The 72,089-nt window shown below is 37.7% G+C and overlaps 1 long non-coding RNA gene and 1 other non-coding gene across 2 annotated transcripts; both read left to right on the top strand.

The window, feature by feature from the left end:
* The first annotated feature begins 29,260 nt into the window (after positions 1 to 29,260).
* Positions 29,261 to 54,123, top strand: LOC122121963. Its single transcript, XR_006150064.1, has 3 exons — positions 29,261 to 29,272; positions 40,402 to 40,417; positions 53,982 to 54,123. It is a non-coding gene; the product is annotated as an uncharacterized LOC122121963 (long non-coding RNA).
* On the top strand, positions 37,661 to 37,767 carry LOC122121972. The gene has a single exon (XR_006150070.1). It is a non-coding gene; the product is annotated as a U6 spliceosomal RNA (small nuclear RNA).
* Positions 54,124 to 72,089: the final 17,966 nt, after the last annotated feature.

A 72,089-nucleotide genomic window follows, 5' to 3' on the forward strand; every position in this document is an offset into this window, starting at 1 on the left:
ACAGCAGCCATGGACAGGTATAGGCTGAATTTAAACAAAGTTTTAGGGGGCAGTTACATGGGCAATCACGTGGGTCACATTACGCAGACTAAGGGAAATAGGGAGTAGAGTCAGTTCCAAGAAGTGTTATGAAGGTGTTACATGGACTACAGGAATTCTGAGTATAATGAGACTGTTGCAACTGGGGAGGGAATTTGTACCTTACACGGGGAAAACAATACAACATCAGGGAAACAGAAACTTAGCAGATTTTTATAAACAGGTCAGGATACAAGATAGGGCCTTAATCAGTAAGCTGACTCTGAGACCTTAGAAGAAGTAAAGGTAGAAATCAAGTGGTAGAATGTGCACCTTGAGAAAAAGGCTAAGCAGGAGCTCAAAACTGTGAGTTCAAACTCCAAGACCAGCACACACACACACACACACACACACACACACACACAGAGGCAATATCCTGAATTTCAAGGATTCTACTTATGTGAACATCATGTTTTACTGCAAATGAAAATGTAAACATTCTTATTTTAAAATCTTTCAACAATGAGCCAGTGCTGGTGGCTGAGGCCTGTAATCCTAGCTACTCAGGAGGCTGAGATCTGAGGATCACGGTTCAAAGCCAGCCCAGGTAGGAAAGTCTGTGAGACTCTTGTCTCCGATAAACCACCAGAAAGCCCAAAGTGGTGCTGTGGTTCAAGTGGTAGAGCTCTAGCCTTGAGCTGAAGAGCTCAGTGACAGCACCCAGGCCCAGAGTTCAAGCCCCACAACAAAAAACAACAGCAACAAAAAATCTTTTAATAATGCATGCATCTATCTTTACTTTTTGTATTAATAGATTATGGAATAATATAGTGTAACAAGCACTTGCTCCCTCTTCCTACACATAACACTCCTTGATTTATGATAGCCTGATTTATGATTATTTTATACCATAATAGTGCAAAAAATGTTATTCATTTAGTATAAATCATACTTGAAATTTGAATCTTTTCCCAAGCTAGCATTCTATGGTACATTTCTCTCTTCTGCTTGCCAACAATGTGATTAGGATAGAGAATGACTGGTGCTTTGTGGAGTTTTGTGCTGTTAAGCTATGATGTCCAGCAGGTGACAGGTATTAATTGTGGATTTGGCTTATGATATTTCCCACTTAATGATGAGTTTATCAGAATGCAATGCAACATAAACCGTGTGTGTGTGTGTGTGTGTGTGTGTGTGTGTGTGTGTGTCCTGATTCTAGTATACAGCTCACTTAATCTTTGTCCCAGGTTCCTTGGGACTTTGCTTCCTGTTCAGTCTGACACACAAGTAGGAAAAAGAACCAGCCATTCAGAGTCTAGGAAGAATATTCTAAACAAAAGAATTAAGTGCCAAGGTCTCAAAGTTTTCTGTTGAAGAAGGTAATTGGAAATGAGTAGGAGCAATAAGTCAATAGATGTGAAAGAAAATGGACAGAGAAGAACCAAAGCATGCTGGGTATCACACACTAGTGAAATATGCGTTGTTGTTGTTGTTGTTGTTGTTTTTCAAGAGCAATGGAAAGCCAGTGAAAAGTTTTTAGTGTAGAAGCAATATGGGGTCTGATTTATTTTTTCAAAACTGAACCCTCTGAAAAAGGGCTTCTGGAAAGCAAGAAGGTAAAACCTGGAGATAAGTAGCCCCCAAAAGATGGGTATCACAGCCTGGGCTGAGGGGTCTCTGCAGCCATAAGAAATGAGCCCCTATGAATCTCTGGGTGTCACAGAAGTATAGCAAGAAGAAAAAAGAGGGGTGGGAGATGACAGCTCCAACATTTCTGCTTGGATGCACTTGACTGGCCATGTTGTCATTTGCTACCTGAGAGAAATAGATAGGGTGACAGCAATGTTTTATTTAGTCTAATATATCTGCCAACCATTTGGGTATAAACGTGGAGTATTCAGTTGTCTAGATGTGTGTAACAGAGATATATGGGGAAGAGTAACAATCTATTTCAAAGCCCATTTTAGCATTGATTTTTATGTGTCTGTGTTCATGGGCTTATGATTTAGTACTTTTAGTTCTTATATTGTAGTTAAGTGATATTTTGGTTTTCTGAAAGAGATTTGAATCCCCTCACAAATTCTCATGAGCATTTGTATCAAATGTGTAGTCACAAATTCCAATCTAAGATTTAGAACAATTTTATGAAGCAATGCCCTTCCTTTCAGCTTCATCAATGAAGGAATCACAAGAGTAATTTGAGCTAATTTTCTTTAACGAAGAATATAATGCATTCACTGGCTTTAACCAGCTGGAACAGGTTAAGATTTTAATTATGTTCTTTGCATGCTACCTATCATTGGTCGTATCTTTAAATAACTCAGGAAAAAGGGAGAGAGCTCTCTTTGCTACTGTTATAAATCATAGCTTTTTTGTGAGAACATTCCTTTTTGACATCTGTTCATTTTTCTAGAAGATCATTTGACTTCCAAAAAAAGCTGTGAAGTAATCACTCTTTAGTGAGAAATAATTAAATATGACAATTAACATTAGAATTTCCCCATGAGTGGACTTTAAAATCTGATAACTAAATGAACAATTCAATCACAAAGATGGCTTTTCAGGAGAAAAATAAAAGAGATTTATTCACTGCTATCAGTGCTGACTTTTAGACTGTCAATGTCCTTTGATTTTTTTGACAGTTTAATTTTATGCTAACCTGAAATTACAAAAATGTATAATGATGAAAAAAATGATTCTCTGCTACACTTGAAGAACATGGAGATAATCTATCAAAACTATCAAGCCTGATCAAACAAGCTTGGAGGTAACACAACAAAGAAAGAGAAATGGATTGATTTTTCTCTTGGAAATTAATGGAAATTAGTAATTGTTTTTGTTAACATTTAGTAATACTCACATCTTTATCTTATGTCACACACTGGGATAAAGCAGTTGTGAAAAACATTACGTGTATTGATAATGGCATGTAATCTAGCTTAAATGAAATTACTGGTGCATATGATATATATATATATATATATATATATATATATATATATATCACCAATCATACATTTACATTTAATGAACTGATTTTCCTCTATGTAGACATCCTTTAGGACAATGTGTACAGCAATAAAATATTTTAAACTTAAGTACAGTCGTGCCATGAGCACAATTTTGCTTATTGCAGCACTATTCACCATAGTCAAGGTATAGAATCTGCCCAGATGCCACTCAATGGTCAAAGTGGATCAAGAAAATGTGGTATATATACACAATAGAATGTCACTCATCCATTAGAAAGAATGATATTGTATTGTTTGTAAAGAAATGGAAAGACCTGGAAAAATTATGATAAGTGAAATAAGTCAGGCCCAGAAAGACAAAGGACCCATGTTTTCTCTTATATGTGGAATCTAGATTTGGCTTACAAACTCTTAAGTAAACACATTGTATGATATACAAGTGTATACAACTGTATTAACTGAAATATGGTAGATTTAAGGGAGATCTCAAATAGTGCAAATCAAAGTTCAGAAAAATAAAGCACCATGAAGATAGTACTCAGAAGGGGTGGGATGAGGTCTAGGAAAAAAAAGATAAATGAATGAAGATGAGAAGAGAGGAAGATGCAGACAAGAATCCAGTGTATATTCTACAAAATTAAGACGAGTTAGAGAAGAGGTAAGCAGGGGAGGGATGGGTGAGAATGTTGAAGGGGTGACATCGATCGAGGTATACTGTATTCATAAACTGCTTTGTTAAGTGGCAACTCCTTTGTACAACTACTTAAAGATAATAGTAAAAAATAAAATAAAACCATTCAAATAAAAATAAATATTTTTAAAGGAGGGAGGGAAGGAAAGAGGGAGAGAAGAGAGGGAGGGAGGGAGAGAGGGAAGAGATGATCATAGAGTAGAAGGGACACTTTCTAACCTTTAACAAGTTTTAAATCCTATAGGTAAAGGCAGATACACATCAAATAACCACTATTCAATGTGTTAAATGAGTGGGGAATAAAGAAGTAGGAGGAAAACAGAGAATGGCAAAGGCTGCTTATTTCAATTTGAAGACTCATCTGAAAATAACTCCAGGGTGGAAACCCAGAGAATGTCTGATTCATGTACAGGAATCTCATTACAGATGTCTCTTGTCAGTAAGTCCGACCCTGTTTGCCACCCACTAGCCCCTTCAGACCTCATCCATCAGAACCTCATCCATCTGCACTGGATTCAGGATTGCTTCCTACACTGATTTTTCTCATCTTTTTCCTTCATTCTTTTTCAGTTCTCTGGCATTCCATAGATAACTAGTTGTATTCATCTCTGTTCAACTATCTCAAGTTTTAAGTCCCGTTTCACTGCAAATTACAGTGCCCTTACCTATCATTAACAATGTTTTAACAAAGCACAACTCTATCTCTCATGAAGACTGAATTACCAGGTGCAGGTGTCTCACACCTGTAATCCTAGCTGCTCAGGAGACTGAGATCTCAGGATCTCAATTCATAGTCGGCCCAGGCAGGAAAGCCTGTGAGCCTCTTATCCCCAGGAAGCTAGAAGTGGAGCTGTGGCTCAAGTGGTAGAGTGCTAGCCTTGAGCCTAGGCTCAAGTCCTAGCACTGGCGAGAGAGAGAGAGAGAGAGAGAGAGAGAGAGAGACAGAGACAGAGAGAGAGACAGAGAGAGAGAGACAGAGAGAGAGAGAGAGAGGAGAGAGGAAAGAGAAAGAGAGAGAGCGAATATTGTCCATTATGATAACCTGATTTCTTTTGTCAGATCACTTTTATTACGGAAAAACATTTCTCATATGTGCATAAATATCCGTTTCTGACTGTCTCTCTGTATGTGTCTGTCTCTGTCTCTATCTGTGTCTCTCACACACAATCACAATTCTGATCTTAATCCATTAAATGTAAATACAGGAAAGATGGAAACAAATTCCTCATTAATGAACAGCTTCAACTAAATGTAAAGATTTAAAGTTCACTTCACATGTGGAGAGACAGCATAGTGTACTTATTAAGTTGAATATTTTCCCTCTGTGCCTAACACAGCTGAGTTCTTGAAAGGCCATCTTCAAGGCCACTTGAAGTTCAGGTCCAAAGTGAATTCAAAGGTTGTCAACACACAGGCCTTCTTTAGAATTCACAAGATGTGGGTTGATGTATGGAAGGAATAGATGACTTTTACAGTTCCTTTTTATAAGCAACTATATTGAGATTTGACTTATAAAGAATAAACTGAGTCAATACAATGAGTCATTGAATGACTTGAAAAATCATGTATTCTCCATGAAAACACTGCCAAAATCAAACTACAGAACATCACCATCCCCTTCAGCTCTGATCTTCTACCTTCTGCAGTGGTCCTCTCTTTGTATTGTCAATGTAGATATTTTCATTTCTGAAGGTAATGTAAATGGAAACTGATAGTGCATGATTGCATCCATCCAGTTTAGGAAGTTCTAAGTTGTCTTGCATGGGAGAAACAGGGCTACTTGGAGGAAAAGGTATGAAATGAATAGTGTAAGAGCAGTGTTAAGCACAAGCTGGGACCATAGCAGCAGTTGCAAAAATAAAAACTTAATAGTTTACAAGCATTGGCTTTATTTTGATATTCACATAATTGTAGATCATAAAATGTGTTAACTAGCAATTCTTTACAGATATCAAAGAATGAGCATCATAGAGAGTGAAAGGAGACATCCTGTCCTGTTAGGAGAAAGTTCAGCATACTTTCTACAATTAGACTATGTGTAGCAGAAATATTACTATCTGGGATTAAATGCGATTGAAAAGTATTTATAGCTGCCATGTTGAAAATGGGTAGACTCTGCCAGCTTTGTAATCTGTTAACTTGAAACTTGACTAAGCTCTGATTCCAGAGTTCTGAGTATCTTTTCCATTGCAGTGGGAGAAAAGAGCTTGAATGAAGTAAGGCTTGAAAGGTCAAGTGAAGTAGCAGCCATGTGTGCACCAGACATTTCTCTTGCTCACACATTTCTCCTGCTCTGCTGGCTCATCAATTTGGACTAGGCAGTAGCCTGGCTTGCAGTAGCTACACTTAGTTTCTCCCTGGATTTCTCTAGGTCTTGTCTAGACATATGTCTTTATTCTCCCACAAGATTCTCACAAAGCTGAAGTTAGAAGTATTAAGGGTCTGGGTCACCTCATTGGTTCCCAGCTCATGTAACTGGATCCCAGTCTATCCTGATTATGCTCATTTGTCCCCACACCTCAGTTTTTGTTCCCTGCAAAAGTCAAGGCCCAGATCAAGTATGAACACAGAGGCTTTACAGATAATAAACAATCAGTTCTCACTTTGTTTAAGGTCAAGTCCATGTGATAAAGCCCTTTGTATAATTTATGTCATATATCATGTAGCATATTTTACATCTCTCACACACACATACTTATTTTGTGCTGGTTCTGAGACTTGAACTCAGGGCATGAGCATTGTCTCTGAGGTTTTGGGTACAAGGATAGTGCTCTCCTACTTGAACCACAGCTCCACTTTTGTTGTTTAATTGGAGATAAGAATGTCACAGAAGTTCCTGCCCAGGCTCACTTTGAATTACAATCCTCAGATCTCAGTTTTCCCAGAAGCCAGGATTATAGGCATGAGCCACTGGCTCCGAAGAACTGATCCCCACCCTATAGTCCAGACACATCAGACCAGGCAAAATCCCAAGTATGTGTGAACTTGTTTGAAGTGATGGCAGGGATATCCATCTAAGCCCAGCTGTAAACATCCCACTGTGAACCCACTTGAAAAGCCCCAACTCCCTAGACCGAATGGCTTTTTCATTAACCTTTGCCTCCTTGCTCAGACCACTTATAAATCGAATCCCAAATTCACTCCCTCACACAATCTCCAAACCTGCTGGAAGGTCTGAGCCCCTCCCCGTTCCTCAATAAACAGTCCTGCCTGTTGATGATAGAGTCTGGCTCATTCCTTTTCCATTCTTCTCCATTTTCCCAATAGCCCCTGGGCACACATATTTTTGAATATGTATTTTAACATATAAATGCATTATACATCATTTTAATTTTAGTGACTGTTTCTCTTACTAAGCTCTGATATACTACATGACATGACAAGAGAAATCACATATCTAAAATACAAGCTTGAGTCAAAATTGGTTTCATTAATGTATGTGTAGAAATGAGATTATGTAACAAATTTCCAATTGTTATCCTAAGAACTGGCTTTTAAGACATCATTTCTATTTCAATTATTTTATAAGAGCAGTTTGTATTCCTGTGTGTGAAGTTGATCTTGAAGCATTTTCCTTACAGGCAGATGCTGACTCAGCATCACCATTCATCTGGCTGATGGGCTTTGATATTTGTTTGCATCTGGAACTTGATGTTCCATTTGGACAGAGAAGGTCACACTTTTAAAGGTAGAATTGCAGATTCTTTTTTTTTTTTATTGTGAAAGTACTGTACAGAGGGGTTGCAATTACATGGGCAAGATAATGAGTACATTTCTTATCAAGCATTGTAGCTTTCTCCTTTGTTTCCCCTTCCCATCCCTTCCCATCCTCCTCCAGCCCCCTCCAATCCTCCCCACTACCCTCCCCCCCCAAAGTTGTAAAGTTCGTTTTCGACATAACAACTTGTACGTCTCATTGTTGCAATGGGTCAACCTGTATCCCTGTTTAAACGATTTGTTTTTCCCCTTCCCCTCCACAAATTATACCAACATCAAATACAGTGAAAGCAGGGTTTATACTGTGGGGGAGGGACATACAAAGCAACAAATTATAAATGTGTTAGAAACAATTGCATGAAAGAAAAAAAAACATTTGAATACATATCTTAGGGTTCATTTCCCTAACATCACCTTATCTGACCTTTTCTGCTTGACTCAGACCTATACTAGATATTGCAAATAAGGGAAACCATGGGACCTATGTTTCTTTGAGCCTGGCTTACTTCACTTAATATAATTTTTTCCAAGCCTTTCCATTTCCTAACAAATGGGGCAATGTCATTTTTTACTATAGCTAAGATATGGAACCACCCAGATGCCCCTCAGTAGATGAATGGATCAAGAAAATGTGGTATATATACACAATGGAATTCTATGCCTCCATGAGAAAGAATTGCAGATTCTTAAACAAAGTCCCTGCAGTTCCTTAGGGCCACACCACAGGCAGATTCAAATCCTCTGCTAAGCTTCTCTTTGAGACTTAGACACAGTGGCATCCCATGGCTAACCAACTGCCATCTTCCCATAGAATTTAGACCACAGTGCAGAGAAGCTATGCATATCTACAGGATTTTAACACAATCCATTCCAAAAACATTTTAAAACAAATTGGCACGTTATTGATTGTGGACTTGGTACAGCCTTTTGTGGTTTGCAGAAAGCACCATGCTGCTTGTGTTTCTCCCCAGTAATTTTCTTTCCTGACAGTGGGAGAGAAAACACCAGCTGGAGTTGAGGAGAGAAGTCTGACAAGCTTATTGCTAGATGCTGGGACCCAGACTGTACAGAGTCATCAGACCACAATGGCTCTTTTGCTAAATCATCTGTAGATGGATTTCTTCTGTATCGGGGATGGTTGCAATGGGCTATGTGCAGTACTTCACAACTTTCATTAACCAACACCAGTGTTATAGAAGGACTAAATAGGCTATATTAAAATAAATGCCATCAATGTTTCAAGTGAGCAAACAGTTGCTAAACTACTCTAAGTACTGCTTTTTTACTATAAAATTATACTACTGATTTTTTAAGTGTCAAGTTTATTCTCTAAAGAGAAGAACAATGGGACACATCATTGTGTGAATTTAAAGAAGGGGTAAAAGTATACCTATCTCACCCATGTAAGTTCCCTTATATACTTTTATACTTATTAGGCGATCTCAGGAATTTCTTAGATTCCTGCTAAGGATGTAGCTTCCTAGCCAACTCTCTCTTCACGTCTACAGACAACACAGAAACTCCATTTGGTAAGGATGGTGATTTCTCCATCTATTTTGAAACTTTTACTACATATTACTGCTTACTTCTCCAGGTAAACTTCAGAGTCCCATGTGTACTTCCCTCCCTCTACATCTCATTTATTCTATTTTGTGGACATTCCCACATTCCTTCCTCCTGCTCTCATAGTAAGGGCACATTTTATGTTCAAGCCTTTATGTGTATGTGAGGACAGAAGCCATTCATCTCCATAGAACAGCCTCTATTCACCTTCAAAATGACATGATTTGATTCTATGTCCTGGGGCTTAGCTTATTTAAAAAAATAACTGTGCTAGGTTGGGATTATAGCTCAATGGTAGAGCACTTGCCTAACATGATTCTGGTTGAGGGTCTGATCCCCAGCACTGCCAAAAAGTAAACTAATTAAATAAATCCTGTGATTTTTCATGGGAATGTGAGCACTATCCAAAGGCTTTTTGGAAATTTTACCATGGACAGATTACAACAACCCTTTCATTTAAAATACCTGTACTCTATCAAGAGGGCTATGTATGTACTTAGAAAATGACTTCCAAAATAACCAAACTACACAATTAAAAATAGAACCTCTGAAAAAACCATTTTATGAGTCATTATATAGATTTCTTTCCCTCTTTTCTAACTCCTTCCTGTCTTCTGTTTTCATCAAAACCAAAACCAAGCCAGGTGCACTAGGCTCAAGTCTATAATCCTAGCTACTCAGGAGGCTGAGATCTGAGAGTCAATATTCAAAGCCAACCTGGGCAAATAAATCTTAGACTCTTATCTCTAATTAGCTAGGAAAAAAACCAGAAGTGGAGCCATGGCTCCAATAGTAGAGTACCAGCCATGATTGAAAAACTAAGGGAAAGCTCACCCTTGAGTTCAAGCCTCAGTACCTGTGCAAACAAATCTTCAATTCCCCATTTTTCTTGCTAGGTAGAGGATTTTTTTAAAAATCACAAATCTCTTGCTCTATAGAGGATTTTTTAAAGATTATAAACGTGCTGGGAATATTCAGATCTTCATACTAAGGTTTCTTGGATGGGTGTTCTTGTTTGTGGAAGTTTGTCAGAGTGCTTGATATAAATCGTTTACTTTTATATACATTTCAGATATTTTCAAATACTTTTTTTAAAAGGAAGAAAATTGAACCACTTCAATTATACTTAATCTAGTTTTTCTTCTTAGACTCATTCAATTCTATGCATCAATATAACAACTAGGAAATACACTAAGTCCATTATCATAGATCTGAAGCATTGATTTCTTTATTTCTTCAGTCACTACTACATTTCCAGGCAGGCAGACAGTGATATTTCCTACTCTTCTTATCGATCAGAGTCCAGCAAGCATCCTTGTCACATGATCTAACTTGGTAGTTTTGTGGAAGATTCCTCTATTTCAATAGTTTTGTGGGAGTATCTTCTTTATTGGTGTTGTAGGCAGCCTTAGCACTAGAGCATCATTCTGAATAGAGTATGGGAATGACTCCTGTATTTAATACAGTTCAAGAACTCACATCAATGTTGTCATGTTCCTTCTTACAAACAGGATCAACAGTCTTCTGCTACTAGTGTTTATTATCTTGGTGTTCCTTCATATCAGAAAGCAATGAAGCATTAAAAATGGAATCTTATTATGTAAAAGGTCATTTACAAATGTTGCTTCTGGATGTGTAGACACACTAGACACACTAGATACACTCACACACACATGCATGCATGCACACACACACACAAACATGTATATCTGGCATGCACTTACACATACACCTGAGCACAGGTGAACACACATCTGTTAGGTTTTTAAAGAAGAGGTTGAGTAAGAACAGCACTACACATGTGGTATTCAGGGGTAGGTTTATTCATCGTTCCGGCTGGCACCAGGCCAAGGTGGCACTCCACGTGACTGGGAAAGAGGGCATCTGGCCCTGGCCTAGGCCTTATCTAGGATAGGTGTGGCCACATCGAATCAAGATGTGACCTTAGCAGATACAGATGTGACCTCTTCCAGGTGTGCCAGTTGTCTAGGCAATGCAGGTACTGAGTGGAGACTTGGCTGTGAGGAGGGCAAAGTTTGCTCGCCATCCAGGAGTGGACCTTGCAATATCCTCCACCTTTCTTAAAGCATGCTGTCAAGATATCAGACTCAGTGTGCCACACCAGTCTATTCCCAGTAAATGAAATCTATAGTCATGGCAATCTCCCCAAGGATTATCATGAAGACAACAATCCCATATGGAAATCACTGCTGCAGAACAAGAGACAAATGGCTACTGTGCTCAATGATTTTTCTGTACTCAAATTTTCTGCACTGAACAATTACTACAGTTTGAAGTTTTTAAATTAATTTTTTGTGGAAACTGGTGATTCTACTTTCATGTTATAACACAACATCTTTGATTTTGGCTCTTTGTGAGAAGTCAAGATAGTTATTATTTACAGAAAAGTCAGCCAACTCCTGCTTAAGCTTAGTAAAACGGTATGAGATAATCAAGATTTGCACATAAAATCACTTTTTAGCTATGTACTAACATTTGAAAATTCTGTGATCTTATCCAGGCATTGGTGGCTCATGCCTATAGGCCTAGCTCAAGAGACTATGATCTCAAAATCATGGTTTGCCGCCAGAACAGAAAGGAAACTCTGTGAGACTCTCATCTCCAATAAACCATCAATAAAGTAAAATTAGAAGTGTGGTTCAAGTGTTAGGAGCACCAGCCTTGAATTAAAAAAGCTAAGGGACAGTGCTCAGGTTGAGTTCAAGCCCCAATAACAACACATGCGTGCGCGCTCGTGCGCACACACACACACACACACACACACACACACACACACACACACTCACTCACAATAAATCTGTAATCTTGTAAATATACATGGTTTACTTAATTTCCCTAAAGGTAATATATATTTCTGAGTATCTTTATATAGAATAACTGCCATGGTTCTGTCCTTGATCCCCAGTCTTTAAATGGATGGTAGTCTGAGAACATGGCATATAAAGTGTCAAACTTGACACAAACTTAACACAAACTACAACTACCCAAGAAAAGCCAGGCCTCAGATATCTAACTGAGTTTCCAAACAATTTGTAACAAGATTTAGCGTTTAGAGATTATTTAAAGGCAAAAGGCTGTAATTTCCAGCAAGAAAGGCTAGTTTGAAAAATCAACCTTGTGATCATCATCCTCTTCTTGGATAATCAAAAGCTTGATTCAGGAAAATTGGTACCTATTGATGCATGATTTTGATGCATGAAACATCGTTTTTTTAAAAAATAGATGAATGTTCAGAATTGTTTTCACTATCTTTAAATAATATGTTTGGGGAGGGACGTAAAGTATTGAAGTATGAACTTAGAGCCTTATGATTTTAAGTCCTCTACCATTTGAGACATGTACATAGTTCTTTTTGCCTTTAGTTTATTTTTCAGATAGAGTTTTACACTTTTAAATAGGACAGGCCTTTATCACCACAATTCTACCCTAGCTGGGATTACAGGCATGTATCACTACGTATCACCACATTCAGTCCTAAATAATATACCTTTTACTTTATTAGTGTTTTTATTAATTTCCATTCTCTCTCTCACACACACACATACACACACACACACACACACACACACACACACACACACACACACACACACACACACTCTTCTATGAGAACTTGACCTCCAGAGTTTTGGTTCTGTTAATCAATGTACATTTTCATTTATTTGGTTGGTTCCCATTGAACGTTGAAAACAGAAGCTTTCTACTTTATTGGTGACCTTTATTTCCTACTTTTCATGTTGTTGGTAACAATTTAGAATTGTTTGTTATAGCCTTCTTTGTTAATGTCAGGAGAAAGCATGAGGAAAAGGGAGTTGGAAAAGGAGAAAAAGGAGATGGAACTACCAGAAGAAAACAAATCAGCAGCTCAAAGCACTGGGATCCATTTAATGAAGAACCAGAAAAACCCTTGTGGAAATTACTGCATAAGACTTGATAGCCATGAGTCACCCCAAAAAAGGTTTTTTTGTGTGCTGGTTCATTCTTTTTGAAGGGCAATGCAATGAGCTTTACAATTTAGAAAGATTACAAGAATCTCAAATAAAATTGTCTTGGTACTCCAACATGTTACACTTCAATTATCTCTATTGAGAACAGTCTGTGAAATGTAGCCAGCCTGTTCTCCAGAGCTACCAATGCCCATAGAATAGTGGCCTCCTCTTAGAGGTACTCAGGAAAATCAATGGAGTAACAAGATGTAATATCAGGGCCTCCATTTGTACCCAGTTTCTCTCATCCTTCTCTATTTTGTTCTTATGTGCAATATTTAAGACTTTTAAATTTAAATATGCAATATTTAAGACTTTTAAATTGCAAATACATACAGAAATGCATATTCAAAAAATTTTATGAGAATGGAGTACAACCAGAAAAGTTAGGAAGCCTCTGTTGTATATAGACAAATTTGCAGAAATAGTGTTAAGTATAATATTAAAACAAATTGTCCTTTGCCCTTGGATAGCTACCCATTTTCAGCATAAACATAGTTGTAAAGTACCTCTTAATATGTGAAAGAAACATATAGAAACATATAGAAAATCAGGAAGACTTTAGGAAGACTTTACCATGCTTCTTATGTCCTGAAATTCATGCCTATGAACTCAAATTCTCCTGTGCACTAAAGCAATACCAACAGTGAATGTCAGTAACAAACTCTCGCCATCCTATTTGTGTGAGGTAGAAAAGTGATGGTTTATGGAATATAGACATAAAACATAAGGTTTATTCTCTCTCTTTTTATTAGTTATGGTGATTAATTGTATGCATCCAATTGGCTAGTCATGGCATCCAGTTGTTGGTCCAAGACAAGTCTAGAGATTTGCTGTGAAGGTATACTTTTAGTTGACATTTAAATCAGTTGACATAGAGTGAAGCAGACGATTCTCCATAATGTGGATGGACTTCATACAATCAGTTGGGGACCTAAAAGCATGTCTATGATCCTCCAAACAAGAAGGGATTCTGCTTTCAGAGTGTGACACTATTTAGGCCAAGTTTCCAGATCTTAAATCCAAGTCTGAAAAGCTAACCTCCAACCAGAATGTGAGAGCTTTATTTTGCTTGTCAACCCACATGACTGTATGAGCCAGTTTCTTTAGTCTTAATTCCCCCACCTCTTACTACCCTGACTAATATAATCTCTCTCTCTCTCACACCTCCCTTGTTTCTGAAATGTGAGAAATTTATTTTTATTTCATATGTAAATAAAAAGATCTCAAAAATAATACAACAGGTCAATATAATGTGTGGAAGATGTACATGACAGTTTGAATTTGTTTCAAACTGAAGTGGTTGCAGAAACATGTACACGGATATTTTAAGATATCCAAGCTTAACCACATAGAGAATAAAGCAAGTGGGATGTACCTTCCACTTCCTTGACAAGTAGTTTTTTTTGGGGGGAGGGGTTGAGTTTTTTTTGCTGGTTGTGGGACCTGAACTCTGGGCCTGGGCTCTGTCCCTGAGCTCTTCAGCTCAAGGCTAGCACTCTACCACTTGAGCCACAGTGCCACTTCTGGCTTTTTCTGCTTATGTGGTGCTGAGGGATGGAACCCAAGGCCTCATGCATGCAAGGCAAGCACTCTACCAACTCAGCCATCTTCCCAGCCCGACAAGTAGTTTGTAAGAATGTTTTTGGCAAGCATTAAGTTAATGTCATCCATTCCTTCCTTCAAGCCAATACATTAACTGAGCATACATTATGTGACTCTCACCACAGAATCTTGTACAGCTACTCCTGCGAGAGATTTATGGTCTTACGTCTCCCCTTTGAACATCTTTGGGCCTGAAATACTTACCTTCATAGTTTATTTCTACACATTTAATCTTATGGTCATGACATAGTCACCTTCAAAGTAGCCTAATGGTCACAACCATGCCATGTGAGTATAGTTTTTGATACTACTCTAATATCTTCTCTCTGCCAGCTGTCTAACTGCCATTGAGAAAGCACATTCACCCTGCTTATAAGGATCAGTGAATGCATAAATCCTAATGTTTACTTCATGATAGTCTTTACGCTTTTCTCAATAACCTCTCCCTGTTACCTCAGCTTACTCAAATGTTGGATATGATGCCTCTGTTTTGGAAGACATGGATTTCCCATCAAAGTTGTGCCTTCTAGATTCCTACTTGAGAGTAAATGCGGCATATTACAGGGTGACACTTAACTAGCTGTGTGACCTGTAATAACCTACACCTCTCATCTTCACTTTCCTCTTCATCAAGATGTAAATTACCAGGTTTCTCTGATTTCTTCCAAGAGTGATTAAGATAAAATGTGATGATGTATGTGTATATAAAAGATCTTTGACTATAAAAAGCTCTACCATAGAATCTTCGCACAATTGCTCATTTTATACCTTAAGTATTTCTAGAATCTACTTCAGCCTTGTATTTATATCTTATGACATTTGTGCCATATTGAATTCCTATGTGTTTACCACATGTATTTTGTATGTTGATCTATTCAAGCTCCATTGAATGATTTATTGAACTTACTTCCTTATTATTTTCACTGAAAAAAATAAGAGCATCTTATTTTATTGTTTTGACAATATTATTTTTAGTTTTAATTCATAGAATTGTTTTCTGAACATTTGTAACTCTGAGATAAAAGGTGTCTTTAGTGCAGATTATTGTCAAAAATATTCATTTTGTGATATATAAGGAAAATGTAAATCCTATGTGTATATCCTGATTATGAAGCCTAATCTCTGTCATGTAGGAACTTTCTATTAAATAGGAGAGGGGAAAGGATTCATTCCTTGGGTGAAAAGACACAAAATTTTCAACCTTTTATTCTCTCAAGCATTAAAATTTTTAAAAAATATTTTTATTATCTTTAAGTAGCTGTACAAAGAAGTTGTCCTTCAACAAAGAAGTTTATAAATACAGTGCCTCTTGATCAAATGTCACCCTTTTCAACATTCTCATTCACCTCTCCCATCCACCCTCCCTCCCTTTTCTTAATTTTTAGGTTTGTGTATTGAATTTCTTGCCATTTAAAACAGCAGTTTATGAATATAATGCATCATGATCTGTGTCAACCCTTCAACATCTTCACTACCACCCTTAAACCCACACCTTTCCTTATTTTTCTCGGTCCTGTGGTATATACAAAACTTTTAAATGTTATTTTATTTTTGTGTTTCTCAAACACATGTGAACTACTTTCTGGATTGAATTCAGAAGACAATTAACTGAAAATTATTGGCACCCTAAAACCTGTAGCAGCTTATCATGCTGATCATGATGTTTGTCTTATTGCACCTTAATAGTAACCAAAAATAGTGGCTCTAACCCTGCACCATATGGTGACTATTTTGCTCCTTTGATGCTTTTTATTACTTAATTCCATACTAATCTAGGATGCCCTGCTATTCTAACAAATACCTTTCATTTAACCAGTGCAAGCAAAATGACCTCAGATAGCAAAAACTAGCCTGTAATTATTTTGGAAGTTTATCTTGGTTATTTGGAAGAGAAGGGTATTGGGAGTTGAATTCAGAGCCTCGTGCTTGCTAGAACAGCACCCTACCACTTATGCCACACCACTAGTCCCTTTTTTCATTGGTTATTTTTCAGTTAGGGTCTTGCTTTTTGCCCTGGGGGGTCTAGGCTGCAGTCCTCCTACCTGTGTCACTGGGGATGATGGGCACATACCACAGCTGTTGTCCTTCTCCCGGGGCTGGGATAAGAGGCCACTACTGCCCCAAGCCACTGACAGAGACAGCCTCACAAACTTAAATTCAAACTGACCTTGAACCGTAACCCTCTAAGCTTCTGTTCCCAAGCAGCCAGGACAGCTGGAGCCACCATGCCCAACTAAATGTATCTTGTCATATTATTACAGAATATTCTAAACCCTCTGTAATCATTTTCTTTTTGAAGTTACTAAAGATGGAACTCACAGCCTTAGGTATGTGCTGACTTACATTTTTGCATAAAAGTTTCTTTCTGAATTTCCACAAAAGATTTGAGGCAGTAACCACAATTATAAAGGCTCTCTCCAAGTAAATAATTAAAAATAACATTTTATGCCAAATCTGAGACAGTTATTGGCATATCTTTGCATATATCTGGCACATAAGGGTTTAAAAACAAGCCTTAATATCTAGAATACGTGGTTACTTAAAAAAAAAAAAAAAGCTTTTTGCTTTGTGAAAATCACTAAATTTTCTTGGTGCAATTGATCTTGTGTGTGTGTGTGTGTGTGTGTGTGTGTGTGTCCTAAGGCTTGAACTTAGGCCCTGGGTGCTGTCTCTAAGCTCTTTTCCTCAAGGTTAGCACTCTACCACTTGACCACAGCTCCAGTTTTGACTTTTTATTGTTTAATTGGAGATGGGAGTCTCATGGATGTTCCTGTCAAGGCTGGCTTCAAACCACAAACCTTAGATCTCAGCCTCCCGAGTCAATTGATCTTTCTTTAACAATACTGTTTTACTCCTTGTATGATCTATCTAAAAACGAAGAATTTTTTTGTCTAATCAAAATAATTTCTAATGCTTTGTATTGTTTTTTAATCAAGCCTTTGGTTTCTTTAAGAAATTGAACCTTCTCTATTAAGAGAGTTTTAAATTTGTTTTTTCCTACAACTGTGCAAATGTTTGCCACTTAGTCTTATTATTATTATTATTATCATTGTCATTATTATTATTAAATGAGTATGTTTCACAATGACCTGTAATACTAAAACTTAATTTAGGAAGTCTGATAAAATCATACCTCAGTTTACTTGTCTTTGAGATGCTCCAGAGAATCCCTGGTAAGTCTCAAAAAGAAGGTATCTCTTGTCTTTTAAGAGAGCTATTAGATAGGGCTTATTTGATAAGTGAAATCACATATGAAGCAGTGTCAAATAAAAAGTGACACTTAGCCTTCAAATTGTATCTGTAGTTATGCTACTGACATGAGAGCTCCAGAAATTATATAATATTCCTAGAAATATTGATATGGCCTGGCAAAATAATATCAATCATGATACTGCTTATTAGGCTAACATGTTTTAGTTTTCACACACAACTAAATATCCTAATCAATTAATCCATTATAATGAACTTTCATCCATTTGTTTATATGTTTTGAGACAAGTTCTTCTAGGTGGTCTGGACTGCCTCAAACTCACAATCCTCTTACATTAGCGTCCCAAATTCTGGGATCATAGATGAGAGCCAACAAGCCTGATTCTCCTCAGATTTTTTTAGTATGGCCATCTTAAAGTCTTGCCTTCCATAGATGGCTACTAGTTTGGTATTTTCCTGAAAGCTTTAGCAAATAACTAAGGCTTAAACCTGAAGTGCTTCATCTTTAAGAAGATACTCCCAAATATCTGCAAATCAAAATGACCACACTGTACCTCATAACCATGCATATTAATTGTAAGTAATCGAAAGATTAAAAATAATTTTAAAAAACCAATTAACTCTTCAAAGCTCAATTTGTTGAAATTGTATTCTTTGACAGTACTGTAGACTGAAATATCTGGCTGGTGTGACACAGAGTCCCAAGACAATGTGCTCTGAGAAAATGGTCCACACAAACTATAGCATAGAGTCAAATGACATAGAGAATCTGCTGTTTGCTTTTAGTCTAGTTGGTGTATAATCATTATGTAGAGTAATGGTATAAACAGAGGAAGTTGAATGTGGAGTGTCTTTGGTGAAGGAAGTAAAGAGAAGGTTTTCTGAGCACAAACAGAACCATGTAAAATAAAAGAGCACACCTCATCTAGGGGTGTAGGAAGGGGAGCAGACACCAGAATGGAGCCAAGTTTTACAGGGTTCTAGAAGGAAGTAGGATTTAGGTAAAGCTATTAAGTAAACAAAAACATTAAACACAAATGTTGGAGATAAAAACATCTGTGAATGAGAATTACAAATAATTCAAAGAAAATGGACACTGAACCACAGAAATCCAAGGCTGTGAATAGCAAAGTGCTACTTTGTTTTTGTTTTTTTGAATTTGCTTTTTAAATTTTTTAAATTTTCTTGTAAAGATGCTGTACAGAGAGATTACAGTTACATCAGTAAGGTACTGAGTACATTTCTCTTTTTTTGTACATTTTTAATTGTAAAAATGCTGTACAGAGGGGTTACAGTTACATGAGCAAGTTAATGGGTACATTTCCTATTGAGCATTGTTGCCTCCTCCTTTGTTTTCCCCCCTACCATCCTGGAAGTTGTTACCCCTTCCTTTGTTTTTCTTCCACTGTTCCTTTGAGCAGGACAGAAGGGGAACATTAGTGAAAGGTCTTTGCTATCCAAAATGGAAACATCATCACAGGTGTTACATCAAGAAATGAGTTCTAGCTTCACAAAGAAAGTTCAGCACAGGTTGAAGGTTCTGCATAACCATCACCACCCTGTTTAGATCCAGTCATCTTTTGGCTGTAGGCTGCAGAATCCAGTGTTTCTGTGGGAGACCTCCTTCCTGGGAAGTCACCTTAGGAGACATAAGCTTAGTCACTCAGGATTAAAAGGTTCATTCTTAGGTCCTCGTTAGCGCAGTAGGTAGCAAGTCAGTCTCATAAAAGGTTCATTCTCTTACCTGGGCCAGTTACAGGTAAAACCGAACTCCACATTTCCCCTTGACCTTCTTAGATTTCTACCCTTTCCCACTCACCATGTTTGACATATGAAGAGCCCTTAATGCTCACTTTATAAAAAGTTGAAATTAAGATGTGTTATAAATTTCTTATTCAGTTTAAAATTATATTGCTTTACAATCAACAATTTTTCCTTTGCAGATTGTGATAGCATTTCTAACCTCTGCATATAAAATTCCAGTAAATTTGACAAGAACTTATTCTCTATGTACTATACACTAACAGCTCAAAGGTAGTGATTTTTAAAGGAAGTTTGATAAAGATATTAATGAAGAGCAGGGAATGGAATGATTTATAATTCTCAACTAATATTCATCCTTGAAAGTTTCCAAATTCCATTCCAAATAATTTTATTCAGGTCAGTAAAGACTTAGAAAAAATAACAAGTACTGCTCATATTTATTTCTAAGTTAAGTAAAAATGCTTAACTGATGACACATAAAATTTTAAAAGGATTGTATGCAATCACTTGTAATTGATTCTTTCAGGAAAGGGAATGTTTTCATGACTAACAATAAAAGTGACATGACACTCATTTCACTGCATGGAAAATGTAATTTTCATTTGATTCTATTGCAAAATTCTGAAGCAATGAGGTAAATAACACAAATTAAAAGCCTGACATTTGTAATTTATCCAGATTCAATTCAGCTATAAAGTTATTTTTCTATTCAACATTAACATACAATTTGAAAAAAGGATGGCAACTTTATCCAATTCATTATGACCAGTGACTACAACATATTAAAAATAGACATTTTATTCATTTTTCCCAGATTATTTGCTATCCAGATTTTATTAGTTTCTTGGGAAAATGAATTTTATAAAATGGTATTACTTGAATGTCATTTGCATAATTGTCATTACTGATAATTGTTCTAGAATAAATTTAATTTTGAAAATGAATGCATGAGCAAAGTGTATGTTATATTTCCATCTTTATATTAGTAAAGATATATTTAGCATTTTACCAAATTATAGTATTTATCAATGAAGAAACTGTACTTATTTTTCTCATAAAATAAGGGAGTCCATTTGCATGGAAAATTCAGATGCCTTTGAAAAATGAATGAAAATGAATTTCTATTTGTTTTCCAAACAAAGCACTAACACATGCTGTTTCATTGTGTTATATTTAGCACATTGTTTCTTGGTAGAGAAAACTGGAAACAAATTCTCATTTTCTGAAATTATTTGAATCCTCTGTTATTCCCAATTCAATTCATCTTGAATTAGAAATGTAGATGAATAACCCTAAAAATGGAAAGCCAATGAAACTGAAATAACTATTTCATTAGTACCTATAAGCTTTCTACTAAGTCCACTCCTATAAAACTATATAATCTATAATTGAATCATGTCTGTATTCTACATTAAGCCAAATGTATTTGTCAATGTTGAATGGCACTTCTGAATGTATCCATGTTTCAAAATCCAACCAAAAGATAATTCAGCCAGACACTCAGATGCAAAACAACCAGTATCAAAACCAGGCAAATGAACGTCACTACAGCCAAGCCAAATCAACACTTTAACAACTTAGAAATATGGATATGTCTATATTGCAAATTTGTTTACATTTAAGATTTCAGTAATAACGTTTAATGTGTATCCAATCAATATCTATAGTGTGTCTTGTAGGACTTTCAAGAAAATAATTTTAGACTTTTCTGTGAAAGCACAGGGTGTGTGAGATGTTATATGATGTATTCAAATGGAAAACAATTGAGAGCTAAAATATATCCATTATAGCAAGTTATCATCATATATCTCTCAAGAATCATCCATATGTGAATCTATAAATAATTGGATTTATCATAGAACTAATGGTAGAATTGGCAGAGGAAGAAGATTGAAGGTAAGGAGATTTCTGAGTTATCTGCTTCTAATGGACTGAATCATGTCAATTCCCACGAATACTGAATTCACATGTAAAAATACAGCCCCCCAATATCTCAGAATGTCACTATATTTGGAGAAAATGCCTTTAAAGAAGTGATTAAGCTGAAATGATGACATTAATGTGGACCCTAACCCAATATGGCTAGTGTCCTTATGAAAGAAAATTTGTCTGCATGTGACGATAACCAGGGACAGGCACACAGAGAAAAGGGCATGCAAGGACACACTGAAGAGGCTATTATCTATAAGGCAGAGAGACATAGGATTTTCAGCCTCCAGAACTATGAGAAAATAAATTGATATTGCTACAGCCTCCCACTTGGTGCTATGTTATGAAATCTCTGGAAGACTAATGTATCAACCAGAGCAGCTTCAGATTTTTATCAGATTATTTAGCTGAACTTGTTTTACTTGTTTTTCTAGAAATAAGAGAATTCAAAGTTCTCCTTTTTGTTCTATTAGAACAAATATCCTCTCAGGTATAATTCTTACATTTCTGGAGTATACATGTTTCTGTAGGTCAAATAAAGAACATTCTCCATAATAAATGTTTAGTGTGATGATAATCGATACATAATATTGGAAGTATTTAGAGAATGCCTTCAGCATATGTTACAGGCATCAATGGAAATGCTATCTGGGATGTCAACTAGCTTCAAAGTTTATAGAAAAGCTAAGGTTCAAAGTTTGGCTATCTCCCAACTACCCATACATCTGTGTAGTTTTTATATCCTTTGGTTATAAAAATCCTAGGGATAGAGTTAACTTGGTCCCATCTCCTGATCTACAGATGTATGGAATTAAAGCCAGGCAACAAAGAAAAATCTTACCTTTTTATTGCTAGTAGATTTGGAACAACCTGAGAAAGTCTACCCACAGAATCAACAGTTGGATATGAAAATTCATATAATGGTACCCAGCTATCAAATTAAAGCACATTATTAGCAATAAAATAGTACATGTCTTGTACAAATTCATGTAGGATGTCTTATTAAAAATCAATTAGATTTTACACTGCCAGGAAAACTATCAATAAAAGAGATATTACTATGAACTAACTTAAGATGCTTTAGTAATATTTAAGAAAAGTTAGAAAAGGGATAGGTTGGGAGAGATGGGCAAAATGTTGAAAGGGTGACATTGATCAAGATGCATTTGTATTCATTAACTGCTTTGTTGAATGGCAACTCCTTTGTATAACTACAAAGATAATAAAAATATTTTTAAAATATGTTTTAGTACATCCTTGTGGAAATATCATATCTATCTATCTATCTATCTATATACATATCCTATAAAGCCTATCCTAGAGTTAGATATAACTTCAAATTCATGCCTCTTTCAATTGTATTTTTTTGTTTGGTTTTGCTTTGGTTCATTTTGCATAATAACTTCAAAGGGAACTAATTTTGGCATTTATACATAACTAGAATTTTAAGATATTCTGAAGAAATAACAAAATTCATAAGAGTTTATAGGATATTATATATATGTATGTGTATAAATATGATATTTCCACAAGGATGTACTGAAATACCTTTTAATATTTTTATTATATTTGTGGTTATACAAAAGGGGTTGCCATTCAACAAAGCAGTTAATGAATACAATGTGTCTTCATCAATGTCAACCCTTTCAACAATTTTCACCCACCCCTCCCAACCTATCATGTATTCTATATTTTAGAACAGATGTCAATACAAGCTGGACTTTAGTCCAGTCTATTGTGAATGTGCTCAAGGGGAACAATAGAATCATTATCCCATGCCCATTTAATAAAATGTGATGAAAAAAAAAAAATGTAACTAAGCATAATAGTTGCCCCAATTTTATATTGATCTGTCATGTTTTTTCGAAATATCTAGAATCTATGTTCTGATTCTGATTGTAGTCTACTGCTGTAGGTTCATGCTTGAGCCATCATGAGGTCTTTAAGACTCTGTTCACCATTGGAGTGTGTGTGTGTGTGTGTGTGTGTGTGTGTGTGTGTATGGAATGAACTCTACTAATTGAGCTACATTTCCAATCTAGACTATCCATTGGAACAGTGCAAGGCTTTCACAGAGGACCATGACATAATCAGATGCATTTTTTTGGAAGGATAGTCTATGGAGAATGAATTTAAGTGAGAAAAGGTAGGCAAACCAATTTACTGTCTATCCAAATAAAAATATTTATTCATTCATTGTTATTATTTCACCAAACTTTAATTGAGTGCCTATTGAAATTCACACCACAAAAGAAGTTTTCTTTAAAGTTTGGACAAATGGGATTGCATGAAGCTGCAGAGCTTCTGCATGGCAAAGGACATAGCTAGCAAGATCAATAGAAATCCCATGGGTTGGGCGAAGATCTTCACTAGCCATACAACAGACAAGAGTCTCATATCTAAAATATACCTGGAACTCAAAAAATTAAATCCTCCAACAACAAATCCTCAAAGAAACAGCTGTCCGTTAAATAAATGGGCTATAGACTTAGAAACTTCTCTGAAGAAGAAATAAGAATAGTCAAGACACATGAAGAAATGCTCAACCTCTCTAGCCATAAAAGAAATGCAAATCAAAACAACATTGAGATCCCACCTCACCCCAGTTAGAATGACTATAATCAAGAAATCTAATAACAACAGATGCTGGAGGGAATGTGGCCAGAAGGGAACTCTACTGCACTGTTGGTGGGAGTGTAAACTTGTTCAACTACTTTGGAAAGCAGTATGGAGGTTCCTCAAAAGACTCCACATAGAGCTCCCCTATGACTCAGCAATCCCACTTTGGGGTATTTACCCAATGATCACAAACAAGACCATACTAAAGCTACCAGCACAACTATGTTTATTGCAGCATTATTTACCTTAGCTAAGATATGGAGCCAACCCAGATGCCCCTCAGTAGATGAATGGATCAAGAAAATGTGGTACACACACACACACACACACACACACACTCACACACACACACACACACACACACACACACACATAGGAATTCTATGCTTCCATCAAAAAGAATGACACCATCCCGTTTGTTAGGAAATGGAAAGACTTGGAAAAAATATTAAGTAAGCCAGGCCCAAAGAAGCATAGGTCCCATGGTTTCCCTTATTTGCAATAACTAGTATATATCTGGGACAAGCAGAAAAGGTCAAAAGCTATGTACATATGACCAGATAAGATTATGTTAAGTGAAATGAACCCCAAGATAGGGACACAAGTGGTTTTATTTTTCTTGCTATTGTTTCTAAGGTATTTATAAGGTACCATGTGTTTTTTCTTGTTTCTTTATATGTTCTTCTCCCATGGTTTTCACTGTATTTGATGTCAGTGCCCTGCATCTTGTATATACACTTCTCTAATTTAGGGAGGGGAACGGAAAAAACAAAATGCTTAAATAGGGATACAGTTTGACCCATTGTAACAATGCGATGTACAAGACACTATGTTGAAAAATGAACTTTACAATTTAGGTGAGGGGGGTAATAGAGTGTAGTTGTGGAGGTGGGAGGGAAGGGATGGTAGGGGGAAAACAAAGGAGGAGGTAAAAAAAAGAAGTTTTCTTTAAAGAGGGTCTTAGTATTTAACGTTACTTCAGCTGTATTTTTAGAATAAATAACGATAAAACAATTGTTTTTCCTACAAAGCAAGACAATGTTTTATTGTGCTGTTGGCATAGTGCCACAAAACATGGCGAGCCAAATATAAACAATATCCAACAATAGATGATGGGAATTCAGATGAGATCACAGGCAACAGAATTGAGAAGGAAGATATGTAGAACTCCTCTTTTCAGTCTTCATTAAGTACATACATGGTGGGAATTTTGGGGGACCGACCTCTTTTATGGTTTGAATATAAAATGTCCCTATAGATTTGGTCCCTAACAGTTGTTTGGTGTTGTCATTTAGGACAGTAGTGAAAACTTGGAATGATATCAATAACGGCATGCATGCCTTTATTTTGAATATCTTGTTCCTGTATGCTCTCTTGCTCTCTCCTCCCTCTCCCTCTGTCTCTCTGCATCTGTCTTTCTTCTCCCTCGCTACCATGAGTTGAGTAGCTCTGATCCTCTACACCCTTCTACCATGATTTCTGCCTCTCCACAGGACCAGAAACAATAGAGCTGACCAACTAGGGACGAAAGCCTCTGAAACCCTGAGCCAAAAGAATTTTGTCACTACAATGAGGAAATAACTAATACAGGTCTAACCCCTAATTAGGGGTTCTCTTAGCTCTGAAGAATCAGTAAACTATGACTTAGTTAACTAAACATGATTTCATATAAAATTTCAAAGAACTAAAGAATTAGCATGTAATCATATTAGAGAGAAATCTTCCACTTAGTTAATGTCCAACTATGATTTCCTAATGCCCTTTTTAACTTGCTTTGGATAAGGAGCTGGTGAAAGGTAGCAATGCTGTATGGAGAGGTTATGCAAACCTTCACTCATATTTTAAGTAAATCAGAGATAATTTCCCAATTTGAGTCCATAATGAGAAGCAATTTTATTCATGAAATTCTCTGTCGTTCTGGTTATTACCTCTGCAAACGATTAAGGATTGTAGGCATGGCACTTGTTATGCATGGTTCTTTTTCAGATTGCCCTCTCATTCAAATCTCATTCTTTGCTCAAATGCAGAAAGACAGTCCATGAGAAAGAAACTATTGTTTCTTGATAATTACTCAGCTGCTCTCTATATAGTAATGCCTCTGTGCCATGTGGTTTCACAATTTAAATTTTTTTCTTTTAATAAGGACACTAAATAAACCCAGCAAGAAATTTTTAAGTAGGAAGTTGGTTGACTTATAACTCAGAAGTGCAAATTGTACTACATAGTAATATTTCCGTTTAACACAAATGAAAAATTAACAATAATTATTCCAAAGCTTTGTTTTAATTTGAATATAATAATTTATTCTTTCCATTCAGAGATGGAGACCACACACCTCTGTAGTAACACTAATAATCAGCTTTTATTATGCTTCTCTGTCTTGGGACTAGGTGCCCAACAAATCCAGTACCAGAAGGAGAGGAAGGGTGGAGCCATGAAGGCAATGTGTAGGGATAAATCAAGTTTAGGAAGAGTATATACCTTAATAGCAATAATAATAATAATAAATTATATCTTAATAATCCTAATTATAGTCTATCATTCTAATATTAGGCTATAACAATTATACCCTAATTACTCCCTAATAATTGGGATCAGATGTTTGTGTCTCTCCAAAATTCATATATTGAATTTTAACCTCCAGCAAGATGATATCAGAAGGTGGATACTTTGGAAGATAATTAGCTCATGTGGGTGAAGTCTCAAGAATAAAATTAGTGGGAGAATGCAGTCATAAAATTCAATGCATATCCTACACAATTAAGAAAAGTGAAAGAAGGGGTTGGATGGGGAAGGATGGGGAGAAGGTTGAAAGAGATGGCATTGATCAAGATGCAGTGTTTTCATAAACTGTTTTGTCAAGTGGCATCTCCTTTGTAAAATTACTTAAAGATCATAAAAAATACATTTTTTAAAAAAGAATAAAATTGGTGCCCTTATAAGAAAAAGGCAGGGAAACTGAGGATCTTCTTTTTGCTCTGTGAAGTTAAAACAAGAAGTTGGCTAGCTGGAAGAAGCACTCACCATAATTCAGCCATGCTGACACCTTGATAAGTTTCCACTGGCAAGCAGTAAAAGAAATATTTTTTTTATTGTTTATTAACTACCGAATCTCTGGTACATTGTTACAGCAGCCCAAACTGACTAGAATGCTTCATATAAAACTAGTCTGCATTCCTTTACAAAGTTAGCAAAAAAAAAAAAAAAAAACCCAGAGCTAAACAATAATTAAAGCAGAAAAAACTATATTTTCAGTATAAAGGAAAAATAAAAAAGATAATGGCATGATGGTCATCTTCAACTATGTGAAGAACTCTCGTCCAAAGCTAGGAGGCTCCTTGGAGCCTCCATTGGGAAGGTAGGAGATCACTGAGTGGGGTGATGCATGGCACATGGCACATGAAAAGAGAAAAAGGTTCCCACAGCTAACGCTGGGCCTGCTGCGGGTCCATTTCCCTGGGGTAGCACAGTTGGGGTTTCTCTCATCGCTGGAGTACAAGGAGACAGAGCTGGGGCCACCAGCTGTCATGGTGCTGATGAAGGCCAACTTTCCCATGGACACATTGACAACCAGCTCCGTGAAGGACATGGGGATTGTCATCTTCCTCCCACTTCATCCCTCATTCGGCACATTTGTTGATAGGATCTCACCATCAGAGCAAACATTCCTAACCAAGCACAGAGATTAACAGTAACTCCTCACCTCTGAAGGACCAGAGTAAGCAGGAAAGCAAGCCAGTAACACCCCACCAAGACTCTCCTCCACCATGTCCTGCTGGGCCTCCATCTACCAGAGGAACACAACAAAAGTAGCAACCCACCATCACACAGACTTCCAGTGAGACCCCAGGAGCAACTGAGTACTTGGTCAAGTTCCAATTTGATGCTGCCTTGATTCGTTTTTTAAATCAATGTATGCCTCCACTTAAATGCAATATAAACAACTGAATCAGCAAGAAAAAGACAAAACACTGGAGAACTAGCAACAGATTTTCCAAAAGAGGATAATCTAATGGTCTGGAAATATTCAAATACAGTTGGACATTTAAAAACATCTCTTCCAAGCAGGTTCTAGTGGTGCACACCTATAATCCTAGCTATTGAAGAGGCTAAGATATGAAGATCACAGCTCAAAGTCGGTGTAGGCAGGGAGGGGTAGGGGCAGGAGGGGGGAATTTGTGACACTCAGATCTCCAACTAACTGTCACCTAAAACAAAAGTAAGAAATAAAGTCAGAAATGGAGATGGGACTCAAATAGCAGAGCTATAACCTTGAGCAAATAAAACTCAAGGACAGCACTCAGGCCTTGAATTCAAACCCCAGGACCAGCACAATAAACAAACAAACAAACACACACACACACACACACACACACACACACACACACACACACACACACAAATAAATAAAATCTCTTTCAGCAATGCCTTGCATCTATTTCTGGAGTCTGTACTATTCTTTCTTGGCTTGATTTAGTAACAAACTTTATTGGTCACTTTTTATTTTTAAAAAGTTAATAAAAATAAAATTGATTAAAACCAGAAGATACTACTAAAAGAACATAGAAGTAAATAAAAAGACATACAGGTTAAAACTGATTAAAACCACAAGTTACTACGGTGTGATCACAAGAGCTAAAATGAAAAGTCTGTGCCGGGAGTTTGCATGGATATGGGAGCCGTGGAAGTCACTGCTGGACCCAGTGCTCTGTGCAAGGGCTGCGTGTGTAGAAATGTGTGCTTCCTTGTATCTAAAGACTGGTGCAAGAATGTTCTTGGCAGCATTGTTTATGAGAGCTAGCAACGAGAGTGCGCTTCCAGATATCTATGAAAGAGAAAACAGTAAACAAGTGTTGGTACACACATGAATCAAAACACTTTATATCAACGTGAACATGAACATCATGTAACGACACCTTTATATCAACGTGAACAGTTTACCGACATCTGACCACATGAATGTTTCATAATATTATGAGAAAGAGCATGGATGAACTGGACACATACTGTACAATTGATTCCCTTCCTAGGAAGTTCTTTGACAGGACACTGGCTCGGTGGTGTTAGAGGGAGGACAGCGCTCAAGATGGAGAGGCCTGGGCACCATCGTTGGTGCTGGGAGTGTTTGATTGCTGGACTTGGGGAGCAGACATAATCACTTTAGTTCACTGGGCTGTGTAGTTATCATTTGTGTGCCTTTCCACATGCCATAGGTCAAAAGAAGTTTTTCAAAGAAACCAGGTGACCTTGTAACCTTCAGCCCTTGAACTTCCCAGATACAGTTCACTTTCTTCAATACTAAATCATTCTAAGAGTCAGATTGGTGGTATGCCAATTCTAGAGAAAGGAGAGAAAATCCAGTTATGGGGTGTAAAAACAGTGGATGTGTTTTAGAACCATGCAAAGCCCATGCCCAGAGAAGGGTGGGTTTCCACCTGAGGGTGGTGAGGAGCCTAGCACACCACTAGAACTAGATAAGAGGAAACCATCTGTGGGAGTCTAAGGAGTCATTCACAAGAGGTGGTGCTATTTCCAAACACACACTAACCTGCAAATGCACATGTACGAGTACACAGAGCCTAGATCTGCTCACTAAAAAACAAAACAAAACAGAAAACAACAACAAAAAACAGAAAAACAAGTTGCATCCAGAACTAGTTCATAAGAAAGAAAAAGATCTCAGTATAGTACTTACATCCAAGCAGTGGGGGAGAAATCTGTATGAAAGTTATGACAAGAAAATGTAAGAAGTAAGGGCATTCTGCCTAAATTGTCTTTACTGCATCAACTATAACCTGGAGGATGGTGGAACATGAGAGACCCAATCAGATATCAAAGGTGACCAGATATTGAGGGCAGAGAGTTCTGTAACACCACCTTAGCAAGATTGTTTTTTAAAACTAGATTTTACAAGGATGGGAGTAGGAGAAGGCTCAGAAGCTCTATTAGTTTGGTCAAGATTGCCAGTTTTCCAGATTCTTATTCAAGGAATGAAGCTGTCTTTCCTGAGTACAATATAAGTTCTCTCAATATCTCTTACTCATAATATCTAATTGGGCCCATCAACCTCCATAGTTGACCAGGTAAAGACACTTCATCATGGCCATCTTCAACAAGATTCCTGTTAGGTCACTTAAGCCAAAATCTTTCTCACCTCTGATTCTCCTTAGAGTTTTTCTGTCTTCTGGCCAGCTATGCTATGGCTATAACTTCCCACTTGCTCATCCTATATTTGAAGCTGAGTTCAAATCCTCTCCTTCACTGCCAAATCTCATTTCCACATTCCCTATATTTACAATGGTCTTGAATAAAAGCTTCTTTACTATGGATTCAATAAGTATAATGGAATATTTCCTTTATAACATGGCTCGGTTAGAATTTTTGTTATTATGAGAAACATGTGAAAGGAATAGTTTAAAGGAATAAAGAGTTGTTTTGGTTGGCAGTTTCAGAGGTTTCAGTCTATGGCCATTTTGTCCCTGTTACTTCTTTGTGATGGGACAGAATGTCATGGTGGGAAGCGTGCATGGACCAAAGTGACTCACTTCTTGGCAAACAACAGGCAGAGAATGACCAATGCAAAGGGGCCAGGGACAAGATATGCCCTTCAAAGGTACGTATTCAGTGGCTTCAAACCCTTGTGTTCCAATCAAGTCTAAAAGCCCAACCAAGCATTTAACACATTTTAAAATTCAAGCCATAACAATGACATAGGTATTTTGTCCAGGAACTTTGTTTCAGATGAGAATAATGGCCTTCATGTTCAATTGTCTTATAAATTTATAGCACCAATAAGAAAAGACAGCTCTTAATATAGAGGTCGGTAAAAGGATGAAGGTTACTAGTTTTTTCAATTTCAATTGTTAAGCATTGAAAGATTAAATAAATCTGAATATGATCACAAAGACAAAACTAGTCTATACTAGAGTAAGTTCCTACAAATGAGAGTAAGTAGCTCTGCAATGATTGTTTATATACGCATTCATAGTTTGTATTGTTTACTTCTTTTCAGACACTGCTTTAAAAGTTTGCAATGGTCAGCCCTATGTCTTTGAGGATGAGGATGACATTTAAAGCCTGGATATTGTGAATTGTATGGTTATTGAAGTTCTATATACTACGAAATAAAGAAAAGAGATTATAATCAAACCAAACTTGGGTCTCCCAAAACTCACTCAAGCACAAATAAAACATTGGTGACATATATCATATACCACAAAGGACAGAACAATTGTATTTAGTTTGCAAGTTTTACTCCATCAGAGCAAAGAAGAGACAGTTCCTAATCACCAGAAAGTGCCAACTGGTCCTGAATGTCATTAGTAATGGGGAGACTCTTTCTACTCCTAACAAAATAAAGATGATCCCTCTTGAATGACCTATGTTGAAAACAAATGCTATTGGAATACTTCCAACTCCACATGTGACTGAGACACAGTACCTCTCACCAACCATTGCAGCCTTATCCCAGTGCCTACAGAAATAACGAGTTTTCGCAAGATGTCACTTTCTCATATAGAAAAAGATCAAACAAGTTTTAATGAAATACATATTGCATACGAAGGGTTGCAGACTCTTGCCTTTACGCTGACTTCTCTTGGTGAGCAGGTTCTCAACTGCAGGGATTTCCACAGCTTTCTATCAACAAGCATGAGTCTAGCCCAACCCACCTGTTCTTCATCCACATGTACATGCCATCTAGTTCAAGAAAACAAAACTCACACAGAGAAGCACTGTCAATCATGATGGGTTCCCTGAAACTTTCCTTACTGACCCTAACTTTTCTTCATTTTCAACTCATCAATTGGGAATAGATGGGCTTTTGTGCCAAATGGGCTTTGGTTTAAATTCCAGCTACAGTATTTAGTTTGAACAGTCTTGTAGCTCAAAATAAATTGCTCTATTCATTTTCCATTCCTAACATTGAGAGAATCCAGGACTGTATTAAATAAGAGATGCAAAATTCTAGTGTGACACTGGATGGAGGCAGAGAGAGAGTGCTTGACTTCTACCACCAACTGTACAATTCCCACCTTGATGATTTGTCACTGATCCCAGGAACTTTTGCTGTTGTTGTTCAGCTACATCCTCTCTTGTATTTAAAACTCAGTTTTCTTGCATGAATTCTGATTTAATATAAGTCTGCCTTTAATTTCAGTATTTCCTAATGAACTATGGATCCCCAAGGTTTATTGTTTGATAGAAACCTCAGAGAAAATCACAGGAACTAATTTTTTTATTCCAGCCACTTGGCCAGGAAAAGTTAACTTTAATAAAAATAAAGTGTCTTGTAAGATAAGACTCATGCAAGGTAACTCAGTTTTAACTGAACACATTTAAGAAGTTTTCTCTCAGTTCCATGCAATTTATGAGAACTGCAAAACACAACAAGATTTCACTCATTTTGATTATGCCTTTTAAGAGGCTGTTCCATTCATTCTTCCTTCCTGGGGTTTTATTCTCACTTTACAGGATTAACTTAACACTTCACAGCACTCATGGTGTTATAGACTGCTGAATGCCTCATCAAAGTTTGAGGTATCCTACTAGCAAGAGAGAGAGGCATGTTTCAGTCAGGATTTCTGTGGAATGCTCATCTGAGACGCATATAAAAATCCAAATTGGCTTTGCATTTGTTGGAATAAGTGTAACACACAAAAACCACTTTATAGAAAACAATTTTGAAAAGATGATACCTCGTTATAATTATTCCCTTTTGCACTCATATCTAATTGTTCTGATTTTTCATTCCAACCCTGTATTCATGTGAAGAAGTAATTAGAATGGCTTAAATGAATAATTCCCTCTGAGAGGAATGAGCAAAGAAATACTGAAGTACAAATGAAATAAAATAAGCATGGTGTATCTGCTCAAGTTCAGTCCACTTTGGTGTCTCCTTTCCTGTCTGTCCAGAGTGAGAAGAGCTAAAGTAAAGGAAATGTACTTCTCCAGCCGGGAACGCCCATACCTTATTTCCTGGGACTCTAACCCTAACCCTTGTAGGTCCCTCATTCTGGCTTCTGTCTCTTGGCTTCCTCCACTTTCCTGTCCAAGACCATCTGTATGCCCTGCCTACTCTGTCAGCTATACTTTGAGCAAAACTCACTACTTGGGATCCTGATGGAGAGTTACCTGCACCACAGTCAGCTGCTCCCTCCTTCTAATGGTCCTCTAGCAGCTGTTCTATTGATGGCACTCAGCTGATATAACCTGATCTAAAAGAAGAAAAGGTTCATTTGGGTTTAGGATTTCACATGTTTCAATCCATACTTGCTTAGTCCCATTTTGGGGACCTATGGCAGCATAGTAGGTCATAGGGGGAACATGGGGCAGAGGCCTGTTCATGTCATAGAGACAAGAAAACAAGGCAAAATGGGCTGAGGTTTAAAAATCTCCTTCAGGGCCTGGGAAGGTGGCTCAGTGGTAGAGCGCTTGCCTTGAATACATGAGGCCCTGGGTTCGATTCCTCAGCACCACATAAGCAGAAAAAGCTGGAAGTGGCACTGTGGCTCAAGTGGTAGAGTTAGCTAGCCTTGAGCTGAAGAGCTGAGGGACAGTGCCCAGGCCCAGAGTTCAGGCCCACGACCAGACCTCCCCTTCCCCCCAAAAAATCTCCTTCAAGGCATGATCCCAATGACTTAATTTTATTTTATTAGATCCTATCTTCTAAAGGCTACAAAACCTCCCAATAGTGTCACAGACTAGAGATCAAGCCATCAATACAATGCATTCGAAGGATTCTAGAGCCAATATAACCTCCACTATTTTCTATGGAAAAGTTAGTGATGTGTGCTAGGTACCCAACTTACAAAATACACTTCTGTCCATATTCTTATCCTGTCTTTCCTTTACGTTCAATCCAATACAAGATCCACATTTTCTTTTAAGTGTTAAATGCATTGTTCACATAAGAGAATTCTTTTTAGTACTTATGATTGGGAATTGTTACAGCTCCTTGTGAGGAATAAAATGGATAGAAGAAATAGAATAGACTTGTTTCACTAATCTAACCTTGACAGTGAATTTGAAAAGTATCTAAGGCCAAATGTCATTCTGAATGCCTAGAAACTAGAAGCTCACCAAGAAGAGAAAACACAGGTCATAACCCAAGTTATCTCAAAATGAAAAGTGCAGCTGGAACTGATGAGGAAGAACGGTTCTTTTTCTTTTTTGGTCTTTGTTTAGTTAATTTGGGAGTTGAGTGGAAGATGTTCATATTCTACCTACCAAAGTGCTATAGAAACCATGAAGATGAAATCTCACAGGACTCTACAAGTTAGCCTGAATTTATTGTTGACACAAGGAGAGGTATCCTGGGCTGTACATGCACAGACCACCTCATGACCCAGCTCCGCCTTGGCCTCAGGAAGACAAGGTTCTCATGGGATAACAAGAAAATAACTCATACTATAAGCCTCAGTTTTGGAGCCTGAACTCTGGGCCTGGGCGCTGTCCCTCAGCTCTTCATCGCAAGGCTAGCACTCTACCATATAGCCACAGCGCCACTTCCGGCTTTTTTCATTTTGCTTTTGTGGTGCTGGGGAATCAAACCCAGAGCCTCATGCATGCAAGGCAAGTGCTCTACCACTGAGTCACCTTCCCAGCCCCTGTAAGCCTCAGTTTTGTCTCCTCATTTGCTCCCCTAGCAGGGCACTTTCATGAAATGCCAAGCCCATCATTGTGTGGTTTCTAGAACCACCTGTCCATACAGACACCACTTCCATCTTCATCAGATCCTGGTCCTGTTTCACTAACTCTACTGAACCCAGAGCATCTGGAGTTGTGAAGACAGAGCAGGTTGACATTCTGAGACACAGGGGGATGTGAAGTGCCCCTCTGCTCTGCCTGGTCCTGGTACCACTTACAGTCACAGTCAATGCTCTACCTTTTCATTCTCATCATTCCAATCGCTGTGATGACATGTGGGGCCCAAGGAAGCTACAAAAATAATTCTGTAGAGAAAAAAATTAACAAAAATATCATACAAGAAAAACTTCCACAAAAAATAAGTTTTAGGGAGGTATTAGAAGCTGTTCTTCAACATGGCCACATGTTATTGAAAATCTTATGAGCTAATACCTGTTTCTCCAGGTGAAATCAACTGAGTATGAATGTTCCATCCACTTTCCTCTTCCAGAAGGTCTACTATGCATAATAAAATCTTCATCTAATTTCTTAGCACTTCCAGAAATGTGGAAGATTGTCACTGATCCCGAAGGAAGTCCTCCATCACCATGCTCAGAAATATTTGATTAATTTGGTAAAATCTGTTCCCCTCACAGGCCGGCTGAGTGTCACCCAGTTCTGACAAAGGACAGCAAATTGATATTTTGATTACATATGCTTATACTTTTTCAGCCCTGTGCAATTTAGGCAACAGCTTCATTTTATAATGTTGTCATCCTTTCCATAAAGATAGCATTTACTTTAGGCTGGCCTATGAAATAGCAGCTACTCTATGCCCTTCATACTCAGTAAATATTAATTAAGGCGCTAAGGCCTGGAACTAGACAGGTTGTCTGTGTTTCTTTTTCTAAACCATATTTTTCTCATACCTAGATAGAGAGGGGAAGGTATAATGATATTAAATATTCAAACAAACCATTACCTTCTTTTTTGAAGTCCGGGAAAGTAATCTCAGGTTTGAGTAATAGAGTAATATCATTTTGTGTTTGATTTTAGGAATCAATGGGTGAGGGAGGGTATTGATATCAGGTAATGGAGATGGGAGTGGGAAAATTGAGGCAGTATCTGATATATCTTGTCTGCTCAGGTTAGAATAATTTAAGAGTCATATGTATTAAAAGCAAGTTTCCTTAAGGGAAAAAATGACAGCAAAGCATCAAATTAATTAGAATTGAAACTTCCAGCCTGCTAAGTGGTCACTTTACCTATACCTCTGTCCTTTGTGGCAGATGATACTTGCTTGTCAGGATGTCCCTGCACTCTCATCACTCTGGGCCGGGGTCCGGCAAGAGCAACTGAAGAAACTCTGACTCCACAGCCAGACTCCATCCCTCAGTGCATCCCTCCTGCTCCCTACCCCCACCGCAGGACACTGAAGCAGCATAGTCCATCCCTCCCATAGTCACTCTGGTCCTCTGTGGAACTACAGCCTTTCTCACTATTTAAAGCATAAGTGCTTGAGCTGGGCATGGGTGGCTCAGACCTGTAGCTAGCTACTCAGGAGCCTGAGATCTGAGAATGATGGTTGAAAGCCATCCTAAGCAGGAAAGTCCATGACTCTTACCTCCAATTAACCACTGAAATGCTTGAAGTGGAGCTGTGGCTCAAGTGGTAGAGCATTAACCTTGAGCAAAACTGTTCAGCAAAAATGCCCTGAGTTTAAGCCCCAGGACTGGTAAGAAAAGAGAAAAGAGGAGAGAAGAGGAGAGAAGGAGAGGGGAGGGGAGGGGAGGGAAGGAGAGGGGAGGGGAGGGAGAGGAAAAAAGAAAAGAGTGTGTGCTTGGTTCTAACTTTTAAAAATTCACAACAAATATGATGTTTATATTAATTTTATTTATAGGAGAAGAAACTGAGTTTCAGAAAAGCTGTAAGTTATCCCGCAGGGTCTATCTTTTCCAACCTAACTTGAGATGACTGAGGCTATGGGGAGATGTAAAGACAGGCTGGACTCAGGCATGGGTTTGAATCCTAAGATTTAGTTGTAGGATGTGCCTTTAGGCAAGTTATGAATCTTCTCAAAAAAACAATTTCCTTAAAAATGTAAGTGTAAAAGAATACTATCTCATATGAAAAAATAGAATTGTAAAATGGAGACAATCTCTACTTTAAACAATGTTTACTTTAAGAAGTTAAAGATGATCCTACTAAAGTGTAAATACAGTGCTTGAAATAGACTAAGCACCCCGTAGATGCAGGAATGCTAATATCAGCACAAGAGACAAAAAGGGACCACAGGAACATGAAAGAATGAACGAGACTAGAAGAGCATTGCTAAACTGCCATCGGAACATAAAAGTAGGCCAGACTTACTTGCTAAATCCCCAAAGGGTAACTGTTAAAAAGAAAGATGTATTTAAAATATGCTCTTAATTGAATAACCAAAATATCTAGAATATATCTGAAAAAAAAAGCAATTGTTCCTATGGAGAAACAATTTGGATGAGAAAAGTCAGCTGATTGAAGCCATGTCCAACATGAATCAGATGATGGAAATACCTGACCAGAGTTTTAAAACAACCATCACAAACTTCTTCAATAATTAATTACAAATTCTTTTAAGAAAATGGAAGCTATCAGTAGAAACTATTAAGATAGAAAAGAGGCTATACAATAAAATTAAATAGAAATAACAACTAAATTCAATAACCAGAACAAACTCACCAGAAGTAATCAATTCAGAATGGAGATGACGAAGGATAGGACTGGTAAATTCAAAGACAAATAAATAGAATTTATTCAGTCTACATAACAGATAACAATGAAATGAAACAAAAAATCAAAAATCTGTGGGAGAAACAAAAAACTCCTAACTTTTATATCGTCAGAGTCTCAAAAGAGTAAAAGTGGCACTAAAACAGTATTTCAAGAAAAAAAAAATGGTGCTTGCTTCAGCAGCACATATATTAAAATTGGAACAATACAGAGAAGATTAGCATGGCCACTGCACAAAGATGACACGCAAATTCGTGAAGTGTTCCATATTTTTAAGACTTGGAAAAAATTATATTAAGTGAAGTAAGCCAGGCCCAAAGAAACATAGGTCCCATGGTTTCCCTTATTTGCAATAACTAGTATATGTCTGAGACAAGCAGAAACGGTCAGATAAATTCATGTTAGGTGAAATGAACTCCAAGATAAGAACTCAAATTGTTTTTCTCTCTTGCTATTGTTTCTAACATATTTATAAGATGATTTTTTTTATTGCTTTGTATGTCCCTCCCCCACGATATAACCCCTGCTTTCACTGTATTTGATGTTGTTATAATTTAGGGAGGGAAGGGAAAAAACAAATTGCACCAATGAGAAGTACAAGACATTATGTCGAAAAACGAACTTTACAACTTTGGTGGGGGGGGGGGGAGGAGAATGGGGAGAGCAGGGATGGTAAGGGGAAACAAAGGAGGAGGCAACAATGCTTGATAAGAAATGTACTCATTATCTTACTCATGTAATTGTAACCCCTCTGTATGGTATTTTCACAATAAAAAAACTTATTAATAAAAAAGATGGCTCAAAACTTCCTAAAATTGATAAACAATGCATACCTACAGATTTGAAAAATGTACTAAATCCCATGTAAGAAATCCAAAAACATCCATGCCAAGACACATAAACTTCCCAATCTGAAAGCAGGAAAAACACTTTAAAACTAACAAGTGTGAGAATGACATATCACCTATTATAAAGGGATACAAACTTGAATATTAATAGCCTTTCCCAATGAATCCATAAAGGGTTCAATGGAAGAAACCCACCTCTCCACCTATGAAGTATAATCCTTTTCAAGTAATGAAAGACATGTCAATTTCAAACCCTACATTCAGTAAAACATTCATTCAGAAAAGAATAAGAACAGAATGATTTTTTAAAAATAGTTAACTTGATATATCACCTTTCGCTATACAAAAGTCTTTAATCCTATGTTAACTTGAAGCAAAAATTACAAAACAATCTAATGTGCTGTCTATGTTAATAAAAGGAATTGAAAAACAATTATATTTTAAAAGTAAGATAGTCAAGGGATATAAATAAAATACTATCTCTATACTTCACTTGGATCTGGTCAAATTCAACACCAGTAGATGTAATGTTTTGATTACATATGCATAGTGTGATAACTGGATCAATGACTAAGAAAACTGTATGAAGCATTGTAATCAAAACCATAAATGAGGGAATGAAGAAAGGAGGGAAGAAAGGATGGAAGGGAGGGAGGGAGGGAGGGAAAAAGGGAAGGAGAGAAGGAGAGAGATCTGAAAACTTAAAAGTAACCCCACAGTAAGGCAAGAAAAATGAGAAACAGCATAAGCAGAAAAATAAATGCAGAAAAAGAATACACAATTGACTTTTAGTAATTGTTAAAAATAATTATCAGCAATTCCTGTAAATGTACATAGCTAATGCTGGCAGAGTAAATTAAGAAAATATAGCCCAACTCTCTTCTTCAAGTTGCCCAAGAGTAAAACTCCTGTGTTGTCTGTGGTATATATACTCTTAGTTTTTAAGGAACTGCTGATTTAGTTTGAAGAATCACTGCATAATTACTCACTTCAAACATAGCTTAGTTAGGTTAAAATAAAAGGAGAGAGAGAGAGAGAGACATATATATATACATATATATGTATATATATATATCACATAAACATTAACTTTTAAGAAAAATACAAGACTGGCTATATAGATAGCAGTAAAAGCAGACTTCAGATGAAAGAAATTTACTAAGAACATTATATCATGATAATAAGAACAATGACAGTGTACCCAAAAGACAGAAATTCCAACAGACATTCAAGATCATGAAGTGAAACCAACATATCTGAGGAAAGTAATCAGCAATTTTCAGGCTTCAACACTACTGTGGGCAGCTGGTATAACTATACACCAGACAGAAAATCAGGAAAGGCTAATGGAATTTATCAAACATTTTACCCAACCACAGGAGAATATACTCTTTTCAAATGCCTATGGAACACTTGTTAAGAAAGGCAATTTTCTAGGACATGAAACAAACTGCAATGACTTTTAAAATCATACAAAGTATGATAACTACCACTACACCAAGTTATATGACTCAATCCTTGTCAAAAAATTCCATTTCTTCCCTTTTACTCCATTTCTCATCACTGGCATAACCATTAAAGTCCTACATATTTCTGTAATTCTGCTATTTCATATATGTTAAATAAAGGTAATTATATAGTATGTATCCATTTCAGGTAGTTGTTTGTGCTGTGGTTGTCATTTATTTGAAGACAGTTTCCCCTTGTTTTGCCAAGACTGGCCTTTAACTTCAGATTTCTAGCATTGGCATTGCCGGTATAAACCACCACACTCAACACTAGATTGTTTCGTTTTGTTTTTGTATTCAGCACAATTCTTTGAGGTCCATCCAAGTTGCTGCATTAAGGAACATTGTGTTTGGTTTTTTTTAAATTGTGATTAAATAGTATTCTATAACAGGAATATGCCACAGTACAATTCTTATTTTAGTTTGAAAAGAATGACTGATTGTCAGGAATGGCTGCAATTCTGTGAGTCAACCTGTTTTTCCACATCCTTGCCAACATTCGCTGTCTATCTTTTTATGGTGGCAGATAAAGATAGGCCATGAGAGCTCAAGGTGGGATTTTTGTTTGGTTTGATTTTTTGTTGTTTTTTGGTGAAAATGAAGATTGAACATAGCCAAGCACTCTACCATGTAAGACATATCCCAGTCTTATTTGCTTTGAATTTATTTCTCAGAGTCTTGAGCTTTTGCCTTGGTCAGCCTTAGAATGGAATCCTCCGACTTCCTCCTCTGCAGTAGCTGGAATTACACCATGAGGGCTCAATGTGTTTTGATTCACACTTCTACTAAAACCCAACGATAGTGACCATATTTTATGACCATATTTTTATTCTAATTTTTATTCTTTGATAAAAATTTTATTCATGTGTTGCTTTTTCAGTTCTGTGGAGGCTATTTTGTCTTGGGGGCTTGAGGGTTTTTTGGTGCCATTCTTGGGGCTTGAAATCAGGGGCTTGGCCCTGTTCCTGAGGTTGTTGGGTTTTGTTTTGTTTTGCTTTTGCTCAAGGCTAGTGCTCTCCTACCTGAGCCATAGCTCTATTTATGGCTTTTTTAGTACTTAATTGGAAACAAGAGTCTCATGGACTTTCCTGCTCTGGCTAACTTCAAACTGTGATCCTCAGATTTCAGCCTCCTAAAAAACAAGGATAACAGGCATTACCCACTAAAGCCCAGCTACTCATGTGTTTTTGCCAGTTTTTATTTGTTTTTCTTTGAGCTTTTGAAACTTTTTATATTATTTTATATTTTTTGTTGGATACATGATTTGAAAATACTTTCTCTCAGTCTGTAATCCATATTCAGCCACTTTTGGGTGTGCCTGAAAAACCAGAATCCTGCTCTTCAGACCTGTCTGATCATTTTCATAGGTACAAAAGATGAGAAACTTGGGAAAGAAGAAGAAATGTTAAAATCCCATCTACTGTTATCTAGATTCCACTAGATCTACTGTTGGCTCTAGTTTTCTTTTTCTATCTCTACTCTTTCCAGAAATTAAAACAGTAAAATTAGTGAATCTAGATGGGTAAAATGTGTAGAAATGATGCATAAAGATAGCTTATTGACAGGGTAACAGGCAGAACACATTCTCCACAGGTACCCAGACACTGATTGGTAAATAAGAATTCCCCCCAGACCATCCTGCCTAAGGATCACGTAGATACTCCTGAAAGAAATTACCTGAGACCACCATAAAAGTGCTGACATCGATACAGGTACATTTCCTGAGGAGCCAAACTGGCACCAAGTCTCCATAACCAATAAGTATAACCAGCAAAAAAAAGCCTTCAAATCAGTACACACTCAAGGGGGCAAGGATGAAGACAATTCCAATAACTTTTTGGCCCTAATGCCCAAGACCTCAATTCAAGATTACCCAGTCTCCACAGAGAATACCCAAGGTAAATCTAGTGGCCCACAACAAACCTGGGCATGTAGCATATGCATATCTGTTACATAAGCTCCAGTTGATCAGGGTTTTCACCAAAACAAAGCACCACCCAAACTCTACCCAACAAGACTCCCTCATAAGAGACAAGAATTAGTTCTGTCTAGTAGGCTGCAGCATTTCAGCTCCCCGGCTTGGAGTCCTTTCCCTTGACTATCTTTCACTGCTATGTGTCTGTATCTTGCTCTTTTCCTTCTTTGGGACAACCTTGTACCAACATACTTATGGAAGACACCATTCTTGACATTCTCCCCTGATAACACTAACATTTTTTTCAAGTACCTTGAAGATGGCTAAAAATAAACTGAGGTGCCACTCCAGGTTTTGTAGAACCCACGCAAGCTCACTCCCTGCCCAGCCTGCCTCCGTGCTCTCCCACAGAGCATTTGTGCTTTTAATGAACTTTTTCTATCATTTCACAGTTTTGTATCTTGCCTGAATTCATCTCTTGCTTCCATGTGATCCACCTTGCTGGAAATCTCACTGATGAGAATATGGAGAGTTATGAAGAGCTATTTTGAATATGAATGCAGTCCTCAAATGCCAGTCAGAAGTTCAATAACTGGGAAAGAAACAAAATTTCCTTTAAAAGAGATCTCCTTGATGGAAAAATATGATAAAGGCTGAGATAGATAAAGGCTGAAATAAAGCATGATGTGGATCTTTTACTGGCGAAAGCATTCGCCCTATTGGAACAGGTACTTAAAAGCTGACTTTGCTGAAAGTCCCTGACACCCACAAAGGAACAGGATAAAGAATAAGCATTCAAGGTTCCATTTTGTATTTGTATCATTTGGTCCTAGACATTTCTTTCTGGAAGTCATTTTGAAGCCATCTTGAAGTCCAGAAAGGACACCATAAGGGACAAAGACCAACTGACAGTTGTCAATGACCCTCAATGCTGAGGCCTCACCAGGTCAACCCATAGAAAATGAGCTTCCAGACCACCTGTGGACATACTGGGACTAGGACTGCATATGAATAACACCCATCTCTCCCTTCCCCCAACTCTTCCTTTTATTTAAACCTAAAGCAAATGTCTGTTTGGGGAAGATGGGTTGAGACTACCCTTCCTCTTTCTAAAACTGCCTCTGCTGTGTAATAAACCTCCTTTCCTTGTCCTTTATCATCACTCATCTTTTTTCCTCGGCATACTGGGGAGAGTAGCTAGATCTGATCTTAGGAACCCAGAAGTGTGAGTCTGTCTCCTACAATACTTCAACTCTACAGTTGTGGATTCATGTTCCAATGGAATCCCTAATACAATGTGGATTGGAAATACACGTGTTCCCACACAAGAAGCCATCAATCTATGCCTAGGCATATACATGGACTTGTTACTATCAAGGCGCAAACATAGAACTCGATGAGAGGTTTTTCCCAGTAAGGAAAATAGACCTGTACTGAAAATGACTTACATGCCTAGGATGTGTCATGCAAGACTAATATCTCATATGCTAGACTCTTATTGACTGGCTAGTCTGAATGGCCCAGAGCAAGTGATCTGAACTCCATCTTAAGCCTTAGTCTTCTTCTCTGTTGCAAATCAGCAATAGCACACATTTTTTGATTGCATACCAATCAAATTATTTTCCTTAGAGGAACACGAATGAGGGGTTTAAATAGTTGCTACAGATGTTCCATTACGGCAGCCAATCCAAAATAATCCTCTAGACAAACAAGAATCAAAAGCACCCCCAAAGATAATGGCTTTCTCCAAAAAATATTCCATTCCAAGGAAATGGATATGTGAAAATAAATTGAAAAACAAATATGTACAATTTGCAGAGGGAACAAAACTACCCTTGTCAAGTGCACACACATGCATGCGGGTACACTCACACACACACACACACAGTACTGTTTGTGAGTTTGGACGTTTTTTTACATCCTACATGTGGATTTTTACTCTAAATTTTGGATTCAATATCCTGGAAGTGACCTTCCAGAGAAAGCCACTGCTGCCGCCACAATCAGATGGGGAATCAAGACTGTGGTATAGGGACAGCAAAGCTGCACACATAGTGATGTGCTTTAAACTGTATCAAAAGACCAACATGACCAAAAATTGGATGTCCCACATTAGCATCAGGTCAACTATGCAAGTGAAACTGGGTTTTGAGATCTCAGATCTGAACACTATGAGCTTAATATGTCAAGTCCATCTCCTTTTCCCCTTCCCTATATAATAAATAAAGTGATACAGTGAAGAGAAGAGGAAGGAAGTATATTACATGGGAATACAGTACATCTACCAACAATCTTAAGGGTACAGATATTTACCTTAACTTTAAATAGAAAAGGAACTTAGGGAAGGGAGTGAAAAAATATGCATAATTAAAACAGTCCCAAGTCATAACTATTGTCTGATGATCATTATTTCAGTCTTCATAGAGGGTTCTAGAGAAGTTCTCATCACTTGAAGGGAGTAGAAACAAGTCAGTCATTCTTGCCTGGCAAATATAGATTGTTTGTAGCTTTTGGCTGCTCTCTTCCTTTGGAACAGTTTTTCCTTTTTCTACAAGATGATAAGAAGTTGGTATTGCCTGTCTGAGGCACAGTTTATCTTTTGTGACAAGGTTCTTATAGGTAAATCCTGTCTTTCCTAGAGCCTAAGATGATTACAAAATGACCACAGGAAGGAATGGCTTAGATGAAAGCATAGAGGTACCTAGCCTTTATTCTGCTTTTAGTTAATTCATAGGCCTAGCAAAAGCAACTTTTAAGTTGCCTCTTACATAACCATATGTGTTTTAGTACCATATAGTGTGATAGGGCTTATCAAACCTCACCACCTTAGCCTCTGTAACTCCATTTTGTTTTTGTAACTCTATATTAAAGGAAAGACTGCATCTCCACCTGTCACACTAGTTCCTTATAGTTTGACATTTAAAGATATATGTAGCCACTGTTCCACTTATATTCCTAGGTAATGATCATAGAGATAATCATAGAAATGCTTACAGCATTGACGATTATGCTTCTGTAACTTCTCATTTGGTTTGCATCTGCAGGAAAGAACCATTAGGGACTTTTCATCCTTGAGCAAACAGGGATGTGGGTTTTCTGCTTTAAAAGGGGCCCTGAGAACAGGCTTGGGACAGTACTTTTTGTCATCCAACTGTCCAGTGTAGTCCCAACCAGTAATAAAGACTTACTTTTGGCTGTACTCTATGTGTGGTGTCTCATGGTAGTCTTCCCCACAGCAACACAAAATACAAACATCTCCAGATCATACCTGTCAGCAACAAAAGATGAGGTAGCAAAGGTACCCATAGCTTTATTCAGCTTCTCAGTGCTCAAGAAGGATGTGAAGTTGTGATTGTCCAACATTTGGATCCTGTCTTCCTCTGCAAGATGTGTCTCACAAAGAGGAAGACAGAGAGAATGGACTTCTGCTCTGCAGTGGCTAATCCCTAGTATCCTCTACACTCACTGAAACAGGGTTTTTAGAACTCAGGCCCCCAATCCAAGAATTGCACGTTATTTCTGTCCATCACCTCCATATGTCAAATAAAGAGACATGGCGAGGGAAGGAGAAAGGATATTTATTATATGCCTGCTATTGGAAAATAGAATTTCCAATCTTTAGCTGTCTTCAGGGGTACAGATATTTGCCTCACGGGTTAACAGGCCTATGTGAAACAAAGCTCATAATGCAAAATGTTTCCTATAGCAGGGGCATGCTCCAGTATTAAGAAAACAATCAATTCTAAAGGTGCTAATTTTTGCTTTCTGAATGGACATATTACATAATCTATATAAAAATCAGCCTTTTCCATGAAAAATGGATGGAGCTATCATAGATCAACAAAAACATATTACTAAAATTCTGGAACAGTCTTTGTTTCTAGAATAACTAAAACATATACAGAAACTAGTAAAATAGGGTTTTATTTGAAAATTTATAAAATGTATATGGGTTTCTTACTTATAAGTTAAAATAACAAGAAATTAGCTCCCATCTTGTATAATAAATATTCTACTACAAAAACCCGACATCTCAGGGGCTGGGGGTTTAGCCCAGCAGAAGGGCGCCCACCTGGCATGCACAAGGACCTGGGTTCGGTCCTCAGCCCTGGAAAAAATGAAAAACAAAAAACAAACCAAAAAACAAACAAACAAAAAAAAAACCCGACATCTCTATATCATATGGAAGTGCTACGTTCCTATTGTAAGCTTTGTATAGTGTAGTGTAAAAATCTATTAAATATTTACAAATCTAAAAAAAAACAGTTATTTGCCTCAGGTTGAATGGGAGAATTGGGGACAGGGTAAGAATGGTTTGCATCTTTGAGACAGACCCAAGTCCTGTGACCATTAGCTCAGTCATTGTTTCTAGAGGGCTGGCTGGTGGTCTGTAGCTTTTGGCTATTCTCTTCAAGAGGACAAGAAGGTGACATTACTTGATGAGGGGCAGATTGCCTTTCACCACAAGATGTGTATCAGTAAATCCTGTTCTGCCTGGAGCCCAAGGTTTTTATAGAAGGATTGTAGAAGGAAATAGTTCCGATCAAAGAACACAGATGTAAAATTAAGGGGTGGGAGCTGAGTGTCCAGCTTTTAGTTAATTCACACCTAGACAAAGCAATTTTGTGTGTATGCCTATACTAGGGCTTGAAGTCAGGACCTGAAAACTGGCTCTCTGAGTTTTTGTACTCAAGACTTACACTCTTGATCCATAGCCCCACTTCTGGCTTTTTGGTGGTTAAGTGGAGATTTTCCTGCCCTAGTTTACTTCAAACCTTGATCTTCAGATCTCAGCCCCCTGAGTAGCTAGGATTATAGGAGTGAGCCATTGGCATACAGCAAAAGCAGTCTTCCCTGTTACATCAGTAGAAACCCCAATAAAACTATCAAGTACCATTGCTTTAAGTGTTGCCTTTAATTGCTGATGGAAGAAAACAGCACAATTGAACGAGCTCTTCCCAGTGTTTTTCCCAAAGGAGTTAGACGTGGAATTTTATAGGATATAGTACTACTTGAAATATTTTGATAATTCATTGTGTTTATTCCTAAATTATCCAGAATTCATATTTTCTTACACAAATGCTTATTGATATGTTTATAGAAGAAAGAAAGAGACAGCAGTGCCTATTCTGGAACCCCCATCGGGTGACACAGCTAGGATAGAAAGGGGAGTAACTGTCTTCCTAGGGCAGGAAAATGACCTTCTGGATTGTTCTGATTACTTTCTACTTGTGTTTCTGCCTCCTTTTAAATGTGTACATCCAGGAGTAACTTTTTATAGCACTTCCCTGGGGGCAGATTGCACAAGGACCCCTCATCAGTCACAGCTCCTCTGCTAAGAAACGAGATTGCTCTTTTGTTGAAAAGCCCAGTGCTGAGAGACTGAATCAATCATGCCAGGGGCACCATATCTCCTCTTGCTCACAAAGTTCTTCTGGGAAAGCAATTTTCCAACCTCTATTGATGATCTGTTCTATTCTTAACCTCCTGCTGCCAGAGAGATGCCCTGCTTATGGACCACTAAATAGATTTGTCATCAGGTGGCAAAATGAAAACTTTCTTGTTAATCATAAATATGATGAGCTCACTGGTTTTGAAACTCCTCAATTTGAGAAGAAAGCCTAAGAAAATAATTTCTCTCTAGGAAAATTATCAATTTAGCATGGTTGTATCTTAGACAAAAACGTAAATTATAAACAAGCCACACATACATACTGGCAGTCTTTATTAGTTTGTTATATCACCTTAAATTTATTCTTTTTTTCTTGGTGTGGTTCATAAGAAGGATTTTTAAAACTGTTGTGAAAATGAAAATGAATCTTAAAGACAATTTGACAAAACAGTATGAATATAGTAAATGTTCTACAAATTGTACACTTTAATATTGTTAAGACATGACACAACATCCATGATAGCCATATGATCACTCCCCAAAACAGCAGCAGAAAGATAGGACAGGCCAGGCTTGCTTCCCTTATAAAATTTCTCTCATGAGAATTTATATTACTACAGCCATCTTGACTCTGTGATTGCTCTTGGGTAACCCCAATCAGTTTTTCCTGCAAAGTTTCCCAGAATAACATAAATAGACAAACCACCAGAGCACTGAGTGAAGCTCTGAAACCAGACGTAGTGCCAGGAATGCGTTTGACTCTGAATATTAGCGTAAGATAAACATTCCAACTTGAATGAAGTAATTTTGTCTGAAGCAATATATTCATCCCTCCCTCTGACCCAAATTGTGGTGATCCACCCATAGCCATGCTTCTGTGGGTAAGTCCCCAGTAAGTTGTACTATGTGTGATCTTTATCTGTCTGTCCCTTTCCTTCGGCCTCACAGCATTTGGTACCGGTTCTCATACATTAATGTCAGGTTCAAAGAATGGACTCTGAGACAAGAAGTACAACAGAAATGAGACTTTAATGGAAGTCTTGCAAGACCCAGTGTCTGGTAGCCAAACATACCATGCCCCCAGGCAGTTACCACCAGCAACTGATTTTCTAATGCGCAAAACTCTCCCCTTGTCCCTCATTAGCTAAATATCGTGGGGTATACAGTCTTGCCAGATGTCACTGAAGTATCATTATTTTCTATTGGATAATTTTCATATATGTACTTCTTAGTATTGGTTGAATTTTAAAAGAATGCCTTGGTTATCTCTACAAACTTTGAGGGGGAGAACTTTCTTGTGTGTGTGCTGTCTTATACATACATGGTTTTTGCTTACTTTCCCATTTTATTGAGGTCCACTCTGCCCCCTGCTAATCGGCCTTCTTCTGGTGTCCTATTTGCCTGCCCTGATTGTCTAGGACCTTTCCTGGTGTGTAAACTTTACAATTGTCACGTCAGGAACCATTAAGTCTTTGTGTAAGCAATCTCTTAGAAACTTTTCACTTAGTGTCATATGCCTTGTCTTTAGAATGGACCACCACTGACTTTATTTCCCACTTTATTTCTATAGGTTAGACAAGTTAAAGTAGTAACATATATAACTAACTAAATCTTATGGACTAGTATACACTGCAAGCTATTTAGTTTTGTTCCTTGCTTTTAGCATCATATACTATTCTTTATGTTGACATAAAAAATCATTTTAAATCCAAATATGGAATATTCCAAGAGATTGAAGTAGATACAAAGAGGCCAGGCAGTATATTTTTATAACCAGCCCTGCAGTTCTGTGCATATTTAAGGTTGGCTTCATTCCCTATTGGTACCAGTGTTACATTTGAGGACTCTTGTTTAACTAAGAGACCCTATGTTATTAACTTCTTCCAGAGGTCTAGCAACATCTCGATGATTTAAAGAAGTATTGATGAGCATTAGGGATGACCCGCAAGTATTTGACAAATGAATGGACTCCAGTATTTTTTTTTTATCATTTGTTTTCTTTTTTTAATTTTTTTTATTGTGAAAATACTATACAGAGGGGTTACAATTACATGGGCAAGATAATGAGTACATTTCTTATCAAGCATTGTAGCCTCCTCCTTTGTTTCCCCTTCCCATCCCTTCCCATCCTCCCCATCCCCCCCCCCAATCCTCCCCCCCCCACCAAAGTTGTAAAGTTTGTTTTTAACATAATGACTTGTACATCTCATTATTGCAATCGGACTCCAGTATTTTTGACAGTAGTATTCTCCCAGTGAAAAGAACCAAGTACTAAATTGTGATAGACTTTAAACCACTTGAAATTGGCACTATCATTGTTATTATAGTAAATATTTTATTAATAGCTTCATTTAAGACTTTTTAATAATTTGAAAAGTTCTGCTGGGATCACTTGGTAAACCTGAGCTGTCGTCAACACAAAGCTTTCTATTTGATCTTAATTCCTACTATTAACTCTCATATCACACACTACAATTTTGCAATACTAGAAAGGTTAGAGAATGCTAACAAAGGCTTAAAGAGGCCTTAGTTCTAAGAGGCCTTGCTGAAGGCAAGAGCAGGTTGCTGATACAAAAGCAGAGAGTCACTGAAAGCAAGGGGATAAGTTACTGGTACAGAGATCTCAGATAAGATGAGAAACCACAATCTAAGTCTCAGGGATTCAAGGCTCACCTATTGTAAAACAGAAAGCTGTTCTTAGACATAAGGAATACAATCCTTGTATATGTCCTAAATACATTGCAGGTACATAGATGATTCCAGGCTTGCTGGGCCCCTGAGGAACTGGGGAATGGAGGTACTGAGGAACAATAATTGAATGGATCACATCAAGCAGGAAGACTAAGCTAATCTGTAGCCCCAGGGATAGAATACAAAACCACCTGTCAATCCCTGAAGCATATACCCAGTGGTCTGTGACTGGTCAGTGTCTTCTGTTATAACCCAGTATTAGGCATCCTTTTTTCTTGAATGGTTTATATCTATTTTAGATAACCCCTTGAAGATGGTTAAAATGTCCTCTCCTTTGGAAAAAAATCTGGCAACTCTGAGTTTTCTCTCTGGAGAGAGACAGCAAGATGGGAAGGTTAACTGGGAAAAAAAGAAGTCCAGAAACTCATGTTCTGTTCTTAGGTTTGGGGTAGACTCAAAAATGTCTCCATGTTTTAAAATAATAAGCAGCATCTATCTTGGCCTCCCAGAACCATTGCCTAATGGTTAGGGCTTGCTAGACAACATGTCCATGCATATTCTCCAGCTCAGGAAAATGTAAGGCAGCAGATAATAACTGTCATTTTGACTCTTTAACCCTCATTTCCTGCATTTCACATTTCTGTCTTTTTATATTCCTGTATCTTAACTCTATTACACTAAAATTAATCCTTGCTAAACCTTTAACTTGGTAATATTTTGCTTTTTTTTTTTTGAGACACCCTGAAATTCTTTACATGAATGGATCTCAAAGACCCGTGAGTTTTCATGGAAATGAGAAGCTGAGGTCCTGGTGACAAATGTATAGGTGGTACTCTATGATTCTAGGTGGGACTTTACAATAAAGGATTGGTCTATCCATGGCTAGTGCTGGAGGAGGGGTGGTTGTTTACTTGCACAAGCAAGATGTAGAATCATTCTGGAAGCAAGATTTTAGACCATAGGTCCAAAGTCCAAAAGTCCCATACTAGGTCCAGCCACTCACCCCTCTAGGCATAGTTAAAGCCAGTAAAAGATTTATTACATGGGAACTATGGGAAGACAGCCCTTCAGTACGTTTTCAGCCATCATTAAGATTCAAACATTGACTTCAAGTTTAACAGGTAGAATGAAAACTATATGATAGTTAAAACAGTCCCAAGTCACCAGTGTGACCTGGTTGATCATTAGTTCAATCTTTGCTTTTAAAGGAGTTCTGGAGAAATTGTTACCACTTTACCACTGGGACAAGTTAACAGAAGTGATCTGAGTTTTTGGCAGTTTCTTTTAAAATTATAAGAAGAAAGTTTTGCCTGCTAGAGAGGTAGTTTACCTTCCACATAAGATACTTATCAGTGAATCTCCTCTTTCCCGGAGCCCAAGGTAATTGTATGAGAAACATACTCATCTGTCCTGACTCAAACGCAAACTCTTAAGAGATAAGAAGTACATTAAAAGTGAGACTGGGCTGGGAAGGTGGCTCAGTGGTAGAATGCTTGCCTTGCATGCATGAGGCCCTGTGTTCAATTCCTCAGCACCACATAAGCACAAAAAGCTGCAAGTGGCGCTGTGGCTCAAGTGGTAAAGTGCTAACCTTAAGCTGAAGAGCTGAGGGACAGTGTCCAGGCCCTACAACCACCACCACCACCACCATCACCACCACCACCAACAAGACTCTAAGGTGGTCTTGAAAGACCAGGTGTCTCATAGGCAGGCCTACTTTTACTGATTACAAGCAATTTTATACATAGGGTGTGGAGATCCCTCCCCCAAGTTCTCATTGGTCATAGCACTATGGGATTTACATTCTTTCTCAGATGCTGTTGCCTAAGTTACATTGCTTGCTAATGGGATAACTCGAATGCATGCATCTCTTGACATTGGTTGAATATTTGAAGTATGCTTTTGTCAATCTGTACCCCACTTTGTTCTTTTGTGCCAAGAAGGCTTTCCTGGGTATATGTTTTCTAGCAATCACACAGTTTCTACTCATTTTCTCATTTTATTGCTGTTCATTCTTCCCCCTTGCTGATTGTCCTGTTTAACCTACAGCTTTCCAATACATGAACTTTATCATGTCTGAAAATCATCTTTCAAGCAAGCTACTGGTAATTTTCTACTCTGGGTCAAATACCTTGTCTTGAAAATGGACCCTCACTGAATGTTTCTAACAATTGTAAAGTGACTGCAACAGAGAAAAATTCAGATCAAAGGGCACAGATAGCAAGTTGGGGAACTTTTTAGTTAATTCACAGGACCCAGCAAAAGCATCTTTTAACTTGCCTGTTAGAATTCTGCCTCAGCATTTGCACTCAGAAGTAAACCGTAGTTGCATAGAATGGAGTCACTTAGGGCAAAACACAGCCTTGCATATGTAGGATATTTTCCAATTCTGTTGCTGTGGGTTTTCCCCAAGAATATAACCGTAAGCATTCTTCCCCAAGAAGAACATGATTTCTGATTGTCTCACTTTTATGAAGTTAGTATTACTGAGGGTCATGACCTATAGATCTAGTAATGTATTAGTCACTGCAAAGTGTATCATTCCAATACTATCACTTTTTAATTTCTTAGCTGGAATACTTCTCTGACTCTTCAGTTAAGTCAACATCGAGTATCCATTTACTTAAATGAATGCTGTTATCTCAGCTGGAATTTTTAAACTCTTAATTTTAAATTCAAGAGAGGAGATTGAAGCTCAAAGCTAATCATCAATCCTGTCTTCCCTAGAGCCATAAACCTTAACCCTAAAGTCTAACCTTAATTGAACAAAAAAGCTGCTGGAAGGAAATGAGATAACAAATGATTGAGTAGGGAAAATAACCTAGGTGAAATTCTAAAACATTTTCCCACATATCTACATTCAGTTTAAAGGTATATAAGAGATGTATTCTGGGTTTGAAAATCTCAGTGTCTCCATGGTAGTGCTGGCTTCACTGTAGCCAAAGGTCAGAAATACTCATGTATTAATCAGAGAACATTTATTAATAATACAAATGCTAGTATGGCATCTCTATTGACTGCAGAACATCTTTTTCCATTGTCTTCACCTCTCCATTTATCTGATATTTGATTAGAAGCACAGAATTGGGCTTCACTATCAAGGTGAAGTATGTGTTAGGGCTAGGCTCATCAGCAGTACTGATCAGTGTGTGAGTCCTCTGGAACTCATGTGTGGTTTTCTCTGGGCATCTTCCTGTCCTTTCTTAGCTGCTAAAGCATCTCATCTGTGGAAGAAACAGCCTGTCCTGCTTTGATCTTGTTTGGTCAGCAGGAGGCTCCCAAGGGAAGAACTGGAGAGGCTAGGGGCTGGCAGCTGGAGAACCTAATGCTGCTAGAGCCACTTCAACTTTTGTTTTGCCAACAGCCCTAAGAATCACTGTACCACTTACAGAAGAGATGCCAGGAGATAGAAGACAGCTAATGTATGCTGGATTCAAATATGTGAGACTCCGCTCTAGTGGCTTGGCCAGAGTTCAGAGCTGTCCGAGCCAGGAGCTCCACCAGAAAAGCTCTCAGGCTCTCTGCTTTTGGGGAGAGGACCATAGAACAGCAGTTTCAATGCCAGAGACACTCAGACTCAAAGTCTGATAAAGGATGGTTTTACCAATGTGTGGGGAAGTATCTAAGTAAGTTACATTTATTTGAATCATAACCTTGATTATATGAACAGAATTAAGAAGTGGGAATCACAACAGAAAATCCATTTGAACAGCACTCACTCAGAAAAGCAGCCTGTCACAACCCTAATTGGCAAAAGAAGTCTACATGTACTTAGGACTCTGCTTGTTTATTTAAAGACTCAGGTAGAACAACCAATTGCTTACAACCACCATCTCACACTGTTCTTGCTGGGTGTGTGAGTGTACACGTGGTCCCAAATCTTGTTGTTTTGTTTTTTTTTTCCCCTGAATGTGATTGTGATTTGGATGATATCCGAGTAGAGTTGCCTTTTTTATTTATTATCATTATATATTTTATTATATTATATATTTTTTGCTTTCTTACAATGTTAGAGAAGTCAAATCTTGGTATTGTTAAAATTGTTTAAAAAAAGAAGTGGTCCAGTGGATAAATGAAAATCTCTGGTTGGTCTTGAGTGAATTTTTCCTTGATTACTGTAGAATAATGTGCCAGCCACTGCTGTCAGAGCAGTGATTTTGTATGTACGATAGGAAGCAGGGATGCTTTCAATGGGAAGACGTGCAACACAGCAAGGGGAACTCCACGGATTTTTTTTTCTACTTCAGCAATGGAACTGCAACTTGGAGCTTTTGTGAAAATTAGCTGCCTTGTATAGTCCTCTGAAAGAGAGAGACCTGATCTGTGAGGGAATTGAAGTTTTTTCTAGAGGAAAAAGATATTTGCAAAAGATATTTCCAAAGATAAATGTGCCACAAATCTTTTGTTTGTTCTCTGTAAGGAGGAGTAAATGCTGTTTTTAAAAAGTGTAATTGTTCATCTTCAAATTCTTTCCTTTTCACAAGAGGATCGAGCTGTAAAAAATAAATAAAAATTTATAGTAGAGTTTGAAATTTGGTATTGATATTCCTCCAGCAGTGTTCTTTCCATTGTGGAGCGTTTTTGCTATTCGGGGTCTTTTATTGTTCCATATGAATTTTTGGATTGCCTCTTCTATTTCCTTGAAGAATGAGGGTGGAATTTTGATAGGTATTGCGTTGAATTTGTAGATAGCCTTGGGAAGTATTGCCATTTTCACGATGTTAATCTTTCCAATCCAGGAGCATGGGAGGTTTTGCCATTTTTTAAGTTCTGTGTTGATTCCTTTTTCAAGATTTTAAAGTTTTCATCATAGAGGTCCTTCACTTCTTTAGTTAAGTTAATTCCTAGGTATTTTATTTTTTGTGGGGCTATTACAAATGGAGTTGCTTTCCTAATTTCAGCCACACTTTTCTCATTGTTGGCATACAGAAAAGCCATTGATTTTTGGGGGTTAATTTTATAACCTGCTACTTTGCCAAAGTTTTGAATCAGCTTGAGTAATTTGGGAGTGGAGTCTATGGGACTCTTTAAATACAAGATCATGTCATCTGCAAAGAGGGAGAGTTTTATTGGCTCAGGCTGAAATTTTTTGAATAGAGACCCGGAAACACAACAAATCAAAGAAAGGTTGGACAAATGGGATTGCATAAAGTTGCAGAGCTTCTGCAGGGCAAATGACATAGCTAGCAAGATCAATAGAAAGCCCACGGATTGGGAGAAGATCTTTACTAGCCATACAACGGACAAGGGTCTCATATCTAAAATATACTTGGAACTCAAAAAATTAAACCCCCCAACAACAAATCCTCAAAGAAACAACTGCCCAATAAATAAGTGGGCGAAAGACTTAAAGAGAAACTTCTCTGAAGAAGAAAGAAGGATGGCCAATAGACACATGAAGAAATGTTCAACATCCCTAGCCATAAAAGAAATGCAAATCAAAACAACGTTGAGATATCACCTCACCCATTAGAACGGCAAAAATCAAGAACTCTAACAACAACAGATGCTGGAGGGGATGTGGACAGAAAGGAACCTTACTTCATTGTTGGTGGGAATGTAAACTTGTTGAACCACTTTGGAAAGCAGTATTGAGCTTCCTCAAAAGACTTCACATAGAACTCCCCTATGACCCAGCAATCCCACTTTTGGGCATTTACCCAAATGTTTACAAACAAGACCACACTAAAGTTACCAGCACAACTATGTTTATTGCAGCATTATTTACCATAGCTAAGATATGGAACCAACCCAGATGCCCCTCAGTAGATGAATGGATCAAGAAAATGTGGCATATATACACAATGGAATTCTATGCCTCCATCAGAAAGAATGACATTTCCCCATTTGTTAGGAAATGGAAAAGCTTGGAAAAAATTATATTAAGTGAAGTAAGCCAGGCCCAAAGAAACATAGGTCCCATGGTTTCCCTTATTTGCAGTATCTAGTATATGTATGAGTCAAGCGGAAATGGTCAGATAATGTGATGTTAGGAAAACGAACCCTTAAATATGTATCTTAATGTTTTTTTTTCTTTCATGCATGTGTTTCTAACGCAGTTATAAGATTATTTCTTTGTTGCTTTGTATGTCCCTCCCCCACAGTGTAACCCCCGCTTTCACTATATTTGATGTCAGTATAACTTGTGGAGGAGATGGGGACAAACAAGTCGTTTAAGGATTCAGGTGGGCCTGTTGCAACAATGAGAAGTACAAAATGTCATGTCAAAAACGAGCTTTACAATGTCGGTGTGGGGGGGGGAGGAGGGGAAGGACTGGGTGGGGGGAGGGGGGAGGCTGGGAAGGGAGGTGAAGGGTAAACAAAGGAGGAGGCTGCAATGCTTGGTAAGAAATATATGCATTATCCTGCCCATGTAATTGTAACCCCTCTGTACAGTATGTTCTCAAATAAAATAAAATAAAAAATAAATAAATAAAAATTTAGAGAAATAAAAAAAAAATACTTCTTCTTGCCACAGGCTCCTCAATGAGTCATCCTGGCGATTCCAATGTCTCCATGATCTTTGTTGACCCTGATGCATCAATTGGAGGCCGGTGACAATAGAAGGGTCTTGTATCGACACATCTAATCCCCATGAGCAAGCACAGCCTTGATGTCCTTCATATGCACTTTGTTTCATGACTGTTCTTAATAATTCTATTCCCTTAGAAAAATGGTTAAATTTGGAGAGTCTAATGTGGGTTGGCATTTGTAAAATGTCTTTTCCAAACTGAAGTAGATATAAGAACTTTCATGGGGACAAAAGAAAATCCATAACCTGGTGCTCAGCAATAGTACCTTTCCTCCTCTTCCCACCATGGATAAAATGTACCTATCCCCTATTTCTTCTTCTTATCACAAGAGAAACATGAAGTAACAGGTGCAGGATGGCACCATGTGTCTCCAAGGACAAAGTGGCCACTGATCTGTATTTTACATGGGAATATCTCTTATTCCATAAGGAAGATATTTGTAGCTGGGATCCTAGGCCTAGGCCAACTCTGGAGGACTCCAACATGTCAACCCCAGCCACTCCCACGGTATGCCAGATAGAGATAAATAGTAGTGAAGGGTAGAGTCACAGGAAAAGGGGGAGTGAACATCACAGCTACCTTTGGGGTCCAAGACTAGAGGGCAAAGAGTGAAAAATGAAAGATCCCACACACCCATCCCAAGGAACCACGCAGAGGCAGAAAGGCACAGGAGAAAGATTATTACAAGGTTTAGTAGAGGAGCCATATTTCCCCCCAAGAGGGAGCACATGGCATCCCTCACCATCCAGGTAGCAGGAGGGGTCTGAGGGTTGAAAGTGAGGTAGATGGGAGTCCAGGTGGATCTGGACAGAGAGAGAGAGGGGCCAGCTGTATGGTGGGAACTCCTGGGATGGGAGGGGCTCAGGTCTGAGGACCAAAGTTGAGCATAATACTAACAAAAAGTACGCATAATATTAAACAGTCTCAGTCACTAAAGTTGGTCTGGTGGTCAGGGTATGGTCTGGATGCCACTGTCTCAGGATTGGTCCGAGGGGGCCTTGTGACAAATTAGAAGGTCATTTTTTGCATATGGGGTGGGTAGTTTTGGTTATTCTCACAAGATATGTATCCATTATCCTTGTTCTAGAATCCAAGGTGTCAGCACAAGACATTGGCATGAGTAAAGGAGACAGATGTAAAAGGAGGCAGACAGTTGCAGGTCCAAGCGGAAACTCAGTGCTTTTACTAAGACTACTTTATACGTATCTAGTGTATTTTCTTCAAAATTCCATCCTCATAACTGACAACACTACCAGACACCAGATCATTCCTGTGACCCACAACACACTGTCTGTTCTTTTCTCTGCCAGTGATCAACCCTAATCTCTTGAAACTAGTGTTATCCCCTTAATTCCCCAACTTGTTTTTCCTTAAAATTAAGACGTTTGTCTAAAAATCTATTCGGTACATCTCTGATATTATTTCCATAATCACTGGGATGAAAGTTCCCTCAAGTCCAATATCAAAACTCAGAAAGCCACAACTACTGTTATTTAGTTGAAGGAGTATGATTTACCTAGTCATTTCCCACATATTTTTGTGAAAATACTGTACAGAGGGGTTACAATTACATGAGCAAGGTAATGAGTATTTCTTATCAAGCATTGTTGCATTGTTATCTTCTCTGTTTCTCCTTCCCACCTCTTCCCATCTCTACCCGCCTCCCCTCCCACCAAAGTTGTAAAATTCGTTTTTTTGACATAACGTCTTGCACATCTCATTGTTGCAATGGGTCCACGGTATCCCTATTTAAACAATTTTTTTTTCCTTCCCCGCTACAAATTATACCAACATCAAATACAGTGAAAGCAGGGGTTATACTGTGGGGGTGGGACATACAAAGCAACAAAAAAATCATCTTATAAATATGTTAGAAACAATAGCAAGAAAGAAAAACCACTTGAGTCCTTATCTTGGGGTTCATTTCACCTAACATCAACTTATCTGACCGTTTCTGCTTGTCTCAGGCATATACTAGTTATTGCAAATAAGGGAAACCATGTGACCTATGCTTCTTTGGGCCTGATTTACTTCACTTAATATAAATTTTTCCAAGTCTTTCTATTTCCTAACAAATGGGGCAATGTCATTCTTTCTGGTGGAGGCATAGAATTCCATTGTGTATATATACCACATTTTCTTGATCCATTCACCTACAGAGGGGCATCTGGGTTGGTTCCATATCTTAGCTATGGTAAATAATGCTGCAATAAACATAGTTGTGTTGGTAGCTTTAGTATGGTCTTGTTTGTGATCATTTGGGTAAATGCCCACAAGTGGGATTGCTGGGCCATAGCGGAGCTTTATATGGAGTCTTTTTAGGAGAGAACTCTTGAGTTTTTCTCAGACAGTATAAACTATAGAATCTGAAGACTGGTAATTTGTAAATTATGATTTCTGTGTGGTTGAGGGATTCTCAATTCTAGTACTGAACACAATGATTTTCTTCTTTAAGTTCATAGCCTTAATTAAGTCTACAGAATGCATTTTTATTTTGTTTCATTCTGTTAGTACAGGGGATAGAACCCATGGCTTTGCACATGTTAACAGTGCCCTATCTAACCTATACCATTGATCCTAAAGTATAATGATAATCATAATTATTATATGATTATAGCACATCATCATCATTATTACCATTGTTATTGCAGCACTGGGGTTGGAAATTAGGGCATTATCCTTGATAAGCAGGAATTATCCTACTTGAGTCATGCAGCCAGCCCTAGAATTGCACTCATGTAAAGTATGAGCTCTGCAACTAGTTTCTCTTCTATCTTCCTCACTTGATAACTCTGAAACATTAGGTAAGTTAGCATTTTCAAGCCTTTGATACTTGGAGATGATAATAATTCCTATCTCAAAGGTTTGTGAAGAGGAGAAAGCAAAATTACTATCATATTTAACCCAGAAGAAGGCTTAATCCATGGGAACTTCCAGCATAGGTATCAGCTTTTATTCCCAGAGGACATTATCAAAATTTACTGAAACTGCTAAAGCATACAATGGCGGAGAAGACAGAATGAGAGAGGGTTAATCTGATTAAAGTATAATGTACACATCTATGAAATACTATAGTGAAACTTCTATTAACAATTAATGAACATTAACAATAAATTAAAATAGCAAAAAGCTCTTCTTTGTTTTCTAAAGACAAAGTCAGGTAGAGAGGGTTCCATGATTAGAGGAAGTACCGCCACTAAACTTCAGGTCTCTATGTATGGATCAAACTTTGGAATGCTGTTTCCAGATTATCCTCCACTGTACATCTTCCATCAATTCCTGCCATTATCCGGATCCAGCCTGTAGTCACATGGGAGCCAGGAGGCAGCTGGAGAGCCCAGATGGTTACTGCCTGCTGAATGTTCATCAATTTTCTGCCTGCTCTGAAAATGTTCTGGCAGCCCAACAAGACATTCTAAACCAGAAGAGGGAGTTTCTGCCTTCTCCAAGCTTGGCTTCCTAGAGAGAAGGTTTTTCTTCCAAATTGCTGAAAACTGGGAGCAAACCTGACAAAGTAGGCAACATGTTGTGCAGGTGCATAATTTACCACTCAAGTCAGAGATCCTCCAATCATCAATACCCACATCTCTTGAGCATTGAGCCATACATTAGACTTTTATTATAACAAAAGGTTATGATCAGAGCCTTCCTGACTTAGTTTCCTTCTGCAGCCATTAACCATCCACCATGCCTTCTTGGACTTTATCCTAGGTAAAGCTAACTAGACCAGAATGAGAATGTCCTCACTCTCCCTACTATTCAACTGTGCACTTGTGAAGATTTTGTTGAATGACACAAAAATCTGTGAAGCACTGACCAGGTCCTTCACCTGGCCTGATGGCCCTCCCAACTTCCTTCCACTGGGCTTCACTTCCGAAATGAAGTGCTTCATCACGCCCTTCCCCCAACACATACATACACACATCTGCATTCCAGATTCCAGAGAAGAAAAGAAAGGATAAACTGCTTTGTGGAGGTCTGTGGTTATGCTTCAAATCACAAAACCCAAAACAACAGAGTGAGATGGAAATGGAGGGATGCTGAGCAAAGTGCCTATCTGGATCATGTGTTTCAATTTAAAGTAAAATCCAGAAGGGATAACATGTTTTCTGCTTCTGTGAATTTCCTCTAAACAAGGCTGAAGTACTATTTCCACACAATGGCTTCACACATAAATATTCTAGTATCTTTTTACTTCTGGAAAATTCATTTTAAGTCTACCAGTTGATGCCAGAAACTGAATAGTATTGAATCCTACACACAAATATGACGATTTTCCCAAACATAGCTATCTATAATAAAGTTTAATTTGAAAATTAGGCACAGTAAGAAATTAATACAGTAAGTACTAATAAAATAGAACATTTGTAACAATAAAATTTTAAATATATACTATGTTTTGTATAATTTTTTCACTCAGTTTTTTCACTTTGGATAATCTAAAACCAGGGAAAACTGAGATAATCATAAGTATCTAAAACCAGGGAAAACTAAATGAATGATGGGCACAGGGAAACTACTATATTGTCATAAGACAAAATAACACCAGATTTGAAGACCTTAATTAGATTTTGTTCACCATACTAGAATCAGAAACCCTCCAGTGCTGACAGTCTTCAAGAATTGTATGGTCAGATACAATGTGTAGGAAAATGGAAGCAAGAGATCAGGTTTAAATGGTCTGTCATGTTTAAAATTCTAATTACACAAAACTCAGTCATTAGTTACATGAGTACACTCCTAATTTAGTCCTGCTTAGCACAAATGACACCATATTGGTCTGATTCATTAGGCCCCTTTCAAAAGCATAAACCAAATCAATGGCCTCCTACAAATTTTATTTTACAGTATAAAAGGGGGAAAATCCAACGAGTCACAACAAATATCCCAGCCTTTGAACAATCACAGAATCATTCACAAATATTTAACTAAATGCTTTAAAACAGCATTGAAAATAATTATAAATGATGCCTAGAACTTACAAAATATTTTTTATTTTTAAAAGTCACTTTTTAAAAATTTTTATTTTTTATTGTGAAAATACTGTACAGAGGGGTTACAATTAGATGGGCAAGATAATGAGTACATTTCTTATCAAGCATTGTAGCCTCCTCCTTTGTTTCCCCTTCCCATCCCTTCCCAGCCTCCCCCGCCCTCCCCCCAACCAATCCTCCCCTCCACTCCCCCCCCCACCAAAGTTGTAAAGTTCGTTTTCGACATGACAACTTGTACTTCTCATTGTCGCAACGGGGCCACCTGTGTCCTTATTTAAACGACTTGTTTTTCCCCTTCCCCTCCACCAATTATACCGACATCAAATACAGTGAAAGCAGGGGTTATACTGTGGGGGAGGGACATACAAAGCAACAAAGAAATAATCTTATAAATGCGTTAGAAACAAATGCATGAAAGAAAAAAAAACATTTGAATACATATGAAGAGAAACTGTAGAAAGTATCAGTTTCCCTGAATTATAAGATGTTCTCAGAAGCAATTGAAGTTTTCAATAGTACTCTTGAAAATCAGGCCAGAAACCTCTCCAATTTCAACTTACTTTCTTCGGTGACATTTTCTGCCTTCCCGTGTTGAAGTTTTATTTTTCAAGAGCCCTCAAAATTGTGACTATCTATGACCTGCATCCCAATCCTTTAGATTATAATGAAAAATGCCATGCTCTTCATTTTCAGGATTTGTGACCAAGAAACTTACATGAAACTTTCCTTCAACTTTCAAAAAAATTTCAGACTAAGATTCAAACCCCTCTTCAATGTGACTCTATTACTAAGTATCTCAGATTAGAATCTTATGTTGAATTGTCACTGAGTGACCAATCCTAGAGAACAATGTTCAAGGCAAACCAGGAGCTATCCCACAGGGCTGGGGGATGTGCTGAGGACACAATGAAAGAAGCTGCTATCCTATGCAGCCCATCACCAACTGTGGCTTGTTCATGAATGCTTAGGAATGTGTTTGATTTAACTTCAAATCCATTCAAGCATTTCTTTGTGCCTTGTGCTGGTTGCAAAGGAGCCGATTGTCATCTTTGTATTCATTGAAAAGCTTATTTCCCTCTGGTTTATTGTTCCCACCAAATCCTACATTTCTTTAGGACTGAGATATATAAGCCTTTAACCACTGGCTGGAACAATGTTTTGTACCCATGAAAAGCTCCATGAAACTACGGAGTGATGAATAAATATCAGTCTTCCACAATTCACTCACTCATACCCTAATTTTCTCTCATGTGTTAACAGCTCCTTTGTTACAGAATAGCAAATCTGATTTATTCCAGGTATTGAAAGAAAAGGCAGGTTCTACCTATTCTGGAAACTGTTGGAGAAGCAAACAAGAATGAGAAGGATGGCCACACTGAGGATCATGACAGGTGAGAGAAGACAAGGAACTGCGGAATACTTAAGAACTCTGAAGCCATCTGATAGAGTCAGGTCCTAAGATTAGCCACTCATTGTGTCAAAATGTGTACCCACTCTTCTTTGTTGTAAGGTAACTTACCAGGGAAGCCACACTTTGGAAGATGGAATTTTGGAGTCTTTATTACACAGTTAGCAGGCCAAAGCCATCCAGTTGTTACAAAGGCCTGCAGCCCCCCAATACACTTAACACCTCTAGGAAACAGGCCAGAGAGGAAAGAAAGAACAAAAACAATACCAACAAACCAATTCAACTCCAGTGGAGAGCTGAATTGGGATCTCATGATGACCAAAGACAAGCCAGGACACAGAACATGATCACAAAGATACAGGTGGCATCTATGCCGTTCCATGCCTAAATAGGGTCAGGCCAGGGAGCTGGTTCACAAGACACTCAGTCCAAGGCACTGAACTGATGACAGGTTCAGTAACCTATCAGCCAACTGCCTGCCCCTGTCTCCAGGGATCCAATGCCCATCACCCAAGAAGGGGGGAAGGCATTACCCTCCCCCACCATCAAGACAAGATGCCAGACCTTAAATGGGTATACTCAGGTACCAGCAAAACTTTTCCATCTAGGGACGATAGGCCTTAACCTTCCATTTAGGGTATGCTTAGAGGCTATAAGAGGCTGGTGATTTAAGCCATTTAGGGAGCTAATCAATGCAGCATCAGAGCATTTTCTATATGCAAAGATTTCCTAAGGCTGTGATATCTGCATTTCTCCAAAGCAGAGTTCTCCTAGCTCACCCCATGGAGCCAGGCATCTGTACTTCAAAGGATGGCTTGTCTCAATTCTAGGCATTGGAGCTGGGTAGACAGCCCACTATATCCTGCCCAGTCACTAGGATGCCTCAACCAGCCACCTTACTTCACTTAAAGTGTGTTAGATACAAAATAAAGACAAAATAGTACTTGTAGGGTAGCCATAGGATTGAAGGTCAATAGAGTAAGTACATGCTAAACACTCATAAATGTTCATTGGTATTATTAGAGAGGGAGAATCAGAATTTCAAGAGTGTAGCAGTTACTGAGAAAGGGCTGGTTGACCACCATTTACCAATTCCTAGGTAACACTTTATCATTATTCTTGGCTCCCAACTAAAACTGCCTCGATTTTAAGCAGCATAGATAGTAGTGAGAGAGGGGAACTGAAGGACCTGAATTCAAGTGCTTGTTCTTTGTTGATTGGCTGAGTCTTGAATGTGCCCCCAAAATACCTTCTGAACCTCACATTATTTATCAGAAAGTGCTGGGAGTAGTAAGTGACACAACAGAAGCAAATCCTTCTCTTCCTCTTCCTTCTTCACTTCCTCATCTTCCTCCTCTTCCCTCTCTTCCTTTTCCAGTTCCTCCTCTTCCCTTTCCTCCTCCTCTACCTCCTCTCTGTCTCTAGGTCTCTGACTCATTGTCTGTCTCTTTTTGCCTGTCTCTCCCTTCCTTTATCCTTTATTTCAAATAAAAATCTCAAACTGAATGGAAATATGCTTCATGTTTGTTTCTTTACCCCAAGCATCTGAGCAGATGAGAGACAATTGAAATAATACACTCCATGTGTTGAGATCATGCCAAAAGCCAAGTGGAACTTGTCTCTTATGACATGATGGAGCATAGCTGAGACCCTGTTCCTCCAAAGCCTGACCCAGCATGAGAGGCACAAGGCCTTCCAGCACCACCAATGTCTTGAGGCCTCATATTCAAACCAAGTTTGTCAGACTTTGCCTTTCAATGTACACTGGAGGAATCCTGCTGTTTTTTTTTGTTTTTTTTTTTTTTTTGCTCTGCTGTCTAGTTTGTGTTGCTTCTTCTCTTTTCTAGATCATACTCAGGAAACACACTGGTGACGATGAATAATTGATAATTGGAGATTCTCCATGTGAAAGAACTCTTATTCCTGAATATATCATAGAAAAGTAATCAAACACCAGGTAAGTAACTGAATGAGTCAAATTGCTTATATTTACTATGTGTTGAAAGAAAACTCCATAGAGGTATAGGCCTAATCCTCTTCTGTTTGCTCAACAAGGACATGCATGAACTACTTATTTGAGTCTCCCACTTGGCTGGCAAACTCGATCTCTCCTGGCAGAACAGCATGAACATTTTCAAAGGGAGCAGGGAGAAGGGGGATCACACATGCATCTGATGATCAATAATCACGAATCTGATGATAATAATCATGTCATGTAACATAATCTTCTCAGTGACTCCAGAAAATAGGATAAGTTAAGCTTCCCAATCACAATATCCAAAATTCAAAATGCTTAGACTTTTCTAAGCATTTACATGTAGCCAGAGCAAGAAATTCCACTTATTCTCATGTTACAGCCAAAGTGCAGATACACTCAAATAAAGAGTACACACCTCAGGGTTAAGAGGAAGAGTCTGAGGGTTTTATTACAGCATGGTGAATATAGCTAAAAACCAAATTCTGTGTATTGAAATTTCGTTAAGATTATTTTCAAATGAACTGATCACAACAACTGTTAAATATTTGAAGTAATGAGGTAATAGATATGTGAACTACTTGATTAATTATCCCACATTATAATGAAAAATTATAGCAGCAATCTAGGTGCTGGTGCGTCATACCTGAAGTTTTAGCTACTCAGGAAGCTGAGACCTGGACAGTTCAAAGACAGCTTAAGCAAGTTTATCTTCATTTAACCAGCAAAATTCTGGACTAGAGGCATGGCTCAAGTGGTAGAGCACCAGTCATGAGCAAAAATACCCACAAAAAAAAAAAAAAACAAGCAATAAGCTAGGTGATGGTGGCTCACACCTGTAGTACTAGCTACTCAGAAGGCTTTGATCTGAAGATTCTGGTTTGAAGCCAGCCTAGGTAGACAAATCTGTGAGACTCTTCTCTCCAGTTAACCAGCAAAAAGACAGACATTCAAGTGATAGAATACTAGCCTTGAGAAAACTAGCTCAGGCACAGTACCCAGATCCTGAGTTCCAGCCCCAGGACTGGCACACAAAAGAAAAGGGAAAACTTAGTAAGATCATGAAGTCCTGAGTTCAAGTCCTGGTACTAATACAAAAAGAAAAACATAAAAGCATTCATTACTACTATGTACCCCATAAATATAGATAACTATAATTTGTCCATTTATAAACCAAAACTAGAAAACAAAATGTTTGAGCCTTGTGGCTAAAAGAAAAAAAGTTGATGAGGTCAAATAGGAAACAGACTTACTAAACTAGGTTATTTCTTGGCCCTAATCAGACATAGATCACCACTCTGTTCTGCACACTGTAGTCCTATGGAATTTCCTAAGAAATATTTAAAAGCATACATCTGGACTATAGAAAAATATTGCTGATCAAGTAATTGTAACCCCTTTGTACTTGTTTAAATAAGGATACAGGTGGATCCATTGCAACAATGAGATGTACAAGTTGTTATGTGGAAAAACGAACTTTACAACTTTGGTTGGGGGAGGAGGAGAATTGGGTGGGGGGGGTAGATGGAAAGGGATGGGAAGGGAAAACAAAGGAGGAGGCTACAAGGCTTGATAAGAAATGTACTCATTATCTTACCCATGTAATTGTAACCCCTCTGTACGGTATTTTCACAATAATACAATATAATAAAATAAAATCTTATTTTAAAAATATTACTGAAAGAACAACAACAATTTTCTAGAGGTCAGTAATTATTTATGGAATGACTGAATGAAAAGCCAAAATATGGTCTCTGAGTGCTACCATTATCTTTTACTATTTCTCCAATTTTAGTGTGCACTCCTTTGCTTGTGTATGTGTGTATGTATGTGTGTATGTGTGTGTGTATGTGTGTGTGTGTGTATGTGTGTGTGTGTGTGTGTGTGTCTCCTTCTGTGAGTGCCTTGACTTTCTCCTGTTGGAGGGAAAAACTGAATGAAATCCTCTTAAAGCTATAAACAAAAACAAAGGTAAGTTATGTTACTAGTGCAAGAGAAATCCTATGTAAATAGGAAAGACAACCTTAAGGGAAATGAGCCTCTTGTAAATCTGGAAGGCCTGGCATATACAGACTGCCTCTTGGTGGAACAGAGAGTCTGTGTCATGATGCCTCTGACTCAACAACAATTATGCACCTGCTTTCTCAGCCCGTTGGTGAAACTAACTCTTCGAGCCAAATTGCCTAATTTGCTGCTGCTACTTCCTACTAGCCAGAAACTTAATTAATTATCCAACAGTTGTGCCCCAAAGCCCTCCTGCCTCTAGCCCCCTTTTACCTGCCCTCCTTTCCTATCTCCATCATATCCCCTCCCTCATCAAAGTAGTTAAGAAACATTCACAAACACATACCTGGCAAATCAGCCTTTCGTAAATATGTAGACCTCAATATTCCCATGATTTCTTCTCATTAAATGTTAACTAGGTTTGGCCCATTAATTTATTCAAAAGTATAACATTTCCATTCTTTTCAAACCATGGAAAGAGTTTGGCAGTTTTACTACCTTCTGGATTAGATCCAAATTAAAACGGAACTCTCTTTGAAAAGTGATCAGATGACATCATGACAGCCCTTCTTTGCTATGTTAGTGTTCGCTCTCAAGTCTAGACAACAGACTATGGAGGTTCTTGCCTTTTGTGGGATAGCTCTTCGCTAACAAAAAGAAAGCAAAAGGAGAAGCAAAATCCAGGTTACTGGTGGCTTTCCATTGGGTTCCATTGTTTAGTACTTTTATTCATGCTTAGACTTGGCATCTTGAGGAGCTCCTTTGATTTGCAGTGGTAAAATGGAACTAACTCAAAAATATCAGGCCATAGAGTTCTTAAGCATGCACTAACATGAAGTGGAAATTTCTGGACCTGGCAAGGCATTCAAGAAATCCTTTGTGTGTCTGAGATCGAGTTCTCTGTGTTATAAATACAGCAAAGAACTCAGAAATAGTAGTTACGACTTTGTGGGTCTTTCCAGTGGTCAAACTTGTGAAGGAGTCCAGTATATAGAACGGATTGACGCCTGGCTCTGGTGGCTCATGCTTATAATCCTAGCTATTCAGAAGAATGCGATCTGGGGATCACTGTTTGAAGCCAACCCCAGGAAGAAAGCCTGAAAACTCTTACCTCCAATTAACCAGCAAAAAGCTAGAATCAGAGGTATGGCTCAAGTGGCAGAGTGCTAGCCTTGATTAAAAAAAAAAACAACGTGAGAGTGTGAGGCACTATGCTCAAGCCTCAGTACTATACCAAAAGAAAAAAGAAAAAGAAAAAGAAAGTTTGAGAGGTTTGAGGTGGGGAAACAAAGAAAAGTTATTTCAAAATCACTAACTAGAGGTTGTATAGAGCTGAGCTGAACAGATGAACAGGAAGGTGACAAGAATGAGGCTGTGGCTTGGAGTCCATTGGATCAAATCAGTGCTACCAGTAATAAGAGAAAGGTGGAATTTTGAAAGGTTTGGAAAGAACATTGATTATTATATATATATATATATATTCAGTTTAAAGACATATTATAAAACCTACTTGGAGATGTCCAACTAGCAGTGAAAATCTTTGACCTAAAGCTTGGGGGAAAAAAGGGCTAAGTCCATGTTAGAAACTTCTAGCTGAAAGTGACAGAAAGAAAGTAGAAAAAAGATGAGGGACACAAATTAGTCTTTGTAGAAGTTGAGCAGAACAATAACAACAAAAAATAATCCATCCTGCATTTCTCACATTCTATCACCTGTGTTTACACAACTGTGCTGCCCATGAAATACTGTGGAAAGGGCAGAGAGGAAAGCTCCGACTCAACGCATTCTATCCGCCTTACATGAATGAAAAGCAGATGATTATGTACTCTAAAAGGGAAGGGATTAGCCAGTATTTCTGCATGGGTCAGCTATTCATCAGAGCTCTTAGCAATCTGGAATCTCTCAAGAGTGGCAGGTCCCACGTTCGGTGTGCCTTTAACTAGTAAGAGAGATCACAGTGTTCCAGGACCATGGTTGTTTGTGAGAAACATGTTAGACAGTTGTTGAACGTATTCCCGAGAAGGGATTCATGAGAACAGATGACTGCTCCACACATGCTAGTCAACTACCATGAAAGGTAGCTTTGCTGAAGTGGAGAGGGCATGGAAACCCACACTGTTATCTTGAATATGATCCAAACCCAAGGAACAGCTCTGGAACTACAGAATTAGGCTTTGAGAAACTAATGTTGAAAATAAAATCCTTAAAGTTTATTCCATGCAAAGGTAATGCTATGGTGTTTGCTAAAGGGCCACCTATAGTATTTGGGAAGAAGGATGACCAACCATATATATTACAGACCTCTTAGTTTTTAAACTTCTTAATGAGGAGTAACAATGTATTTATCTTCAATTATGCTACTGAAATAACACACATTACTAATATGAAACAAATATGATAAGTATCCCAAGACGCTTATATTCATATATGAATGCACTTATATACATATATGTACAAATGTAGTTCATGTCAACAAAATATGCGAAGAACTGTAAAGGTGATGTACAGAGGGTTTACAGTTACATACATCAAGTAATGAATACATTTCTTTTTGAACAGAAACTCCCCCATTTTCTCTCAGTTTTTCCCCTCCCAACCCCCAAGTTGTATAGTTCATTTTCCCTATAGTGTCTAGTGAGTATCATTGCTAATTGGTTCACACTTTGTCCCATCATTTGTATTCTTCCCCTTCCCCTTCCCAAATCAGAGAAACTTATATGCAAGACAGAAATTAAAAAGATGATAAAAAGGAACAAACCAAAGGAAAACAATAACCACAAACAGTGCAATAAAAAAAATCTTGATCCCATTTCTTGGAGTTCATTATGATATGCATCATTTTATATGATCATACACACATAACCATTGAGCCCTTGTCATCCTCCCCTAAATCCTTTGTTCTCACTGTGTGAATGTTTAAAGTTCTGTTTAATTAATGATGTCCAAGTGTAACTAAGAACTGTTTTAATCACATTAAAAGTTAGCATTATTATTTTATCAAAGCAAAACACTGCCCCTGCCACTCATGCCACCTTTAAGTTCCATAGCAGCCTTCTTTTTCTTTCCACACTGAAATAAATTTTGGGAGAGTAAAAAGCTAACACAAGGAGTAAATATGCTTAATAATGGATATTTGCTCTGAGCTTTTATCTTACTATTTAAGTTTTGTATTTTAGAACAATGACTTCCAGTGTAAGGCCCCTCTTTTATAAATAAACAAAGCTACACTCATTCACGTACATATTCATGACCATTGCAACGGGCACTTTATAGACTGAAAATTATGCCCCATCTATTATTAGTAGAAGACAAAGAAGTTGTTATAAATTTTTCAGGTTATAGCACAGATATCTCTAGGTACAAACAGGTTGGCTTTTAAGAATCAGTGAGGATTATAGCTGCAATTGATTAAAACAATAAATGCAATTAAATAAAACATGTTTCTAATTGTACTTTTATAATGCACTGGTTGTCTTTGAAAGATATGAGTGAACTGCTCATTATTTTGAAAGCTGGTAATTAAAAGAAAAGCATTTTCCTGCCTTTTCAATGTAATCCTGATGTCAGAATAATCCAAGAATTGATAAAAGGAATTTTCTCTTCATGGAAATCTTCTAGATAATGAATAAAATATAAATGAAGGTTAGATTTAGGGTTGGTTTTGAAGTTTCAACCCAATACCACGATCAAAGAAAAAAAGAAGAAAATCAACAATAAATGAAAAATTGCAGTTTATAAGAAAGTAATAGACTGCGGCAATAAGCTTCACCAATGGCTTGGTAAGCTGACAAAAAACGAGATTGCCCAGTCTGTGCATCTCCAGATGAAGGTAAATACCACCATGTTAGACCAAGTCTTGCTCATATTAGCATTTCAAAACTGAGTTTGATCAAGTATTTAGATCTAATTACCAATTTACAGAAAATTCAAGGGACCAACACCAGGTCCATGCTTCACAGATCCATACATGTGCAGTCTACAGAAACATGTAACTTGTATCTCAACAGAAGTAAATGCAAGCAACATAAATGACAGGCATTCTATTAGATCACTGAAGGGGAGATCACTAGTCTTAATATATGGAATTCACTTTATTCCTGTTAACTCAATCATACTATAAAATAACTTAAACCCTGTGAGAGAAATGTGAATACTAAGTCTTGATGATGTTGAATAATTTATTCATCTTAGGCATATTAGTGAGTTCTCATTTTTAAGAATATATATTAAAATATGTATAGATGAAATCCTATCATACATGGGTTTACTTAAAATAATCCTTGCCATAGGACAGTAAGTGAAAACATACATGAAAATGATGACCAACATGAAGAAGGTTCTGGAAACAAAAGCTGGAACACCAGATTCATTGTTTCATACCCTTTTCTCTTATGTCTGAAGGCCAATTTCCTAAATAAAACTTATTATTATTCTTCTTTTCATCCAGATTGAACAGAAATGTACTAAATAGAATTCCAATTATGTGTAGATATATTATTGAATTTCATCAATGAAAAAGAATATAGAAGCTAATTCTCTAGTTTATTGAATTAATTTTATGAGATATCAGTTATAGAGTATATTATATATGATGTTTAGAAAGCAAGCCATTGTTTTAGATAGTAGAACACTTACAAAAACTTTTAGTTTCTGTAGTATTAATTTAATTGGAGAACACTATGAAAGAGAGATGTAGACCAAAACTCTCTCCTCAAGTGTTTAGTCACTGGAACACACATGTGGAAGCCAGAAGGTACAGAGTTAAAGACTGTGCCAGAGAACTTTCATTTTATTTTAAATACCAAAGCTATGTCTTATAGAAACAGTAATAATATTATAAACCCAGTCACACAAGTTTCTCAATGAGTGAAGGAAAAATGTTATCTTTTTCTGTACTGTATAACACATGTAGTAAAATGGCAATAGAAGAACTTAGTGTTAATTTATTCATTTATTTATTAATGTTTTCCTAGCTGCCAAGCCATATGCTAGGAACAGTAAACACCAACAATATGGAAATATGTACAGTATTTTCACAGTGTCACACCTGACCAACTAAAAGCAAGTGACAAATAGTTTTCCCAGAGTGAAGGAAGATGGACTTATTTCCTGGGGCTCTCCGACAAAGCCACGCTTGAAGCCCCTCTTGCAGATTGTCTTTGAAAGTGTGCTTGTGATTTCTTTTAAGGTATCCCCAGCACAGAACAAGCTGCTTGAGATTTAACAAGTGTTTGAGAAATCTTGTGGAAAGAAAGAGAGAAAGAGAGAAAGCAAGCAAGAAAAAAAGAAAGAAAGAAGAAGAAGAAGAAAGAAAGAAAGAAAGAAAGA

The sequence above is a fragment of the Dipodomys spectabilis genome, unplaced genomic scaffold (genome assembly GCF_019054845.1).
Source record: "Dipodomys spectabilis isolate Male_0828 unplaced genomic scaffold, ASM1905484v1 ptg000199l, whole genome shotgun sequence".
Taxonomy (NCBI): domain Eukaryota; kingdom Metazoa; phylum Chordata; class Mammalia; order Rodentia; family Heteromyidae; genus Dipodomys; species Dipodomys spectabilis.